Source organism: Garra rufa, chromosome 1, assembly GCF_049309525.1.
Source record: "Garra rufa chromosome 1, GarRuf1.0, whole genome shotgun sequence".
Classification (NCBI taxonomy): domain Eukaryota; kingdom Metazoa; phylum Chordata; class Actinopteri; order Cypriniformes; family Cyprinidae; genus Garra; species Garra rufa.
The window spans coordinates 41154373-41226461 of NC_133361.1; the positions used below are offsets into that span (position 1 = coordinate 41154373).

At 37.8% G+C, this 72089-nt stretch overlaps 2 protein-coding genes across 2 annotated transcripts in view; both read left to right on the forward strand.

Moving 5' to 3' along the window:
* The first annotated feature begins 1807 nt into the window (after positions 1–1807).
* Positions 1808–20244, forward strand: kmt5c (lysine methyltransferase 5C). Its single transcript, XM_073840735.1, has 9 exons — positions 1808–2016; positions 5202–5334; positions 6283–6448; positions 10489–10598; positions 10724–10887; positions 10999–11018; positions 13054–13190; positions 13366–13526; positions 13731–20244. The coding sequence occupies exons 2-9, from the start codon at positions 5222–5224 to the stop codon at positions 19211–19213; spliced, it is 6354 nt and encodes a 2117-aa protein (XP_073696836.1). The 5' UTR covers positions 1808–2016; positions 5202–5221; the 3' UTR covers positions 19214–20244.
* A 19768-nt stretch (positions 20245–40012) lies between these two features.
* shank1 (SH3 and multiple ankyrin repeat domains 1) overlaps positions 40013–72089 on the forward strand; it is a 172155-nt gene continuing 140078 nt past the window's right edge. The window contains exon 1 of the mRNA XM_073840746.1: positions 40013–40492. The gene's annotated coding sequence lies outside the window, so the exon portion shown is untranslated. The remainder of the gene's footprint in view (positions 40493–72089) is intronic.

Here is a 72089-nt window from a genome sequence, read left to right on the forward strand (position 1 = left end):
ACAGAACATAACAGTGGCAACAAAATGAGAAATCTATGCCATCGTCAGTCAAATCTATCAAATGCCATAATATAATCCTATCGCTCTTTTCTGATAGATCTTGTATGTGTTTCGGGGGGATTTTGAGTATCGAGTATATGTGCAATTAAAAAAAAGCAAAAAGTTGACGTATTTCCTTTGGTTGATGGCCTTTCTTTTATCTTTGATCTCCTCCTCAGCAAGGCTATATTTGTGCACATCATATTTGCTTTACAGCAACACTGAGATTAAGACTTTATTAGTAGTAGAGTTGTTGTTGTTTGTTAATATATAATTGTACTTTTGTTTTACTGACAGAGAACAGGCTATTTAGATGATGTGATTTTCTTCCTCCTTTCTCTTATAAAGCAATCAGGGATGTTTTTCCTTAATGCACTGTAGTACATTATTTCAACTGTATCATAATGAGAAATAAGCCAATTAGAGGTTTTAAAAAAATGGTTTTAAGATTTTCCTTTTCAGTGCAATTTGATTTACAATGATAAATCCTGTTTCTCAGCTATCAGAAACAAAATAAAACCGTGTATTTGTACTGGTTGTTTCAATATTCATTCTATATTTTTAATAACTGGATATCTTGGTGTATTATGAAAAAGATTTTCCACTTTTAAGTAGGTGTTATTTAAAATACTAGAACCTAGTAGCACAGGTATGTTTGTAGTAATCACCAAAAATATGTTGTATGGGTCAAAATTATTTTCTTTTATGCCAAAAATCATAAGGATATTAAGTAAAGATCATGTTTCATTAAGGTATTTTGTACATTTCCAACCGTGAATATATCAAAACTTAGTAATATGCATTGCTAAGAACATAATTTGGACAAATTTAAAGGCGATTTTCTCAATATTTAGATTTCTTTGCACCCTCAGATTTTAGATTTCCAATAGTTGTGTCTTGGCCAAATGTTATCCTAGTATTATCAGTGGAAAACTTATGTATTCAGCTTTCAGATGTATAAATCTTAATTTAAAAAAATGTACCCTTGTGACTTTTTTTGTGGTCCAGGGTCATGTATTGGACTTATTGAAGAGACGACAATTTCTGAATTACTGGAATCAAGGCTGTAATTGATTAGACAAACAACACCTAGCCTTAAAGCATAATTTCCAAGTCTGGAAAACCCACAGGAAAGGTTTTAGTTTGTTAAAAAAGTTTGTTTGATATTTCTTTTAAGTTGTTATAATGTATTCATACATTGGCTACAATGATTAGAAATCCTATTTTGGCTATTTAAGATTTTCAAACTGGAACTCAAACAACATACAAAAGCTAAAACCAATCCTTACTGCTTCGAAACAATGTGCAACAACAAACAGCACAAACAAAGGTATTTCAATATTAAATTTAAACCGTACAAAGAGCACAGTGAGGGTAATGAATATTTAAACATCTACCGAGGATAACCAGAAAACCTTAATCCCATCAAACATGCATTTTGCCCAACAAACAGCCTGCTATTATATTGCATAACTCCAGGAGGTCAGCAGGACACGGTTAAAGAGACGAGGCGGGGAATGGGCTTTTCTCGGTCGCTGATTAGTAGAAAAGCTTGGTATTTCCAGCATCTGCACTCCCATTGGCTAATCTCAACGCCGTGTAACTTGGCCAGCCAATAGGAAGAGAGGAATAACGCAGAGATCTCTGCCACTCATCACGCTAACCAATAGGAGCGCGGCTATGGATGTCAAGGATTGGTTGAATTCACCTCCAGGACGAGACTTCTACGTTCGAAAACAAACGCAGTATAGAAAAATTAATGTTTGTATCATACGCGAATCTTCTCAACCCGACTTTTAATTTTTTTTTATTTACAATCATATATCCGCTGTAGAAACGTAAAAAATCATGGAATATGTGGATATCAGGCGCAGATGGCAGCAGCGCTTGTAGCCTACAGGAAGAGCTAGCCTGCTAGCTTACAGACGAAATTCACTACGGACAAATCGACCAGAAATTTGAAGGAAAGCCCGTCAGGTAAACGCACTGTTCTGTTTATTATACAACATAGAGACGCTTCCACCGCTTTTGCAAACCGTGTTTATATACAAAGCGAGATATATCGTGTTTAAAGATTCAATTTGGACCGCGATGGTCAGCTTATGTTGTCCAATAAGCTAACTGGACCCCAGTGGTTTCGGGTGAAGTCCGTTAACTCTGCTCGTCTGACAGTGATGTATGGCCCCTTGTGGCTTTGACTATTAATAACCAGCAGTTATGAATTGAAAAAAGATCAATTATCGTTTGACCTCTAGTTAGGTGTGTTGTTTAATAACTACTAATTGGCGCGATCAAAGCTGCTTGGCGACGGATGAAGGTGTCTCTGTGAGACCATGCGGCATGTAACGTCAATATTTACTGTAATATTATTTTATTAGCCGCTTGAGTGTCTTCGTATATTGTAATTTTTGCAGTTGTGATGGCTGGATTGTCGCCTCCCGCTGAGGGCTTTCTGAACTGGTGTTTACACGCATTCCCGGAGCTCTTATTTTCACGCTCGCGTACTACTCGAACTCGATTACAACTCAAGTGCCGAAGTGTTTTCTGACTGAATAGCTGCCTTGTAGTGCGACTCTTGACCTGTCAGTGGAGAGAAGGATTATACGTTTATTAATCCCCCGAGAGGAGAATATTTGCTTGCAAGACAGCAACAATAATCGACATGGTTACAATACACTATAACAAACGGACACTATGCAATGCAATACACAACAGTGTCCCTAAATTGGGCAAACCAGCTGCAATGAACACTAAATATCTTTTTTTTTTTTAATTGTAAGAAATCAAACAGCTTGGCATTTAAGTACAACAACAAAAAGTGAAAGGGAAAGAGAAAGGGAGTCAAAAAGGACACACCCCAACTTATGCAAAAAAAAAAAAAAAGTTATCCTATTGTTGTAAAATAGCTTAAGAGATTTTACAGCAAGGGGAATGTCAGCTTCAAATCTAGGCACATTCTTGAGAAATGTTTTTGTGAATAAAACATTGGCAGTGTAACAAAACACGAACAACAAGATTGATCGCATGGTCACTGCCAGAAAAAAGAAAGAAAAATATCTGTAAATGAAAAATTAGAATTGCGTTTTATAATTGCAGATTGATAACAACTTCAAATTCCCCCAAATAGATTTAACCTGTTTGCAATGGAAGAACACGCATAAGTTAGAGAGATCAACAGAAGTGCCAGTTTGGGTTGGATAGACTCTTAAAATGAACCTCTTTTTTTTTTAATTACAAATACAGTACTTTTTATGCTGTCTTCCAGTGAATTCTGTCAGAATTTTCCGGAAAGATTTACATCTAGTGGATGTGTAAACTGAATAATATAACAATTGCTTAATGTTCACTGTTACATTTTTTTTTATTAAGACAAAATCCATCCAGTAAATGTCTTGGCATACACTAAATATCTCCCATCATAAATAGGCTAGATTGATGACACTTCGGCTGCATTGGCTGGCTCAGTGTTTCAAAATGTCTTCCTGAGGAAATAAGTATGGTATGTTTTTGCTTTGTCAGACATTTTTTATTGTTTACACACTGTAAAACGTAGTTGTGGACTAAATCTGGTGCTTTCAGATTTTTAGGTTTCTTTCTATTGTGCTATTAAGTAACTATGTAGACATTCACTAAATACAAAATGCTTTATTTCTATGTGTATATATGTATATAGAGAGAGACAGAGTTAGATACAGTGGTGGCCAAAATTAATGGTTTTAAGTCAGATATTTCTTTTGATGTTTCCTTTTTTTATTTCATTCGGTGTAGTGTGTCAGTAGTGGATAGGTTTACATTTCCAAACATTCATTTTGCCATTAATTGTAAAATCCGGTGAGATTTTTGTTTGCGCAAGGAGTCTGACAACAGCCAGTGCTCCACACAGAGATCTGATCTCATCATCATCCAGTCTGTCCGGAATGACAAGAAGAAACGCAACAAAATGAGACAGACTAAATCCAGAAGAACTGTCTCAAAGATAAAATATAGCAAATAAATAATGTTCTTTATCAATTAACTTCTATTAACTAAATTATATTAACATTTGATGTGACCATCATTTGCATTTAAAGCAGCTTTTGCTCTAGGTGCACTTGTGCATAGTTTTTCAGGTAGCTTTGCAGGTAGGTCTCTTAAAGCATCTTGGAGACGTTGCCCCAGTTGTTCTGGATTTAGTTTAGACAGACTGGATGATCTCTGTGTGGAGCACTGGCTGTTGTCAGACTCCTTGTCCAAACAAAAATCTCACTGAATCGTTACAATTAATGACAAAGTTTCTCATCCACACTGAAACATCTGAAAATGTCAAATTCACCTTACTGAGCATGTGTAAAACCTCAAAGAGATGATACAGATGGAACAGACATAAGTTTTCATGCAATTCTTCTGGCAGGATCATTATGTTTTATGAAAATATGATATCTCATCATTCGCTGATGCACTTACTCACCATTATATGTTTGATCTAAAACACAACTGCCCTCATATTTTGCTGCAGGACAGCAATTGTGAGTAAAATTCTGAAAGTAAATTGTCTTTGCAGGACTGTGATATGAAGAGTGTACAAAGTAGCATATCGTTAGCAACGATTTTCACTGTGTGAAAGTGAATACCTGTAGAAATATGCGTCACATGACTAAACATGCATCATTGTTTTTAAATGCCTCTATTTTCACAGTCCACACCACAACGCAAAAATTATCCATGTTAAAGAGCGGTTTCAAAAAGCAGATTTCCTTGGAAAAAACACCATCTCGGTGTGGAAAAAAGAAAAATGTGTTTTCAAGCGGAAATGTATTTGTGTGGACAAGGCCTTAGTATAGATGGTCTGTTGTTCTTGTTTCCATTGAAGCTTAAGATACTCTTTGTATCATCTCAAATCATGCTGGAGGACACTTGTGCAGCTTGACTGCTGCCTTCATTAGGGACAAAAATTCACCTTTCATTCATTATAATGAATTTGTAATGAACTAAGTATTTTTACTATTGGTCTCAGGTGTTTTGAACACCACTCTATAGCGTTTTCTTGTACTATGTCTATGATACGAAGGTTATGTTTTTAGAAATCTGTAAGAAAAAATATAATTGCTTTGGTTCTTCTCTATTATGCTTGAAGGACTTGCAGCTGTTTGAACATGTAACTCACAGGCTTCATTTTGTTCCAGCATGTTGATGGTGGGCGACCATGGAGGGATCTTATAGAATGAGTGTGAGAGAGCTTTGTGAGACAGATGATCTGGCCACGAGTCTGGTACTGGATCCCTTACTGGGGTTCAGCACCCACAAGATGAACATAAGGTACTTATTATACTTGACTGTTTGCGCTACTGCTTTATTCGTAATCAACGGTTTTTATGCACAGTATTTGAAGAAAAATATTGTGTTATTCTGATAGTACTAATATGTTTGTTCTTTTGTATAGTAATGTGAAACATACACCAAGGCTGCGTTAATTTAATAAAAAATAAAAACCGTAATATGATTAAATATTATTAGCATTTACAATTTTAGAATGTATGTATTTTTAAATATTTTACAATGTAATTTATTACAGTCATTGTAACAGTCAATGTAACAGTCATTACTTCAGTCCTCAGTGTCACATGATCCTTCAGAAATCATTCTAATATGTGACCCACGTGTCAGATTATACATAATCTGAAAGCTGAATACATAAGCATTTGTGATGTATTGGTTTGTTAGGATAGGACGATATTTGGCCGAGATACAATTATTTAAAAATCTGGGGGGAAAATCAATTTTTAAGTTGTCCAAATGTAGTTCTTAGCAATGCATATTACTAATCAAAAATTAAGTTTTGATATAATTATAGTTGGAAATTTACTAAATAACTATCCTATGTGAAATATCCTAATGATTTTTGCCATTGAAGAAAAATCGATAATTTTGACCCATACAATGTATTTTTGGCTATTGCTACAAATATACCCATGCTACTTGAGACTAGTTATGTGGTCCAGGATCACATCTGATGATTTAATGCTTAAGAAACATTTTATTATTGTTATAGATTCTTTTATGAATAGAAAGTTTAAAAGAACAGCTTTTGTTTGAAATAGAAATTGTATGTAACAATTTAAATGTCTTTCTCTTTACCATCACTTTTGATCAATTTAATGTGACATTGATAAATAAGTATTCATTTCTTTAAAAAATTAGGCTTATTGACTGTAACTGTTTTGTAAATGTTTTTTTCCATTCATAATTTGTCATTTGTGAATGAAGTCCTCCCCCTGAGATCCGGCGATGGGGTTACCTCAGAGAGACACTTCTGCGGTTCAAGCGGACGCATGACTTCCAGGCCACCTTTGATGCCCTTTTGGATGGAGAATGGGTCAGTGGCTATTTCACTGGGCTGGGTTCACACCGACAGGAGTTGTTGAAGCAGCATGTAAGTATCATATCTTATCCAGAATTTCTGAATGACTTTTTTTTTTTTTTTTGCTGTTTGTACACGTTTATAATTATCACCAAAGAGGAATGTGTAGCTGTTGTTGTGTCTAGTGTAGCAAGGACGGTTTTTCCTTTTCTTCAGCATGTTTGCCTACATGTTTGTTTTTGCTAGATCAGTTGTTTGCCTTGTTCACTCTGCACACATAAGGACTGTACTGAACCAAAAAATGTTTGCCTAAGATAGACAAGGACAGGAGAAATATTGATTTTTTGATTAATTGAAATCTTTAGTTGAACAATCCCAAGACTGTTATTTGAACTGCAAATGTTTAAATGGCCAAAATAAATCTTTTACTACCATTTGCTGTGTTTAACACCCATTAGACCAGAGAGTTGGGCCACTTTTCCACCGAAATTACCAGGAACTATTTGTCCCAGGAACTTTTTTTTCCAAGAACTTTTTCCCCCCAGACCTGTTGCTGTCTGTGTATCAGTGTTGTTGTTTTTTTTTTTTTTCATGACGATAACGAGACGATGACGAGATAAAAATGGCTCTTTGATGACTAAAACATGACGAGACGTGTGTGAGTTTTCGTTGACTAGTGGGTGTTAGTGGGTGGTCCGTCAGACGTTTAAATTGCACGACATTTCTGCTTTTTTCTGCAATTAAAACCTAAAAAGTATCTGCCGCTATGGCAAGCCGTTTTAGCATTAAATGCTCTTTGCCATACTAGTATGGCAAGCCGTATTAGCATTCTATCCTTGTTTGGTTACGCCCACCACCTGGCGTGCAGCGCACAACGTGCTCAACACGTCACATTGTTGTCACTCAGACAGACAGACGATTAACCATGATGGCGGCAGTTTGCACACAGGGTGGTCGCAAAGGGTGAGAGGACCTATGGGTGTATTTCAAATATATGTCTAAAACCATTCCTTCATTATTGTAATTATTGGTGAAAATAGTCGATCCGGAAGCTCACAATGTGTTGAACTATAGATCTGCTATTTTCACAACTTATAAGTGACACTACCAAACAGCAAAATACTTACTGACCTACATTAATTTGTTAAAAGACTACTTTTTCCCCTTTTTTTGAGTAAAACTAGACTAAAACCTTTTTGACTTTTCGTCGACTAAAATTGGACTAAAACTATCACATATAGAAGTGACTAAAATTTGACTAAAACTAATAAGCATTTTAGTCCAAAAGACTAAGACGAAATCTAAGATGGTTGTCAAAAACAACACTGCTGCATATCCGTGGTCTAAGGTACCTAAGGTACATTTTAGGAAATTCGGACTTCACAAGTTCGACTCGGGTGTGTGAGCTCCCAGTAACGGGACAACGCAAGTTCATTAATTTTGCAAATGGAACAGAGTACTCGATAATGTAATTCAGTTCGCCATAATATCATAAACCACTGCCTCTTTCATTTAAACATACCAATAGCCACAAATATGTAGTTCAGGGAATGTACGTACATTACAATGAAGTGAAATATTGTATCAGACAGCATTTCCTATTTTCTGTTTCATTTAAACCAATTTATAGCCACAAAAATGTGGTTCATGCAACTCACACACGCATTACAATAAAACAAAATGATATCAAACACCACTGCCTCTTTTTGTTGTCATTTAAATATATTAATAGCTGCAGAAATGTAGTTCAGGGAATGTATTACAATGAAACGAAATAATATATCAAACAGAATTGCCTGTTTTCATCTTTATCTTCATCTATTCATGACACCAAAGATTACCTGTTAGAATTACCCCAAAACAATTTTATCTAATGTTTAACCACTACAGAGACATCAAAGTCAACGGTAAATATCGGTGAGGTGATTGCCTGAAGCTCCCCGAAATCGGCAAAGCACATTTTCAAATAGGCGCTGTCTTAAAGGAGTAGTTCACTTTCAGAACAAAAATGTATAGATAATGTACTCACCCCCTTGTCATCCAAGATGTTCATGTCTTTCTTTCTTCAGTCGTAAAGAAATTGTTTTTTGAGGAAAACATTTCAGGATTTCTCTCCATATAATGGACTTCTATGGTGCCCCCGAGTTTGAACTTCCAAAATGCAGCTTCAAAGGGCTCTAAATGATCACAGCCAAGAAAAGAAGGGTCTTATCTAGCAAAACAATTGGTTATTTTATAAACAAATACAATTTATATACATTTTTCAACCTCAAATGCTCGTCTTGTCTAGCTCTGTGTGTACTCTGTGTGTTCCGGTTCATGACAGTTAGAGTATGTCAGAAAACTCCCATCTCATTTTCTCCTGCAACTTCAAAATCGCCCTATACCACTGTTTTATCTTTTTTTGTAAAGGGCGTTTGATCTTATTTGCAAGTTCACTTTGTAAACACTGGGTTGGTACTTCTGCAGCAATGTAGGACAATTTCTTTCTTTCTTTTTCTTTCTTTCTTTCTTTCTTTCTTTCTTTCTTTCTTTCTTTCTTTCTTTCTCTTTCTTTTTTTTTTTTCTTTCTTTTTCTTTCTTTTTTTTTCTTTCTTTCTTTTTCTTTCTTTCTTTTTCTTTCTTTCTTTCTTTCTTTCTTTCTTTCTTTCTTTCTTTCTTTCTTTCTTTCTTTCTTTCTTTCTTTCTTTCTTTCTTTCTTTCTTTTTCTTTCTTTCTCTTTCTTTTTCTTTCTTTCTTTTTCTCTTTCTCTTTCTTTTTCTCTCTTTCTTTCTCTTTCTTTTTCTTTCTCTTTCTTTCTTTCTTTCTTTCTTTCTTTCTTTCTTTCTTTCTCTCTTTCTTTCTTTCTTTCTTTCTCTCTTTCTTTCCCCTCAGTTTAAATAAACCACACATCTCGTATTTTCCAAGAGGGCACCTTGCTTTATAAATAGAATATGTATTATGAATGTATTAAATAACCAAAACGTTAACAACACAAAGATAGATCCACTGAGCATAGCTGGTGACGCTTTGAAGTAATGCTTGAGTGATCAAGAATATTCCAATAAGCTTTTCTTTCTTTCTTAGTTCTTTCTTTCTTTCTTTCTTTCTTTCTTTCTTTCTTTCTTTCTTTCTTTCTTTCTTTCTTTCTTTCTTTCTTTCTTTCTTTCTTTCTTTCTTTCTTTCTTTCTTTCTTTCTTTCTTTCTTTCTTTCTTTCTTTCTTTCTTTCTTTCTTTCTTTCTTTCTTTCTTTCTTTCTTTCTTTCTTTCTTTCTTTCTTTCTTTCTTTCTTTCTTTCTTTCCCCTCACTCACTGAGTGCTTCTCATTACTTATTTGTAAGGGAAGTATGCATAGAAAGAAAAAGAGAATAGAGGAATTAAATAAACCACACATCTCGTATTTTTCAAGAGGGCACCTTGCTTTATAAATACAATATGTATTATGAATGTATTAAATAACCAAAACGGTAACAACACAAAGATAGATCCACTGAGCATAGCTGGTGACGCTTTGAAGTAATGCTTGAGTGATCAAGAATATTCCAATGTACAAATAAGCTTTCCTTTGATTCCTCCATCCTCATTTTTTGTCCTTGTATCCTTTCCTCTCATCCTAAGGGGTTGGGATGAAGCTATGACTGGAGGAAAGGAAACTATAATGGGCAAATAAAAATGAGAAGCACCCCCTTTTTCCCTTCCTTACTTCCTGCCTTCCTTTCTCCCTTCAATCCATCCAATTTAAAGACAAGCACAGTGTATTACATTTATTTATTTTTTTATTCAAGTAATAAAATAAAAGGGATAGTTCACCCCAAAATAAAAAGTGTCATTAATTACTCATGTCATTCCAAATCCATAAGACCTTTGTTCATCTTCGGAACACAAATATAAAGATATAAGATATTTTTGATGAAGTTCGAGAGCTTTCTGACCCTGTATAGATGGCAACACAACTACCACGTTCAAGGTCCAGAAAGGTAGTAAGGACATTGTTAAAATAGTCCGTGTGATATCAGTGGTTCAACTGTAATTTAATGAACAACAACATTTTTATTTTTGGGTGAACTATCCCTTTAATGCATATGGCAGTGTGCTTTAAAAACTATTTTAACTTACTCATCTCTTTTCTTCAGATGTATCGCTATATGACAGCATTTCTGTTGGACAGTGGAGTGAACATTGAGCCGTGTAACCGCTATTCCTCCGAGACTAATGGAGCCAAAATCACATCCACCCGACACTGGTCAGAATCAATATATGTTAGAATAAATGTGTTAATTATTTAATCCTAACTCATAATAAACAGGCCTACTTTTTAAATTCTGTTGACCACCATATTTAAGGATATGACCATGTTCAATTCTCCAGGCTTGTGGGAGAACGGGTGGAGGTACTGCAGGGCTGTATAGCTGAGCTGAGCCCTGAGGATAGTGCCGTCCTCAGAGCAGGAGTGAATGACTTCAGTGTGATGTACTCGACGCGCAAGAGATGCGCTCAGCTTTGGTTGGGGCCGGCTGCCTTCATCAATCATGGTGAGAGAGCCTGTATGCATATAGTGATATATCAAAATACTGTCTTTGGGAAGGTACAGGATCTGATTGCATTTTTTTTTTTTTTCCTCTTTCGTTTTTGTTTATGAGAAGACTGCAGACCCAACTGTAAGGTAAGATACTTTTGCTTTAGTAGTTAATCATTGGTATCAGTTTTACAAAGACCCTGTATATATATAGTGTATCTTGCAGCCTTAATGTGACCCTGGAGCACAAAACCAGTCATAAGGGTAATTTTTTTTTTTTTAAATTTAGGTTTATCACCTACATCACAAGCTGAATAAATAAGCTTTTCATTGATGTATGGTGACCTGTTAGGATAGAATAATATTTGGCTGAGAAATATAAGTATTTGAAAATCTGGAATCTAAGGGGGCAAAAAAATCAAAATATTGAGAAAATCGCCTTTAACGTTGTCCAACTGAAGTACTTAGCAATACAAATTGCTAAACAAAACTTAAGTTTTGGTATATTTACGGTAGGAAATTTACAGAATATTTTCAAGGAACATGATCTTTACTTAATATCCTAATGAGTTTTGGCGTAAAAGAAAAATTTATCATTTTGACCCATTGTTGGCTGTTGCTACAAATATACCCATGCTACTTAAGACTTAAGGTTTTGTGGTCCAGAGTCACAGATGTAGATTAATATACAACTGAATCATTAGATTTGTCTGTAAAGTTATCTGATGAAAGAGAGTAAGGAAATTCTTTAACTTGCTTTCAGTTTTCATGTTTGTGTTCATTCTACAATATATATAAAATGATACAATTTTTATTTAGTACAAGTGACTGATTTGATACCCACATGCAGTCTGACTCAGTCTGATGTGCTTAGGGTATTTTGTGCTACGCATCTGTGTGTGATGCACTTCTTGGTCAAATCCCCATCTTGGCATCTTGAAAGTAAACAGACAAGACAAGAATCTGTTATGTCACAATAGATCTGTGCAAGTGGTGAAATGCAGCCTAATAGACCTGTCACTGTCTGTTGTTTCTTTAACAATTATCAAACTGCAGCGTTGACAAGATAAAGACAACCATTTACTGCTCATTTGTGGATCGCTTTAGTGGCTTTGATAAGCCTTGTAAGAACGTTTTGTTTTGTTTCATGTCATTTGTTTCTTTGTTCTTCATGTAATTACTTGTCTTGAATAATTAAGAAAGCAGTTTGTACTTGAAGGCTATATGGTATTGTTTTAATCTATTATTTATTTAAATAGTATGGAGTGTCCAGCAAAACAGTTTTTGCTATGGTATCGAATGATTTGAAGAATTATTACATATCACTGGTATTGATATGGATTACTGAACTTGTGGTATCATGACAAACCTACCAATGATGATAATGCAAGCAGAAGTGTTTATTACATGGAATTTTTTTTTTACGTGGTAGGATAAACATGAGACGGTGTACTGTTTTGTTGTAAAGGGAAGAAAATATACTGGTAAAGGGCACTGTTTCAGAAATTAACATTTCTCATGTGTAGATTGTGGTAACTTAAAATATTGTGCCATTTACAGAATTTTGAAGATTATTTTTACATATAAATAAACATTTAAGCCTAGCTTTTAAAAGAAGCTTTTTTTTTTTTTTTTTTTTTTTTTAGAAATGAATCATTCTGTTTAGCAAAGTTGCATTAAATCAATCAAAGTAAGAGTTAAGGCATTCATAGTATTACAAAAGATTTCAATCTTTATTTAAGAATCCTGAATAAAATTTGTAAACTATTACTGGAATAAATTACATTTTAAAATATATTAAAATAGAATTGTTATTTTAAATTGTTGTATAACTGTTTTATTGTACTTTTGATTGAATACAGTCTGGTTGAGTATAGTATTCAAAATATTTTTAACCATAGTTTATCTGTAAATTAATTTTAATGCCCAAATAATATGACACAGTATTATTGTTTGAAAATGAAACCATGAAATGTTTCACTTTTATTGTGTATTTTCTATTTTATAGTTATTCTATCTTGAGCAAAACTGACTTCAGTCCTAACAGGGCATCACAATTTTTTTTAATTACATTTCCTTAATTTGTTTTCACTTGTTTCCTGGCATACGACTAAATAGATTATACTCACACAGTGTATACTGAAAAGTAATTTGCTCATACTGTTTCTGTTCCTCCTATTAGTTTGTCCCTGGAGATAAGAATGGAGCTTGTGTAAAAGTGGTGCGGCCCATCTCACCGGGGGAGGAGATTACCTGTTACTATGGGGACAGCTTTTTTGGGGAGAATAATGAAATGTGTGAATGTTGCACATGTGAGAGGTGAGACAATATACATTAATATTATAATAATGTTGGATCCATAACGCACAATTATCTCAATGGATGCTTGTAATTGGTCTGAACTGTATTAGTTTTAATGTCAATTAGGTTTTTAATGGCAGAGATGCATTTAAATCTGCTTTTATCACAACTTTAATGATGCCAATCTATGCAGGAGGGGAGAGGGATCATTTAAGAAGAGAGACCAGTCACCAGATGTGGCTTGCTCCGGGGATCCTTCAGGACAGAAATATGAGTTCAGAGAAACCGACCTGAGGCTTAACAGGAATCGAGGAAATGGCACCCCAAAGCCATTTCTAACTGTATCAAACTCGGGTATGCTTGTTATGCCATTCATATTTAGTTATTTCTCTAATTACTTGTGTCCTGGAGTAAAATGTACATGTTTTGAACGTAGGTTTACAAAGGATGTAATTAAGCATCCCATGCAGTGGTGAAATGGCCTGTATTGTCATAATCCCATTATTGCCAGCCACTTAACTCAGCCTGTCTATTCTTCTTGTCTCATTCTTCTGTCAGCCTTGCCAATGAGGAATACATTTTCCCAACGGACAAAGAGGAACGCCCTTGTTTTGAGCAAGATGAGAAAGACTGATAGGTGGAGGAGGGAGGAGCATTGCAAACAGGTGGAAAAGAGAACACAAAATCTCTTATCGTCCTTGCCTCACCTCAAGCTAAAGGAGCTGAGCATCTGCCTCTATCAGCACAGCACAAATTTCCTATTAAGCTGTAAGGACCCCTTGAGCAAAGAAAGGGCCCTGCTATACCTAATTGAGAAAGAGCGACCAAAACCAGAGAGGATCATGAGGAACGGCAAATCTGTCTCTCCACCACTCAGTAATTCTAGCATAAATGGACCGGAGGAGAGAAGAGATGAGGATAGAGAAATGTTAAACGGAGACCCCGTCATTAGATTCAAACCCTTTACTCTTGGATGTGTTTCCAGTGGACATGAAAGAGATGGCATGAAGGCCAAGGGACGTAACATTGATGCATCATCTGTCAGAATTGTCCACCAGGGCATTTCCTCAAGGACCAGGAATATACTTCGTAGTCGTCTGACCAGTCTCAAAGCAAGGACTCGATCTAAACTCTCCAAATTCAACAAAAGGAGGACCAGACTGATCAAGTCCAACTCTAAACTCTCAACAGGGCAAAATGAATGCTCTGACTCACAGACACAAGATGGGAAGCAGCAAATATCAAGCGAGGTTGAGTCCAAAGACACTACTAACCCTGTTTTAATCTCTCCAGGTAAACCAAGTACTGATAAATCTGTACACGTTGATGGAGACACTGGAACTAACAGTGACAAATCATCACAAACAGAGAGCACGGTGATCAGAGAGACGCAGCAGAGAGTCTTTAGGGATTGCCTCAGGGAAGTGGCTGGCGACGGGAGACAGATTGGTGGTTCCATTGCTCCTAGGGCAGGTGATGTTGGTTCTTGTGTAGCTTCAGAAACCTCAGGGGATAACAAGCAAAACCACAGGCAGTCTGTCTCTACTAGTGCTGTAAGCGTTACGCCCTCCTTGTCTTCTCCATCTCTTAATAGTCCTGTCTCTCTCCTCTCAGGGTCAAATCGTTACCTCAGAGTCAGTCTGGTCAGGGTGGCTATCCCAGGAAAGCCAGAGGTCGAAAGTGCAGACAGTAGAAGAGACGAGGTTACAGCATCAGCATCAGTACAGCAGAGCACAAAAGTTAATGCGAGCAAAGAAAGGAATAGGCAAGGTAAGAAAGGCGTAAAGGAGTTGTATTTCACACCAGTAAATATGGAGAGTGCAGATAAGTACCTAAAAGTAACATGTGATTTAGAGATTGGCAAAAATGCAGTCACACAACCTGTTGTGAAAGAGCTTGTGGATGTGCACAGTAAGGATAGCCACAGTGAGCATGAAATTGAAGGTAAGCAAGATAATAAAGTTGTTACGGTTGCGACTGTTGAAGTCGCAATGCCCAAAAAAACAGGAGATGCTGTAAAGAAACGGAAGAGGGCAGACAAGGGTGAGAAACAAACACATGTTGAGTGCATACCTGAGGTAAAAGATAAGGAAAGCAGCATTGAGAAGCAGGAAGAGGTAACCGTTGAAGCAAACAACTTAAAAAAGAAAGTGTTAACAGCACGTTTTGGTAACAGGACTGTTGTTGTTAAAGAGGCAAAGGTACTGTTGACAGATTTTAGAAAGAGTTTGAGTTGCAAGTTTAGTCAACAAGGTAAAGACGCTAATGACCACCAACCTCTGTGCAGTTACAGTAGTAAAGCTGATAAGATGAAGACACTATCACTTGCTGACAATAAAAAGACAAAGGACAAACGTGATGCACAAGGACTCAAGGCAGCTGATCAGCCAAATATACATGAAGTGAAAAAGTCGGAAAACACTTTGATTTCCTCCGAACCTCCATCCATGGGCATGGTTTCTCTGGATCATAGTCCCCAGAGCAGCATCCCTCTGAAGAAGCGAGCATTTCGGGAATCGCTCGATACAGACCCAGAACAGGATGTTAATGTACCTGCAACAGCATGTACTGATGTCAGTAAAGGCAAAGAACCCAACTCAGACAATCTGATACCTAAGCCAAGTGAAAGCAGCACTGTGGATACAACCTTGTTGAAATCTTCAATACCAGAATCAAGTTCAGCTCACAAAAACATTGTCAGTGTTGGGTCCAAAAAGCGTGGCTCATCCAAGTTGATAAAGAGTTCATCTAAACAACTCTGTAAAGGTCTTCAGAGTGCTCATCGTGGACCAGGGAGGAGCAACGTCAGAGTTTCTGAATGCAAGGATAGCACGAGTACTGTAGATGTTTGTGAGAGCACAATCAATGACCCTAAGAGTGAAACATCCAAAATTAAAGGAGCAGTCAACGTGGGAGAGGAAAACCAAGCGAAAAGTGACAAAGGAGTAGAAGGAAGAAGTAAAGGACCAGGGGACTTTGACATCACGGATAACATTGAAGATGCCACCGGAGATGAGTTGTCTACCTCAAATGTTTCAGATAAGACGGATGAAGAGCAGAAGGTAAACGTCAGAATCCGACTTAAGAGGAAAAGAGGAAAGGAGTGGGCAATGGAGTCTTCTGGAGCAGCAAAAGGTGATGTGGATAAATCAAGCCCACAGCAATCCTTGACTTTAGCTGACCCTTTTAGAGCCATTTTGGATTCTGTCTCGATTCTTAATGCAGAAATGGAGAGAATTCGGGGTCATGGGGAAACCGATAATGGCGTAGGTTTGGAGAAAGCCACCAAAGCTGTTCAAGACGTGCTAGAACACTGCAGAAAAGAATGTGCATCTAAGCCATGTAAAAGACAACAGAAATTATCAGCTGTTCGCATTAACAAGAAGAACGTTAGTACACCAAAAGAAATTGTTGAAGACAGCGGCGATGTTACCGACAAGCAGCTACAACAAAAATCACCTGATCCAAAAATTGAGGTGGACATTGACAATAAACCGTTACCTCTGATTAAATTGTGCAGGAGAGCTGAAGGCAAGTGGGAGGTAGAGTGGAAAGAAGCTCACAATGAAGATGGGAGCACTGATGCTGTGCACAGGGAGCCAAAGAAATTAACATCTGTCTTCTCCACAGCAGCAATAGTGGAACAGATGCCTCACGGCAAAGTTAAAGAGGAAAAGCCATCTTCATGCCAACAACCAGTTGCGGGGCGCAGTTGTATCAAGGCGACTGAGACCTTCAGAGATCCACTGAGTTTTGAGACTTCACCCTTACCAATATCCCTTTCTCCGTTGTCGCTTTACTCTCCTGGTTATGATGGGCTTGCAGGAGTAAGTCAGGCCAGTGGGAGTGTTCAAGCAAAAGAGAATGTAAGAGAGCCAGTGTCAGACAATTTTGATAGTTCCAAGACTGCAGTTAGTAGAACTGACAGTAAAGGAAGCAATGATATTTGCTTGAGTCACAATTTGTTACAGATTAATAAAAGTCTGTCCAAACTCCAGGCTCTGAGCCAATCACAAATATGTGAGAAAAGTGTGCCCTCTAACACCAGTGTATCCTCTTCTCAAATTCAGTCTCCTCCCATTTCTCCCTTTGCCACAGAGTGCAGCTTTAGTAACTATTCCGAAGATGTGCTTGACTTCCCATGTTTGAATCTCGAAAGCTATGATCAGATGCCTGCTCAGAACAACTTGGCAGGCTCTTTAATAGATTACTGTCCTGGTGAACCACATAACACTGGGTCCTTCAGCAGCCCCTTCTCCCAAAGTCCATCTGATGCCTGGAATCCGGAGACTCCTTACCTAGGATCCCCAAGCCCAGTGAGTAACTTCAGTAGCGGTGAGGAGCTAAGTTTCCCAGATATTGTCTTTGCCCAGTCCGATGCATCCTCATCTATTGGTGCATCTCAACTGCTCTTCAAAGATAAGCTTTGTAATACCGCCACGAGTTCTGCTCCTCTTCAAGATCCTGAGAAGGATCTGTACTTGTCTGATGGTGAGTTGTCAAAAACTCCTATCGAGCTCCAGGTTCAGGACGATTCTGCGACACAGTTTCTCCCCAAAGACTTGACAATGTTTCACAATGCATCTACAAGTGCTAAACAGCCTGGGCACCCAATTGCGCGCATGCATCCTCAGGATAAAAAGTTGAACTTTTTTGATTCCATTGTTAACATGAAGTCCTCAGAGTCTGACCTTGCTAAAATTGACGCTAAAGACAAAATTCATGGACCTCTCAACTTGCATAGCTCAAAAGCTAGATCTGAATCCGTCTTTGCAAATCAGCCAACACACAGTCTACATGTTGCCGGACCTCAGAGTAACCTTGTCACGCCCTTCCATTCTCTTCACGTAGGAAATAAGCCCACCTCACTTGCTGACTATCCAGGTGCATTCAACTCTGGCAATGCACTTTTTCGTAGCAATGACAAGAAGCTTCCTTTTTTCCCAAACCCCAAGAGTGTCCCGAAAACCGAGGGAGGCCAGAATGCTTGTCGAATTTCTGTGGCTGCAGGCAGCTCAAAATCTCACAGCAACCTGGAAAGCATCTACGCTTGTCCGGGTCCATCAAGTTCTCACAGTGGAAAAGAGTCTTCTGCTAGTTGTCCTAATGCTGGGTTCACAAGATTGGCTGAAAATCTGCCAAAAAACCCAAAGAACATCCCTTCCAAACAGTACCCTGCAAATCCCAGTCAGGAAGGTGATCGCATTCACCCTGTTTATTTCATCAGCTCCAGCAAAACCACAGCAAACATCTTCAAGAACAATCCAGGTCTAAAGCCCCAGATCTCAAGGAGCGATAAAGATCCATCCATGCCCTCCACGTTTTTGTTTTCCTCATCTCAAGGTTCTCAATGTTACAGTGCAACACAAAGCAAATTCTCCAAATTGGAAAAACCCCATGCTGTTGTGGCTCCCACTCAAAACACTCAACTTTCTGGAGTGTCTACTATCCAACCCAGTAAGAATCAGATGTGTCCGACTATTTCTCACTGTGATTCTTCTGACTTCAACTTCAGCTCCTCCCTTTCACCTCCTGCATCGCAGCACAGCAGTCCTCATCTGGGGTACAGAGAATCCGCAATCCATGAGGTCCCTATGGTTAAAACCCAGTCAACCACCTTTGAGCACGGTCAACCTCCTCACCAGTCTTACGTGGTGAACTTCACCGGAGATCATTCGGTGACTCTGGGGTACAGTGAGGATGGAGAAAACTTGAATTATTCTGGTTCAGGACCTGCAAATTACACTTACCATTGTCTAATGGAGCCTTCGGGAACTCAAGGACGGCTCGTGGTGGAGGCATGTGGTCCCTCAAACTTCTCACCTCCTCCCTCTGTGAGTAGTTTCGCAGGGTCTAAAGTTCACGGAGGCCAAGTCAGCAAGGATCAGCAGCACCAGGGGACTGGAACTCACCCATATAATTCTCTCCACTTCTCCACCTCCCACTCACAAAGCACCCCCATAACGGATCGCAAGCCTAAAAGACTTCGGCTTGTGGTGACTGACGGTACAGTGGATCTGGACCTACAATATACTGATTAGTAACGACCATTTGTCGTTGATATGCTGAAACTTTATTTATTTAAAACAACTTCAGTGTAATAAGATGTCCTTTTTTTGTTTTCATTAAACTTGTATGGATTTATGTAAAATGTCCTGTTCTTAGCATCAAAACAGAGTTTTCTTGAAATATTTAAAGACATATTTTTATTAGCACACTTAATTATTTGTATGCTACATGATGAGTTTTGTTTAGTACCTTATTATAGAGGATAATATTTTCATGCTAGTGGTTTCTGTATTAAAACGGGAAAATAGACATTCTGTTGGTCCTGTAGTACGTAAGACTCACCACATGATGGGGATATTGTTCTCCACATTCTGGAAATTTCCTCCTAGCCTATTCAGTTCAGAGTTAGCAGTCTAGATTGCAGTTAGTTGTTAAAAGAACACGTGACTGATCATATGTGAGAAAAATAAGCATGGCTAGCAGCTCGCAAAGCTCGATGAGTTACCACATGAAGGACCAGAGCAGCAATCATGTGCTTTTAATTTAAGGGTGGGTTAAATACCCATCAATTATGTTGAAAAAGAGTGTGCAGCATATGACAAACACATACTTTGAGCAGCTCTCGGATGTCCTGTATATGGTTTTGGGGATTCCTGCATGTTATAAAAGAACTGTAACAGCTGCTACATTAAATCCATACAAATCACAGAAACTTCAGCATCTTTGTTTGAATAGCATCCCATCTTTTCCACAAGAATCACACACACTTTGCAAGCACAAATGTGTTTTGGCGTTGGGTGCTTTTTTTTTTTTTTGTAACACCAAACATTTGTCTATATCAGCTTCACAGGGTTTTGTATCATATTGGGTGTTGCTTTGATACATTGGGCCAATGCATAATTAATTAGTTACCACTTGTATTACTCTAGAGAGATGTTGAAGCTGATCCTTAGTCAGACTCACTTAACACTTATAGAATATTGTTACGATAATGTACTGTAGTCCTGTAGGTCGCGTAGACGCAAAGCTTGACATCATCTCCGACCGTATATTGTGTTTTGTTTATTTTTGTTTTGTTTTCGTTTGTTGGTTTCTTCTCAGTTTTAACAGTTGCAGACATGAAGAGAGAGCCCTGGGCTGTCCTACATGTTTATGACGTAGTTGTGTACTTGGTCTATAAAAAGCCAGTGTATTAATTATATTTATTTTGATATGTTCTTAACATGGTGCTTCAATATAACTTAATTTTTTGATTGTACTGAACTTAATGTATATTACAGTTTTTTAATATCTACAGTTCAAATGTCTTTTTTCCGGTTTGTCTTGTATGACCATCCTGTTTGTTACTTAGGACATTTGAGATAAATTTTAAATTGTAATGTTCAACTGTAAAATTGTAAAAAATGAAATTAATGCAATTAAAATGAAATGATTTTAAATAAATCTGTTTATGGTATTTTAGCATGCTGAAATTGTCTGTCTATTGGAAAAGAGCATTTCTCTCTTCTTTTATAATTTTTATTGACGTTATTGTTAGATGTGACCCTGGACAACAAAACCAGTCTTAAATAGCATGGATTTATTTTTATTTGTGCCAATAAATACACTGTATGGGTCAAAATTATAGAATTCTTTTATTCAAAAAACAAATCATTAGGATTTTTAGGTAAATTTCCTACCTTAAATATATCAAAGCTTAATTTTTGATTTGTAATATGCATTTCTAAGAACTGCATTTGGACAACTTTAAAGATGATTTTATGCAGTTTTTTATTTTTTATTTATTAATTATTATTTTTTTACTCATTCAGAATCCAGATTTTCACATAGTTGTATCTTGGCCAAATATTGTCCTATCCTTAAAAAATGGAAATAATTTGTTTCATTGGAAGGCTTATTTATTAATCTTTCAGATATCTAAATCTCAATTTAAAAAAATTGACCCTTATGACTGGTTTTGTGGTTCAGATAGGTTAATCACATATTATATTGATTAGGCCTTGTATAGTTTTAAGAGATTAATCTGGCTGAAGAGTCTATAATATATATTTCCTTTTTCAGCCCTGCTGAAGAAGCCATTTAAGTTTCATCAGTGTTTTTGAAGAGCACTACCAGTAGGTATTTCTTCAAGGTTACAGGTCTTGCAGGTATTTTCTGCAGTGTCTGATTTGGCCTAATTGCTGCAAAGACTATAAATGAGTAGCCATAGAAGCGAAAAGGGACCATAAACTAGTCTGCATATCATCTATTTGCAAACACATACAAATGCAAAAGCATTATGTATATATTTGCACATTTGTTCCACCCACAATGCGTTTTTATTTTAAGCGCCTCTTTTTGTTCCCTCACTACTACTTATCTTATTCTGTTAGTCTTCACATGCATTTTTTTTAAATATACACTTTATTTCTCTTCTTTCCTAATAGCTTGCAGCTAATCTTTTTGATGTTTCTCCCTCCTCTTTTTTTGTTTTTCCTCCAAACTATTTAGCTGTCTGCATTCTATTTATTTTTTATTTTTTACCTTTCGGTAGGAATCAAAACAGGACCTTATTTGTTTATTCATTTCTATACATGTCGTACTTTCACTCAGCTGCTTCTGTTACAGTACTTCTGGTTCTTTCTCATCCCTTATTTCTCCTTTCAACCCTTTGTCCACTTCCTTTCTGTTTCTTATCTCCTGTTCATCCCCTTTCCCCATTCATGACCCATTTTCTCTTCTCAACAGTGAGCAGAGGGTTAACTCTGAAGCCAAGTGGAACAGCTTTTTTCATAACGAGGACACAGGCAGCAAGGCAGCGGATAGAAAGTGAGGCGGCTGAACCTTTGAGGCACTGCGAAAAACACTGTAGGTCCCAAAAACCATGCTGTATCACTGTGACTTTGCGCAGACGTAACAATTCAAGAACCCAGTCTCCAATTTACTGTTAAAGCAGGTGACGAAAGACCGCAATTCATGCTGTTGACTCAGATCTGGTGACCCAAGGTTTTGCTTCTTTTAAAGACACTGCCTTGCTCACTGGCAGGATTTGTGCCACAAAAGAGAGAGATATACAGTAGCATCCTCCATTTTATAGTGCTTCAGTGTGAGACAGGCACTAGCCTGCTTGATTCATCTGTGCTTTCTTCTCTTTGTGAATTATTCAGTAATCCTTTCCTACATCCAACCAGCCTTTCTCCCGCCCTCCCACCTTCCTGTACACATAATGTTACTAAATATTTACAGTTAAAAATGGCAAAATGAACTATTGTTCCCTCTGTTCCCTCATGTTAACTCCAATCATATCTCTCCATCCCTGTTAAAAGAAAATGAAATCTTTTCAACTGAGCCATTAAAAGATACTGCTTAATAATTGTTACGCAATGAATCAATTATTAAAATCCTATTCCTTTATTTAAGAGGGCCAATCATTTAAAGTCCATGTAAAGGCAATTCAGTGAATTGTTTCTAAACACATTATAAATGTTAGAAATGTATTGCTGAAACATGTTACAAAGAGTGTGAACTATGTAGTACTGAATTAGGGAGTTAGACCATTAAACAGTTTTTCACCATTTCTGTGTTTAGGATTTTTTGGGCAGGCCTGAAATCATGTTTTGATGCACTTGAGGTGCTGTGCTTGGGCCCTCCACTAACACTATAAGAACTAGAGCGCATTAGCACCGTAGTCAGTCATTTTTGTTAGTTACTACAGCCTACAGTATGCAATATTGTGATAATTGTGATAATTTACAAAACAGCTTGGTCTCTTTATTTAAATGAATTTGAGAGCAGGAAAAACTGAAAAATAAATAGTTTACTTCAGAACAAAAATTTACAGATAATTTACTCACCCTCTTGTCATCCAAAATGTTAATGTCTTTCTTTTTTCAGTCGATACAAAATTATGCTTCTTGAGGAAAACATTTGAGCAAGTTTTCCATATAGTGGATTTAAATGATGCCCCCAAGTTTAAACTTCCAAAATGCAGTGTATATGCAACTTCAAAGGGCTCTAAACGTTCCCAGCCGAGGATTAAGGGTCTTATCTCACAAAACGTTTTCGAAACAAATTGACCATTTATATAGACCTTTTCCTGAATGCGAAAGTCACGCCTGAATAAGAATGCTTTGTCTCTTGTGTTCCTTGTCAAAGTAGTGTATATTCCAAGCTGTTAATCTAATATTAAACCAATTCAAATGTTTTTAAAAAGCACATGGCTCCATAGCGCCATCATTTTGCAATGTCGCAATGACTGTTATTTGTCAGTGTCTCACTTCTCAAAGTTTGAAGGAACACTCCACTTTTTTGGGAAATAGGCTCATTCTCCAACTCCCCCGAGTTAATAAGTTGAGTTTTACTGTTTTGAAATCCATTCAGACTGTTCTGGCGATATCACTTTTAGCATAGCTTAGCATAGATCATTGAATCCTATAAGACCAATATAGCATCGCATTAAAAAATGACCAACTAGTTTCGATATTTGTCCTATTTAAAACTTCACATTTCTGTAGTTATATCGTGTACTAATACCCAAGGAAAATGTAAAGCTGTGATTTTCTAGGCTGATAAGATTAGGAACGACTAATAGTCAAGGAAGTTTGCTGCCGTAATATGGACGCAGCAGGAGCAGTAATATCACGCAGCACCTGAAATTAGTTCCCAGCTAGGTTAGCATTTGCACATGTGCTGCGTGATATTACTGCGCCTGCTTCGGCCATGTTACGGCAGCAAACTTCCTTGACTATTACGCCGGAATGGAAGTGTAGTTCCTAATCTTATCGGACTAGAAAATCACATCTTTACATTTTCCGCCGGTATTAGTACACGATATAACTACAGAAGCGTCAAGTTTTAAATAGAACAAATATGGAAACTCGTTGGTCATTTTTGAACGCAATGCTATTGGTCTAATAGGATTCAATGATCTACGCTAAGCTATGCTAAAAGTGATATCGCCAGAACAGGAAAATGGCTGAATGGATTTCAAAACGGTAAAACTCAACTTATTAACTCGGGGGGAGTTGGAGAATGAGCCTATTTCCCAAAAAAGTGGAGTGTTCCTTTAATGAGTGTGTAAATGACACAAAGCTGCCGACATTAGCTACATTAAAAACAGATGGACCCTATTTGAATGGGTTCCTATGGAGACTGGAACAGAAGAGCATCCAATCTGATGTTACAATTCATAATGGCAAAAAGGTTTAACCTCTAACGCTCCTCTTGTCTAGGTCTGGATAAACTCCGTGTGTTGTGTTCTCCGGTTCAAGACAGCTAGGGTATGACGGAAAAACTCTCATCTCATTTTCTCCCCCAACTTTAAAATCGTATTACATCGCTGCAGAAGTACCGACCCAGTGTTTACAAAGTGAACATGCAAAGAAGATAAAACGCCCTTTACAACAACAACAACAACAACAACAACAACAGAAAAAGGTAAATGCAGGGCGATTTTGAAGTTGGAGAAGAAAACAACATGGGAGTTTTTCGACGTACCCTAACTGTATTGAACCAGTGGCCAGTTGCATAAAAGGTTTAGACAGACTTAAAAGTTAGTCATTCATCTTTTTTCTTTAAGACTGGTCAAATTTTTGAAAATTTGGTTACATAAAAACTTAGATTAGTCTAAGTTGGATCCAAAATATAAGACTGATTACCCCTTAGTTATCTGCTAGCTGGTCAAACGAGTTCTTAAGACACTGTCTTAACATAGAGACTAAGTTTATGCAACTGGCCTTACACAGACTATGCATGCACATCTCAGAGACAAGACAAAACAAGCATATGAGGTTAAAAAGTAGAGTTGTCAAAAACTACAAAATTCGGTACTGAAATTTTAAAAACATCCATTTCCGGCTCACATTTAAGCGCTGTACAGCCTAATTCTAAACACCGCTGATTGGCCGTAGCGTTTACCTGCTCAACAGATATGACTGTGATTGGCTACAATGTTTAGCGCTTCACGCTCCTCACCGAGCGCTCACACACACACATAAGCAATGAAAGCGTTTGAAAGCTGCGTCTGTCAGCTGATCTGTCCATGTACAGATGTATTAGGGATCCGCTGACAGACGCAGCTTTCAAGCGCTCCCGTCCGTTGTGCTTATGTGTGAGCGCTCGGTGAGGAGCGTGAAGCGCTAAACATTGTAGCCAATCACAGTCATATCTGTTGAGCACGTGAACACTACGGCCAATCAGCAGTGTTAAAAAACCCCAGCTCAACAACAGCGCTCAAATGTGAGCGGGAAATGGACGTTTTTAAAAATGTAGCCAACTTCATGACAACTCTATTAAAAAGTATATAAATTGTCAATTTGTTTCGAAAATGACCGATCTGTTCATAGGCTGAGATCGTTTAGAGCCCTTTGAAGCTGCATTTTGGAAGTTTAAACTCGCGGGCACCAAGAAGTCCATTATATGGAGAGAAATATAATTTCTTTACGACTGAGGAAAGAAAGACACGAACATCTTGGATGACAAAGGGGTGAGTAAATTATCTTTACATTTTTGTTCTGGAAGTAAACTAATCCTTTAACACATTTTTCTGTGGTGCGACAAACTCCGAACACATATTTAAAATAGCCTTACACAGATTTTCGGTATTTTCTTGCTAGAAGGCTTTATTCAGTGTCCTTTTCCCTTGAACGGTCGTAGTGTGACAGTTCAATATCCAGTTTCAACAAGCTGTCCTGAATATTTTATGATGTTTCTAAATCTGAAGAGTAAATGCGCTAAAATTGTAACATCATCTCAAAATGAAGAACCAGTGACCTCTCTTAGAGAGCCGTGCATATGGCGCTATTTACCGAGACCCGGAGCAGCCTGAAAGCTTGTTGTCATATCCACAGAGGGTGGAAATGGATGGATAATAGATTAGGACAGTGGAAAGGAAGATGCACTTTCACCGCTTTATTTTTAAAAACAGCCACAGCTGACAAACTGCCATACAGTATTGGTGTCTGTAGAGATTGAAATCGACCCAGAAGTGAATGATGAATTCTTTCCTTAACTGGACGTTCAAGTTCCACAGTCTCAATGCTAATTTAGCAGAAAATTGTATATTGAATTACCTGCCCTGTGACATTTTGGTATTTGTAAGCTGTCTCAATCAGCCTGGTTTTCCAAGAGGTTTTGAGCATGATAGTATTATCAAAGACGGTGTTAATATAATATGTAAATGCATTATTTTAACCAAAGCCTTTTTGGATTTTAGTTTATTTTAGTTTTTAAAGAGCTTATTTTAAGTTGAAAAAGTAATAGATTTAAAATGCATTTATTTTATATAGTATAGTTCAAGGCTATTAACATTTTTACTGACCTATCACTCAAGGCTTACTAATATAAAAATTAAAATTAAACTTTATTTGGAGTACTTGTGCGCAATGCATATTTCTTAACATTAAGCCTAAATGTGTTTTAATGTCAATATTGATGAGGACCGTATGATCTTTAAATAATATCAGTCTGTAAATGCAAAAAAGTGTACCTAAAGTATACGGTAATTCCACTATAGCACAATCAAATATACTTAACTATATCTTCAGTTAGACTTGTGCAGTATTTCTGCACAATTAAAGTGCGTTAAGTACAAAATTAGTTGTTCCAGTTTAGCAGACTTTAAGTATACCAGTTTAGTATACTAAAAGTACAATTGCATGGTATTTTCAGGTCTATAATGTGTAAATGTATTTGTACTTAGTGTAAAAGTATTTTAAATACACTTTAGTATTTATTTTTCACTAGGGGTGACACACTAAAATGGTAAAGCCACTGGTGTAAAACAGCTATACTTAATTTTCAGAAACAGTTGTGTGATGAAGGAAAGGGAGATGAGGAAATGCTATGAATCTCAAAGAGGAAGATGGGTTGAGAGAATCTGCAAGTGGAGAGATAATGGATGAGTAAGGAAAGATGTATGAGAGTTATGAAGACAGCACCTGGTGCTATAAAGCAAAGTAAATGGTACAAGTGATGAAAGCTTGATAACGACAGTGAAAGAAAATGGTGAGGGATGGAAGCGAGGAATTGTAGATGGAAGTTAAAAGCATGGCTGATTTAATGGTGAAGGAAGAATCATAAAGCAATTCCTGAGATGTATTTGCCCAAGTAGCAGGAGACACGAAGGCAAGACTTTGCAGTGGAGAAATGTTTTTGCCAATAGCAAGTGCAGAAATGACTGTCATGTGTTCTCTTTTGCAGTACCACAAATCTTAGGGCATCATTGTCACTATTGCTGAGTATTGCTGAGGTGTCTGGTTAGATTTGTTGCAAATTGTCACCAGTTTTTTAAATTGCTGCACAGTTGTGCAACCTGATACACAGTCAATTTTAAACAACCTTATGGTCTGTATTGTCTCACACAGCAACCTTTGGGTTACAAGTCCGACTCTCTAATCATTAGGCCACGGCTGCCCCCTAAGAGAAGGTAAATGCTCCAAAAAAAGGATTTTCTCAGGGGTGCAATATGAAAGGAGTTCGTTGATCCAATGTTTTCTAGAAGGAGAATGAGTCGACTTCCAGTTCACTAATATACATTTTTTCCCAGCTGTACCCGCCAAAAGTATGAAATATTTTTTATGATGAGACAAATCTAATGACTCAGTATCCCCTAATATCCAAATTCTAGGATCATAACTAAGTCTTTTTTTTTTATTGAGATTTATAAATCATCTGAATGCTGAATAAATAAGATTTCCATTAGGACAATTTTAGGCCGAGATACAACTATTTAAATATCTTCATGAAACATAATCTTAACTTAATATCCTAATGATTTTTGGCAAAAAAGATAAATCTATTATTTTGACCCATACAATGTATTTTTGGCTATTGCTACAAATATACCCGTGACACTTAAGACTGGTTTTGTGGTCCAGGGTCACAAATCATTAGGATATTAAGCAAAGATCATGAAAATATTTTGTACATTTCCTACCATAAATATATCAAAACTTATTTTTTTATTAGTAAAATGCATTGCTGAGAACTTCATTTGGACAACTTTAAAGGCAGTTTTGTCAGTTTTTTTTTTTTTTTTTGCACCCCCAGATTCCAGATTTTCAAAAAGTTGTATCTCCGTGAAATATTGTTCTATCTTAAGCTTATTTATTTAGCTTCCAGATCATGTATAAATCTAAAATTGATCCTTATGGTTGGTTTTGTGGTCCAGTGTCATATATAAGTACCTGATATACTCTTAAATGTATTTTCACTTAATTTATTTCTAGTTTCTACCTGTAAATTAAAATACGCATCTCCGTTCTAGTTCTTGTTTGCTCACCTCAGTTGACCTTTTGCAGGCAGTTTGATTGACAGGTGATCTGACTGATCATAATGCCTAATCTGCCATTTTTGTCTGACAAACTAACCAGACAGGAGAGTAAATTAACTTCAGGGCACTTGAACTTGAAAAATGTTGTGTAATGACTAGGGTTGGGCATAGATTAATTTTTTTAATCTAGATTAAAATGGCTAATTTGAATTCTGCTGAAGGCATTCAGAATATGTGTGCTACCCAAATAATGACTAAAAGTAAGTCTACATGTTACACCGTACTTTTATTTTGACAGGTTGCCGTGAAGTTTCTGTGTACAGTATGATATGATGCTAGTTTTCTCAAATGAAACGGTAAAAGTGACACACACAGCAGTTTTGGAGATTGAGTTTATCTGTTCATGTGAGATGCAAATGCCAAAAATTACCGGGAGCAGCATGCGTGCTTTAGTATGCGTGTAGTAAAAACGCGTCTCCACCATTCATACGTACAGAGGCAAACGGAACATGCAGGATTCAGATTGAAACGGTCTTTTTGCATTTCAGTTTTCACAGACACTAGTCCATATCGCGATTTGAATTAAGTGACAGACCAACATTTGATTTATGAATCCAAAAAACGACGAATTTACGTGGCATTTCGCTATAGTAGATTCGGTTTTTATGAATGGAGGACGACGCGATCCCGTCTGTGTTTTGGCGGAGGAGACATAAACGCGCGACCATGTTCTATAGTCTTCGGTATACATCCGCGTTAAACTATCAAGGTGAAAGTCATCATAGCTTGCCTAGTTTAGACCCAGCTCCCAACCCAAATTTGAGAATAGATTAACGGCGATATTTTTTTTATCGCACGATAAAACGCCGATAACGGCCCACCACTAGTAATGACATCTTTCTGTGGTTGAAACAAGATACCTTCTGATGTTCATTCATGTTTATTTCATGATGTAACTAGTAAAGAGGAAGAGATAATCGGTTCATGTGCTGCTTGAACTGAGCCGCTACAGCAATCTGTCACAACACATTAAAGTGCCACAAAACAGTATTTGAGTATTAGCTGAGACCGTTTCATACCAAAAATAACTTTCTCTGTTTCGTCTGTCAGTGTCCTCTTTGCTCCGCAATGTATTTTTTACTGCGTTAGAACATGATGTGTGGCATGAGAGCATCATGGCTTGACGGACATGGCAACAGTAACAAAGAGCGGATCTTTGCAAAGGGTCAATTCTAGCAAAACATTCTCAATTCAGTTCTGAATGTCAAACAAAATTCACTGATATCCTTGGGTAATGCGATCAGAATCAAACAACGGTAATTACAGAAACCATTTCAGACAGAAACATGTTGCATTTTTAGTGTAAATGCTGATTCTTCCTGTTGCGCCTTTGCCATCACCAACTTTTTTTTCTTCTTCCTTTTTTCCTCTATATGCAAAGCACTTAGTACCATGTACTCAACTGACATATCAAGTAATGTATGTATTCAGAGAGCCTTTCCTTTGAAATCTGATCACAAGTGGTCACAGGAGACATACTTGAGATGTTGCTACCAGCTCCGTGATACAGTGTGGTATGTGTAGGGGTCTGTTAAAGTACAAGTGCGATAGTTTTGAGTAGGGGTGCACCGATCCGATATTAGGATCGGATATCGGCCCCGATATTGAAAAAATAGCTGGATCGGGGATCGGAAAAATTTACCGATACAGGGGCCGATCCAGTGTTTTTTTTTTGTTTTTTTTGTTTTTTTCCCATTTCTACTACTACATTTTATTTATTTAAATTTATTTTAAGTAGGGCTGGACCAGATTATTCGAATATTCGTTCGGTGGGTTGGCATTCGATTTTAAATTTTGAGATTACTAAAGTACAGTCGGGCTCACTTGAATCGTGGAAGCAAAACTAGGGCTGTGCTGTCACAATGATAACCGCACCTCCGCGTTCAAATGCACGCAGTAGGCTAAAGCTGACCACAAAGTCCCAGCAAAAATAATTACCATGAATGTGTCGTGGGAAAAAGTAAGGAGATATTCGAATTATTTATTAATAAACAAGTATTTGACACAAAGATGAAGTTGACGCTGGTACATGATAGTAGCTACATGACGCCATCTGCTCACTGGACGCGCCTTTAATGCCTAAATGCATCTTTATGGTTTATAGCTAATGAAAGAGTTTTGTTTTCGATTTGAATTATTTAAATTTCTTTATTTCTTTACAGTTCCGGATGATATATTAGTCTTACCTTTATGAGTAAAAATTAAGTTCCACATCGCACCAGCGCTTTCATGTCCTGCAAAGCGTGCTTCAGCTTTACTCTCCCCACAAACGATTGGATATGCACCTAATAGCACACATTTATCTAGGTTAAAAGATTAAACTAATATTGTGATATGCTTTAAGTTTTTAATATCTATGGATTTTAATTTAAATCGTGATGACTTGAGCCTAAATTGGTCTGCCGCTGGCCCGCTTCGTTACTTTAAAAAAACAAAAACTTGAATTTAACAAATAAAAAGTGTTCCAAATATATTTCTAAATTTACTTTATAACCTAAATAAACGAAAATAAATGTAATCACTTTGCTATTAAAAACAGCAGCTGTGTAATGGGGAAGAGAAAGAGAAACTAGACTGGTTTCAGTCGGACTCGGGCCAGTAACTCTGATGTGCTGTCGAGGTTGTTAGGATTTTTTTGCAACGAATGTTTGTTTAACAGCCTATTTAACATTATTATTTAGGCTAGTTTCATATTTAAATGTATTATTTCTTTGATTTATTTTAGCATTTTGTAGGCTGCTTGTTCACATACGGAAGTGCTCAAATAAACACACGTTTGTTAATAATGCTTGAGCCTAATTTATTTTGGGTTTCAAAATAATAGACATATGTATTTTCTATATAGGCCTATATATACAAACGTTATATATAATGTATATATATTTATTTACAAATAGGCCTAATTTAGATATAAATTTATTTATATATAAACACCGAACAATTTTTTTCCGTTCTTCTTTTATTTAAATAGCCTACCCTTTACGTTGTCAGTAATTAATGTGCTGCTAATTTCTGATTTGGGAGTGATTTGTTTGTTTAAAAATGTTAGGCTATCTTATCAAAAGTATTGCTCTTAACAGACCTGTGTGTTTTGTATCACTAGCGCAGTGTCTGTTCTCGAAGCAAGCTCTGCCTGCGTGAGGCGCGCCGCTTCCAACTTGCAATGTTCTATTACAATTTATTAATTCTGAACATGTTAGGTGTCCATACTCCATATTGCACCAAAATGCAACACTGCACTCCCTTGGGTCCACAGCAAAAATCGATTGGATGAACTGTTTTCGACATAATAAAAATGCAAACAGAAAGATATTCCTGCCTTTATTAGAGAGAAGAATATGTTCAGCCCCTCCCTCCGAAGCTTCGAAGCTCAAAAAATGGTATTCGGACCAGCCCTAATTTTAAGAAGTTTGATTACATTCTATTTTCGATTTGAATTCAGAATTGTTCTTTAAATAACAAATAAATAAGTATTCAATACATTGCATCTGTTTTGTGCCTGTAGTTTCTTCTACATGGTGGAAGGAAGGTATAAGGTGGAAGGTATGCAGTTTATTTTTAATTCAACAATGGTATCGGTATCGGGTATCGACAGTTATATAAAGCCCAGGCATTGGTATCGGTATCGGGACTGAAAAAGTCGGATCGGTGCATCCCTAGTTTTGAGTAGCCTGTGGCAGACTTCATGTAAAATACATTGATACTACTCACTCTTTTTATCTATTTACTATAGGGATGCACCGGTTGACCGGCCATAAATCGAAACCGCGTTAGATGCAAAAACGGAAGTGTGCACGCGGGCCGCGGCATTCGATTCATCTGTGAGCAGGACGTGAAGATTGCAATCTGCAATCTGTGCTCGCTAAGTTGCGCGAGCGTACCCAGGGCTGGACATTAACGCTTGTCCGCTTGTCCGTGACATTTTGTGAATGGGCAAGTGAAGGAGAATTTTACTTGTCCGACCGGACAAGTAACCTGATTAAAACATCAATAACAAACAATAACTAGCGTAGCACCGAAACTTTGGTGAGAATGATTCTGATTGTATTACTTACAGTGTAAACGGTGACTGAAAACGGACAGTATCAAGTATCAAGCTCGTGCAGCCTCTGACTCACGTAAATTTTAAAACTAATAGGCGCAACAGCTTACACAAAGAAACATACATACTGCGGTAGAAAAAAAAGATAAATATTGTATAACATATTATATAGGTAAGCACCATTACGATTGCAAACGTGACATTGATTTTATACAACAGTAGTTTAATAAACTAGTAGTTAATATTAACTGACTTACATTTTAGACACATCACTGACCGTATTTGTTAACGAAATACTTATAAGTATAGACACAGCAGAACAGTCGCGAATCTGAGAAACACACAGCGCTGTTTCAATACTGAATGATTTAGCATTTAATTTAATGAATTCGGGTGAGTCAGTGAACGAACTGGTTGAATCCGTCTATGGTTGAATCCGTGACTCACTCATTAAGACTCACTGCCACCTATTGGTGGCTCGGTTTCATATTTAAAAGTATTGCATTTTTTCAACATTTTAGATTTATATGTTAAAGTACAACATTAATCTTATAACATTATTTATGTATTTGCAATTTTACTGTGTAAATGCATTTTTGGAACCTCTTATCTTCATTAAACAGTAAGTTGTATTCTAAGTAAATACATTTAAATAGCATTTTCGATGCTGGGTTTTTCCTGTGCAGTGGAAAGATGGAGTTTGTTGATACTGATTTAATCTGAATGGTAACCATACAGAGTCTAGTTATTCTGATTGAATGTATTGATGAAATTTCAGAATTTAATGTAAATGATGATGCATTTAATAAGGTTAGGAAAATAAAGTTAAAAAGTGTCCTAGAAATCAATTTAAGGCAAATATCACAAATATTCTGATTATAGCAAGACCTTATAGAGCAGTGATGAGACTATTGCTTCAGAATAGATTAATTTACGGCAAAAACAGGCTCTTAAATGTCTGTAAATGTCTGATTTACTTGTCCGAAGGACAAGCACATGTCAAACCTTAATGTCAAGCCCTGTACCTGTCCGTGCCCTGCACAAGCGTGGACAGCGAACGTTTGTTCAGCTCAGCTTCTCACGTGATAGATGAAAAAAGAAACAGACTCACTTGTGACAAAGCTGAGATGTTTATTTTTGTAAAAAAAAAAACAAGCATCTACTTTTGAAAAGCCAAAAATAAAAGTCTGTTCTGTTAAGAATGATTATTATTATTTTACATTAAAATGCCTGTTGGCTTACTGTTTTACTTTACTAAAAGCACATGTTTTACTTATTAAACTGTATTTAATTTAATATATTTTTTATTTTATTTAATTTCACATGTCAGATGCTATTGTTTCAATAGTTAGTTTGGCCTGTTAGAGGCAGTGTGTAAACTCGATTAACATAACCTGTATTTTTTTTAACGTGCAAAAATGTCGGATGAAAATTTCGTACTCATGTGTGCAACGACATTAACTCGAGCAGCTCGTGTTGGATGCAGGGGTGCTAAGTCCGCGTTTTTCCCCACAGAATTGGTCTACTTTTAAGCTGTTGCCATGGGTTGATTTCCCCCAGTTATTTAGTTTTAAATATTGCAGAAATTAAATTTCAATAAAAAATATTTTTTGTTTTGTTGTACACTGTTAAGTAAGATCTTTAGGTTTTTTGCAAAATAAATATGTTGAGAATATATAATACTCTCCCATGTCTCTTTTGACAAGGATACCTACCGTTTACTTATTATATTATAAAAATATTAACTTTATTCACATACTAAAAGGACAGGACAGGCTACTCCTCCCAAAATGTACCAAAAAAAGTAATACCGTGATATTATACCGTCACTGTTTAAAAGGTGAAAAATACCGTGATATTAATTTTAGGTCATATAGCCCACCCCTAACGTGACGATATCCTACAGTGTTTAATTAGAGCTGCACGATTAAACGTTAAAAGATTGCAACCTCTATTCAAACACCTGTGTGATCTTATTCCTGAATGTGTCACGGTAGGAATAAGGGTCTGGGTCCAAATGCAGGGAGAAAGGTGTTTTAATAAAACAAATAAACAAACCAAGACAAAAGGCCAACACGGCACAAAACTAATAACTAAAACACAAAACAACAAAACCAAGAACAAGATCAAAAACCAGGGATATCAGGAACACAAAAGTACATCAAAGACACAAGACAATGCAGACCTGAAAACGGAATGAAGAGTGAGTGTTCTTATACAGAGTCCAGATAGTGAACAGCTGTGTGTGAATCAGTGTTAATGACAAAACAGACGTGAAGAATCAGAGGAGTGCAGTGCAAACAGTGACCTCAGGTGGCTGAGGGAAAACCCACAGCCCCGATCATGACAGAATGACAACGATTCAACGGTGACTTATGGCGCTTTTCCATTACACAGTACCGGCTCGACTCGACTCGGCTCGACTCGGCTCTGTTTGGTTTTCCACTGTGTAAAAGTTGTACCTGTACCTCCAGCGACGCTGCAAGAAACTGCCGTGATGTAATCTTCTACGCGACACACACCCGCTGTCTGCACCTCCTCGTTTGACCACGGCGTATTCTTCCGAGTTGCCATAATATGTAATGGATTGGATATGTCACGCAATCTCTGGCCAAACTTTTTAAAAATGGCGGGGTTATTCTGGATACTATTGCTGGCGCGTGCAATGATGACGCAGTGAATAGTGACGATTCTCTCTGACCAATCAGTAGTCTGCTGTGTTTTCACGTCACATTTTAGTATCGCCTTAGCTCGACTCAGCTCGCTTGGAACCTCGCCTGAGGTGGTACGAAAAAAAGTACCTGGAAGCCGGTACAGGTACAACTTTTACACAGTGGAAAACCAAACAGAGCCGAGTCGAGTCGAGCCGAGGCGAGCTGAGGCGAGCTGGTACTGTGTAGTGGAAAAGCGCCATAAGGCTATTACTGTTTCACATCGCGCTGCTCTCGCTCCACTGATGCTTACGATCAGGGATGGAAATTAACTTTTTTGTCCACCGGCCAGTGTGTCTGGTGGATTTCAAAATCTACCAGCCACTAAATGTTTTTACCAGCCACTTTATGTTTTTAACCGACAATGTGTAGCTGCATGTGAAAATTAATACTATCTACTATACTTGAGCAGTTTATTTAATCTCAAGTCTCAATAAAATACTGACATTTTCACCAAATTTTTCTATCATGATACAGAGCTATCTTCACAACTACACAACTTATAGCCCACATACTATAACAGCCTAGATATTTTATGTAGCCTAATTTGCGCTCATTGGGGTGTCGCTCTCTAAGCGCAGGGTATTAAAGTTGCTTTTGAATGCGCGTGCGCGTTTTACTTTTGGTTTCGTTTTTACTATAGCGCGAAACTCTCGGCGGCGTACAGCGTGCTTTCTAAAATACAAGAGATTACTTAACAAAACCATTTGGGTGGACACCAACGGGATTTTGAAAAGCGTGTCCCCAGTGGAAATTACGCCCCTGTGTGAGTGGAACTCTGCCGCCGAGTTATCATCTGATGTGAATGAATGCCGCGTTGTACAGTATATTGAGAAAGACGCGCCATGAATTGCATCTGACAGAATGTGTGCTGTAGCACGAAATACAATATATTTCTTCAAAAGCAGATTGTAAAGATATTTTAAAAGACCTCTTAACGCCTGTGATGTATCGCCTAGTGTTGTCAAAAATATCGATATTTCGATAAATATCGATACTGAAATATCTGAACGGTACCAATACTAATTTCCCGAAGTATCGATACTAGCCGAGCTGTCACTTTCACTTTCACTTCTCCACAAAGGCGCGTGAAGCGAAGGCGAATGCGGCGCCCCCGTAACCGGCTTTGTTTGATAAAGAACACAGCAGGAGTGCTTTCAGGAAATATTTCGGATATGAAGCAAATGAAAGCATACTTGGAAAGTACACAAGCAAGCCAATATATAAGAGTTGCTACAGAGCAGTGCTAAAAAAAAGGCGCTAACACCACTAATATCGCAAAGCACCTGAAAGACAGACACCCGGATCTATAACTGTTCTCATTTTAATATTACTGAATCATTAAATAAGACTATTATTGTCGCTGATATGAGTGTTGTCTTTTTTTTTTTTTTTTTTTTTTTAACCGTAGTTGGTTAATATGATCAGATTGAGGAATCCTAGACTTTAACTGCGGTCAAATGTAAATTAACTGCGCTTATTTAACTTTATTTTTTTTTTTTAAATCATTACTTAAATTCTGCAATTTGTCTTAATGTCTATCCAGTGAGCAACTGAGCATTGTTTTCGCGTGTGATGCACGTTTGCATGCATGGATCGGTGATTATGAATCCGGCATTAAAATCTGTTCATCAGATAATGTTAATCTATTAACCAGCATTTATGAACGATGAGCAATGCATTTGTTACAGTATATTTTAATCTTTGATAACCGTAGGTAATAAAAATACAATATACGGATCATGTTAGTTCTGGTCCAATAAAAAATATTAACAGATAGAACTTTGGATTTTAATTTGTTCATGTGTTAGTAAATGTTAGTTTAAATTAACTTTTAACTAAGATTAATACATGTTTTGGAAGTATTTTTCATTGTTTATTCATGCTAACTAATGTTAACAAATATATTTTACCATTAACTTAAGTTCTAAGATTAGTTAGATAGTTCAGTTAATTTTAAAAGTGTGGTCTAAAATGAAAAAAAAAAAGTTTACGACCTACACTACCAGTTGTATTTGAACAACAAAGAAAGTATGAAGCAAACTCAAATGAAGCAAAGAAGCTGAACAGGGCTGTAGCAGTGTACATATGCATATACCTCATTCATGTTCTAGACTTGTATGTTATATTTATCTTTAAATTAAAAATGAAATTTATCCCCTTAATATTGTTGCAGTTTTTTTCTCTGTGGTATCGAAAATAGTATCGAATATCGATATTTTTGAAGGTATAGTATCGAAGTTAGAAATTCCAGTATCGTGACAACACTAGTATCGCCACATCTTTTTTGAAGGTGTGCCTCCGCTAAAAGTGTCCGGCCGCCGTCTTCTTCTTCTTCTTCGTGTATTTTAACGGCAGTTCGCAACCAGCGTTAAGGTGCATTACCGCCTCACGCCGTCCGGTTGAAGAATGTTATTTTTATTTACCCGCCAAGGTGGCCGGTGGGTGAAGCGAGTTTACCCGCCACAACACAAAATCACCCGCATTTGGCTGGTGGAGGGTGCTAATTTCCATCCCTGCTTACGATGTGAAACAGGTCAGGTATTAAAGACATTCTTTTTTTTAATTAAAAAAGAATAATTGAACATTACAAAAATATTGAAATATAAATCCAATCTTAAACTGTATAACAGTAAATAAGAGGAGAAAAAACAGATAAACAAAATAAACTAATACCACATAGAGGTATTAAAGACATTCAAATCTGCATTCATGCTGCTGCTGATGTAGAAAGAGCAACACAAACAGTCTTTTTAACCACATAATGATCATTATTTTTGTGTTACAGACATTTAAATAAGAAAAGTACTCATTCATTCAGGAGATTCCAATATTGAGTCTTTATTAATTGAGACACCGACTCCTTCATTTTTTTTTTTTTTTTTTAATTTTGTTCAAATATATTTTTTACAAGACTTAAGCGATGACCATTTTGTCAGAACCACTAGTAAATTACATTATTTTGTTTAGATAAAAAGGTGTTTTTTAATTTATCCAGAATCATGCAGCTTTAGTTTACGTTTATTACTGCATGTCATTCATTAAAATAAAAGTTTAATTTCATACAAGTACAAGTTGATATCAAATGCACCTAAATTTTTTTTTGCATTTTGTTTTTCAGTTTAATAAAATACTGTTTTTCCCTATATATTTCATCGAGGATTTAAAAAAAAAGCTTCAAAATCTCGTCTCATTCTTGTGAACTCATAAGTGTCTTGTGACACCCCTACTATTTACACTGTCACTGAGCTGGTACCTTTTCAAAAGGGACACTTATGTACCTAAAGGGTCCATATTGGTACCTTAAAGGTGCATATTAGTCCCTGAAAGGTACAAATGTGTACTGTGACGAGTCGGCTGCCTCCCCCCTAAATATCATCACCACCCCGTCCCTTATTCGCCGCCCTTCTCCAGGCTCCCGACGGGAGTGGGTGTGTAGGGGAGAGGAGGGGCGCGAAAACATCCCGGGCTGGCGGCGTGTGATGGGGAGCACCTGAATGGAATGAAGCCTCATCACCGCCGCTGTTTAAATGCCGAGCGCGCCTCTCCTCAGGAGACCGGTCTCTCCCCCGTGCATGCACGCTGGTGTCCTCGTGGGTCCAGGAAGGGGTGAAGAGGAAGCCAGCGCCGCCAGAGGACGAGCAGCCGGACCCCGTGTGTCCGGACGAACGCCGCACCCGTTAGTCGGCTGACGGGCCAGGTTGCCGGGCCGTCGAACCCCCCGAGAGTGCCGCAGAGCAGTAGAAGGAGGACGTTGCTGCAAGAGATGCCGCCGCCCCTCGCGCTCCGGACCTAAGCGGGGAGCGCGTGCGGCCGCCGGACTCCGCCCCTTACCTGGACCCTTACCATTTGAACACTGCCCCTCCTTCACGGAACCCCCTTCACAACGAGGACACCAGATCCCCTTTTATTTGGACACTTTATTTCCCTTTTGGACACTTCCCTTCATTTTCTGTTTAATAAAAGCCTCTCCGAGGCCTGACGCCACAGTACCTTTAGAAAAGATACTCCCCCAATGACAGCCTTTGTACCATTTTTCCTGAGAGTGCACCTAATTTGTTCAAAGGCCCACCACTTTTTTTTACTTCTGTCTCCATTGTTTCCTACCTCTCTATATTCGTCTGTCCAAATAAGCGCTCTCTGAACCTTTTTATCCCATTTATAATATCTATAATTAATTACATTTATAACCCCTCTTACTTCCTCTTTCCTCCCTTTCTCCTTTCCCAAGCAAATAAGTGATTCACTTCTCCTCTCACAGATGTATTTCTTTTTCTCGATTCTTGTTTTAACACAGTTGGCCTTTGCCGCAGAGCCAACATTTCATCAGACCACATCTAGAGGTGTGCTTGCTCATAAAACCACTATTACCGTGTCTTCCTCAATAGTTTTCGCCCCATGCTGCGAATTGCTTTTTGTCTTCCTCGTAATGAATTTAGCCCGAGTTCACATTATTGCTTTGTGCAGAATGTGTAGCCTGATGTATTTTTCATTCCATCTATCTCCTCCTTTCATGCCGTCCTCAGAAACCGCCTTAGTGTGAGACATCTCCTCCTCGTCCTCAGCCAGAAGTCTAGAACTCCTCACAACATCAAAGAAAGCCGGAGAGAAGGAGAGCGGGAAGGAGGGGTCTGCCTTGTATCTGGGTTCTGATGGAGAAGACGGTGGAGGAGAGGGGGAGGGGCAAAAGCGATTGAGAGAGAGAGAGAGAGAGAGAGAGAGAAAGTCAGGTATGGAGGGAGGGAAACAACAGGATGAGAGAGGAACGAAGCCAACCAACCAGCTGAAAGAGAACGAGCGATCGGGGCTGTTTGAACGTGGCAGGGAGAAAAGGAGGGAGGAGGGAGAGAGAGAGAGAGAGAGAAAGAGAGAGAGCGAGGGTGAGATCGATTGTCAGAACCGAGGAAATAGAAGTGTTACTATTGCACGGCCACTGGAACGGTGTCTGCCCGCTGAGGATATGCATTGGCTCCCAGCGCTCACCGGCTCGCAGGACACGCTCTAAAATGTAATTTCCAAAGGCCTAATTGTTGCCGCGGTGATTTATTTTCCTCCATTTCATTTTCTTTCTTTCTTTTTTTGTTTTATCTGCCTTCTCTCTCTCCTCTCCTTCTCTTTTTTGTCGTTGTTGTATTTTCCCCCCCCGTTTTTTTACCAGCTGCTGGATTTTCCCCTTCTTTTATAACTGCTGTCATTCTCTCCATTTACAAAGGAGGGATCTACAAATAGAGGCAACCACAGCAAGACAGTAAGTGGGGCTTATTTCTCTTCATGCCTGTGCCGGGGGGATGCATGGAATGGGAGGCTGGTGAAAATGTGCGGAGGATGAGGGATGAATGGATCCTAAAAGGGGCCACAAGAGTAGACACTGGCTGGTGGTTTGCCATTCAAAGTTGAGCCATTCAGATCTGGAAATATGAGCTATTGGGAAACAGGCGACCCATGCATGATCTGGATCTGTTGTATAGAGTGAATGATGTGAGGTGATCAGACTGGGCTGGTGTTGCTTATTATCTGTAGTTTGGCTGCAGCAGGAGAATCTGATCTTCTGTTAAAGAGACAGGTTTGCTTAAACCGGGAGGTGCATGAAGCACAGACAGAATAGGTGAATACTGCAACAGCAGGTAGTAAGTTTTACTGGATATATATATTTGCATTGCTGTGAGAAGAAGAGATCATCGTAAATGACACAAATCTGTTCCTTGTGCAGAGTTTAATATATTTTCTCCTCTGTGTTTTAAAGGGAGAAGCCTGATATGCAGTATCCTGTCACTCCCTGAAACACACCCACTCACATACATTGGCATGCATTCAGACTTACTCACTGAGCAGTGCTAACGGACTGATCTGCGAGCGTGGCAGCTTTCTCATATGATTGCATCTCTTAAATGCCACAGCAGTTTTCTTTCCTGTTCACTGCCTTTTGTCTTTCTTTCTCGCAAGCATATGCAATGCATGACAGAATTTCTCTCATCAAATATTCACTCTTATTTTGTTTCAAATTTCATGTTGTTCTTTATTCTGTGGGGCACAAAAGGGTGAAATATTGAATATTATGCTGGTTGCTCTTTTCCCATGCAATTACAGTCAACTGAAGATTCAGAAATGCACAATTGGAGCATCATAATTGTGGTCCATACGACTAGTGCACTATATTATAAGTCTTATGAACCATGAAAAAGCCAAGGAGAGCTAGAGCGAATGTCTGTATTTTCCGTGAATAAGTTATTTTATGTTTTTGTCACACAGAGCTGTTATATAACTTTAGATTTTGCTAAATATTGCACCTATGACAGCCAACCCCTGTTATAATGCTTGTGTGTTCTTTATGAGGGTCAAAAGCTTCAGTATCCATTAAATGTATTTACGTGTGGAAATGATCATAGAAAAGAAAATTCATCTTAAAAATTTCTCCTTTTACTTTCCACGGAAGAGAGCACGTCATACCGGTTTGGAACAATGTGAGAGTGACAAAATGACAGGTTTTTCATTTTGAGTGGATTCTTTTTATATTATGTTTATCTGGTACATGCCTTTTATCCCAGATTAAAGGGATAAAAATTTAAATTGTGTCATTAATTACTCACCGTCATGTCGTTCCAAACCCATAAGACGTTTGTTCATCTTTAGAACTCAAATAAAGATATTTTTGATGAAATGCGAAAGCTTCTGACCTTGCATAGACAGCAACATAACTGACACGTTCAAGGCTCAGAAAGGTAGTAAGGACTTCGTTAAAATAGTCCATGTGACATCAGTGGTTCAACCGTAATGTTATAAAGTTAAGAGAATACTTTTTGTGTTCAAAGAAACAATAGCGACTTTTTTTTTTCCAACAATTTCTGCTCTTCCACGTCAGTGTTCATTCCTCCGCTTGAAAATAAGGTGCAGCGCATCACAGTTGTACGTCAGACTTGGGCTCCTGCATCAGCAGCACCACAAGCATGCGTCATGATACTTTTGTGAACCTGTGTCGAAGATTTTTGTTGAATGAAGTTATTGTTTTTGTTTTCTTCGTGTACACAAAGTCTTAAGGAAATCAAGGTTGAACCACTGGTGTCACATAACTTTTTTATTGATGTCCTTACTACATTTCTAGGCCTTGAACATTGTAGTTGCATTGCTGTCTATGCAGGGTCAGAAAGCTCTTGGATTTCATCAAAAATATCTTAATTCGTGTTCCGAAGAACAAAGATGAACGAAGGTCTTACGGGTTTGGAATGATGGGTTTTAAGTGAACTATCTCTTTAATATTTATTATAAAAAGTTGTGAATAGAAGTAGGATAGCTACTTTTCAGGTGATTCCCATAATCACACCATTCGCTACAGATTCTTTTCCGCCCACGGGCACACTGGTGCACAGACAACCCACTGAATGCCCCTTAAGTAGACAGCCAACTCCTCACCTCACAGGCTAGAAGTGGCTCACAAGTGATCCAACGAGCAAACATTCTCTCCTCTGCACGGTTGTGAAGAGATCTTGAGACTGTGGCAGTGTGTCTGCATGTGCTGTTACACTGCGAGTGTGTGTTGATTTGGTTTGGGACTGTCCCCTGCCATTATCTGCTGAATCTATTATTAGAAGCCTTTGTTTTTCGCATATATCCTCCTCTGATACATTGTCGGTGCTCAGAAGAGGGAAATTGTTGTACGTCTTTGCTGCGGTTACCCATAATTACATGATATATGTATTTCTAGCTAGTTATTGAGAAAAAAGAGGGAGAGAGAGAAAACAAGATGGGGAAGGGAAAAATAAGAAGTAATGAAGCCAAAGAGAAAGATCGGTGGCTAATTATTTCTACCAGCTGTTAAAAATGAAGATCATGTATGGCAGAGTATACAGAGTAAATATTTTCCAGTACAATAGTGAAAAAAAAACCCATTTAAATTAATGATACTTGTTTTAGAGGTGCTTTTACTTATTCACTGAGCATCATAAAATTTGGTTAAAAAATTCAAATTCTGTCATTATTTCTCACCCTCTGTAATTAATGACAGAATTTTAATTTTTGGGTGAACTATACCTTTAATACTCTAAATAATTTTCCAATAACTAAAATACTGATTAAGAACATGTTTTTTGCAGTGCAAAAGTATATATAGAGTTTATTTCCTCACAAACAAAATGTTGTTACAAAATGTTGTTGCTAATAAGATAAGAGAAACAAAAGCATTTAAATATGTTTTCCTGGCACAGATATTGGGGCAAAATGGTGTTGCCAACATTGCATGTAATAAGACATTTCTTCCTCAGTCACACGCTGTCACAACTGTCACACGCTCTCTTTTCCCACACTCTCTCTCTCTCCGTCTTCCCTCTAAACACACACACATACACACAGCGTCTCTCCGGTGTAGTGTGAGTGTGTTTGCTTCGGGGGGATATGAGAAAGGATGACAGAGTGGATAATCAGACAAAGGCACACAAAGAGAGTTAAAATTAGCCACATTGAACGGGCCATTGATAAATTGGGAAACTAGAACGCCACTGACACCCTTCTACTCAATGCTCTGGAAAACCCAGCCTCTCTCCCCTTATTTGCATTGCCCCATGCATATCATGGATACACATGGATGTATGTGTATCCACAGAGTAGGGATGTCCAAAACCACTTATCTAGTGTGATATATATTATTATATATTTAGGCTACATTTGTACTAATTTTCAATTCATTTTAAAAATGATCTCTGTCCACACTACACAACTGAAAACACGTCACATGACCATTCATGCAGGTACAACCATAGATATGTATAGGTAGATGTCCAATTATTTAGATGGCGGAGCATTCGAGCATTCGAATGGGAAATCTACCTGTACATATTTATGGGTACAACAGTGAGCATGTTATTATTTACAATGTGAAACCAAGGATATGCAGAGCGAATGTGGGCACCCACACCATCATTTTCAAAATTGTCCTATTTGGTCTGTTTACACTGAAATGCAACCCCAGAGTTTTTAAACTGAAACATTGCAGCATTACTGTCAGCAGTACTGCCATCTTAAAAGTAGGGGTGTGAATCTTTGCTGGTTTCACGATTCAATTTAATTAAGATTTTAATTATTAATTAAATATCACGATGCATCACATTCTCAGTTTTCGATATTACTGCACATGGCTACATTTTCATATACATTTTATATCAAATTTATTTTGTGCAAAATATACTTTATTTTTTATATTATGTGAGCAGGCTTTTATTTAAAACAATTACTTATTTAAAATAAGTGTTCTTTAAGTATCCCAAAGTTCACAGACAATAGTTATTGTTTTTTCTTTTTCCCTCAGCATTACTGCTGTTTGATTATTACTGATGAAATCATAGACAGTGGCAGCTTTAACAGGCTGCATTCAAACTGATCCACAGATCTATTTCGATATATCAGATGTTTTGTCCTGCTCTGAAAACATAACTGACTGTGTGTACATCAGTTTCGTATAAAAGTATTCGCAAATGCAAGTGCAGTTAACTGCAGCCGCAATTGAGCTTTAGGACAGTGAAATGCAATAAAGCCTTGCGTGTCTCTAGCACAAACACGTGCCATATGCGGGGGGGGGGGGGAACAAGCTCAGAATCGTTGAAGAGAGAATCGCTATGCATCGGAGAATCGATTTTTCCCCCACTCCTATAAACGTTGCCTAAAACGGGGTCTGCATTGTTTTTGAAAGAGTCCATTTTCGAGGGCCAAAAACGTCGGAGTAGTGTAAACGTCAGGCGTAACAGTATCAAAAGTTATGCGTTTTCAAAAGAATATGCACTAGTGTAAATAGAGCCTAAAACGTTTTTTGAAAGTCTCGGTTTTCGAGGGTTGAAAACGCCGGAGTAGTGTAATGTTTAAAATGAAAATGCATTAGTTTAAATGCAGCCTAAAACAGGCAGCATTTTCGAAAGTCTTTGTTTTCAAGGTTCAAAAAACGCCGGAGTAGTGTAAACGGCATCCCTAACTGTAGCAAAAGTTATGCGTTTTAAAACGAAAATGCAAATGCACTAGTGTAAAAAAGTAAAGTAAAAAAAAATGTATTGCAGTATTTGTTGCACCCCAAGGAATAAGTAAATCTTATTATAGTTACTTCTAAGATATCCATGATGCCGTATGCAGCCTGACTGGTAATATAACGTGTTTTTGGTTGTGTAGTGTAGACAGAGATCGACTCTGAAACGCAGTGAAAACGCCAGTAAATACAAGGATCGTTTTCTTTTTTTAAACGCTGTTTTAACTAAAACACACTAATGTAAACAGGGCCTTAGTCATGTGATGGCATTTCAGGAGTCTTCAGGAATCTTCAGTGTCACATGATCCTTCAGAAATCATTCTAATATGCTAAAAATATTTGTCCAGTTATTTCATATTTGTGTTTATTGCCTCTTCCACGTCTTCGTTTAGAGACGGTGCTGCCATGTGTGTGTACTGCCGCCCTCTTTGTAGTTCAAACACTTCTCTCTCATTACGCTTAGCAGAAAGATCTCCTGCAACGCATCCTCACACTTGTAACAGTAAATGAGGAGAAATGTTCTCATTTCACACCATTTCAGCAGGCTTAGATAAATGATCACACACTCACATAAAATCCACTGCAGGCGTGGACAACCTGACAACTACCACGCAGAACAATTGTGATCAGTGTAGTCTGATCATTGTTCTTCTCACACTGTCTTATGAAATGAGTAGATACCAGTGTGGCATTTAACAAACATTTCCAACCTGAGCGTTTTCTAATAACACATTTGCCTGTCTAAGATAATGAATCCAGGCAGTGGGCGCTACCTGGCCAGCATGGATCGATACCAATGGATCTGTTTAAATTAGGCCAGTGTGGAGGCCTGATATGGTGCTCACTGTTTCATTCCTGTTCATTTTACTCAAGTCCTATCGGCTTATGTTTGTTCTCTGTTCCAGCCTGACTTTTTTTTTTGCTGTTCCTGACCACTTTCCCACTTCCTCGTCCACTCTTTATGCACTTTACTTCTTCGTCCCCTGTACAGTCAGTGAGTTTTTCCTTGCCCTCTTGTCCTTTTCTCCCTCTCTGTGTGTTTGCCCAACAGTTGAAGATGGTGAATCTCTCCCTCCTCTAATATTTACTGTGTAGGCTCTTGGGGAGGATAGTTCAAGCTTTCGGGATTTATCCCAGCCGTTTTACGCACTTCCGCTCACGTTTTTTTCTCGCTCTCTCATTCTGCTCGCGGTAAAGGACTGATCTGGGACAGACGGTCTCCCTTGCGCTCTGGCCTACTTCAGCTCTGTCCTTTCTCTCTCACCTCCCCAAACTCTCTCTTTCCTCTTTTCCACTTTCCATCTGCTGCTCCCTCTTTTGCCCTGAGTGTGTCTCTCTTTGGCATAAGGGATGAGGACTAGTGTTGGGGAAAGTTACTTGTGAAACTAAAACATGACAATGTTACAAGAAGTTATTACATTGTTACTTTTGTCTAACTTTTTCTCACTGACAGCTCTTTCTTCACCAAAGTAGAAGTGCTCTGCTTGACTTACAGATGTTTTTTTTTTCTTTTTAACATTAAAAATGCTTTTTATTGTGTCATTGGACAAGTGTTTCTCTGCTGACACATTTGATGTCACATGCAGGCTGTACTGTGAAAAGTGCACATTGATTGTCATGACAACAGCAAGGTTTTTGGTGGCCATACCTGCGGGCTCAAGGACAGAGTAGATCCACTGCTCTGAGGCATCACCCAAAAACAGAGTTCAACTGGATTTCTCTTAAGCACAAAGCTTTATTTTCGTTTAGTAGCAGCATTTGAAGTTTTTTGTAACACAGATCTCACTGTGGATTGAAAGGAACTGTGCCAAGCCTGGTGCATCAGCAAGTACATTTACATGCACATTAAAAGCTCATCTTCTAACTAAAAGAATGTCTTTTTAAGACATTGTTTGAACACATTACTTCTAAAACTGCACCAGTTCATTTTTGCAAACATACTACAAATCTGATAATTGTCCATTAAAGGGTTAGGTCACCCAAAAATAAAAACAAATCTGTCATTAATTACTCACCCTTATGTCATTCCAACCAGTAAGACCTTCAGAACACAAACATATATTTTTGATAAAATCCGAGACCCTGCATAGACAGCAACGCAACTATCACGTTCAATGCCCATAAAGGTAGTAAGAATATTAATATGGTCCATGTGACATCAGTGGTTCAACTGTAATTTTATGCAGCTATGAGAATACTTTTTGAACTAAGGTCTTACAGGTTTGAAATGACATGAGGGTCAGTAATTAATGACCGAAGTTTCATTTTTGGGTGAACTTTCATTTTTCATGGCATTTGAATTTTTTTAGTCTCTAAAATCAAATTCAGTTGGGTCCAATGTTTTGAACCCAACATTTTTTCAACGTATCTTCTTTTGTTTTCTGCAGAAGAAGGAAAGGGTTTGAAACGGCACAAGGATGAACAAATGATGACAGAATTAACTTTTTTTTTTTGTGAACTATTCCTTCAAATTTAATTTGCAAAAGGTTTTCAGTTCTATGTGTGAGTAAATAATTATTAGAAATTTATTTGGAATATAATAACTCTGGTTTCTGTTATTTAGAATTGGATGCTACTATGCTGTTGTCTGACATTGTTTTAGTGCCTTGTTAAAAACTAAAAAAAAAAATGAATGTTTCGAGAATGCAGTTGGAATGTTTCCAGAATGAAGTTGAAATGTTTCGAGAATGATGTCGAAATGTTTGGTTTCGAGAATGAAGTCGAAATGTTTCGAGAATAAAAAGTAGATTTGTTTAGAGAATAAAAAGGTAGAATAGTTTCGAGAATAAAAAAGTAGAATTGTTTCGAGAATAGAAAGGTAGAATTGTTTCGAGAATGAAGTCAAAATGTTTTGAGAATGAAGTCGAAATGTTTCGAGAATAAAAAAGTAGAATTGTTTCGAGAATAGAAAGGTAGAATTGTTTCGAGAATGAAGTCGAAATGTTTTGAGAATGAAGTCGAAATGTTTCGAGAATAAAGAAGTTGAATTGTTTCAAGAATGAAGTCGAAATGTTTGGTTTCGAGAAAAATTCGAAATGTTTCGAGAATGAAGTCGAAATGTTTCGAGAATGAAGTCGAAATGTTTCGAGAATAAAAAAGTAGAATTGTTTCGAGAATGAAGTTGAAATGTTTTGAGAATAAAAAAAGTAAAATTGTTTCGAGAATAAAAAGGTAGAATTGTTTCGAGAATGAATTAAATTAAAGTTATAACCTAATATTTTGAGAGTGTAGCCTTGGCATGCAAATGGCCTGGATTGGGAGCACCAAGAGAAGTTGCCAGGCAGGGATGGAAATTAGCACCCGCCACAGGCCACCGGAATTTATTTGAATATATTAGCAGAGTATTAGCAGAAATCATACCATGTGTTAAACTCGCAGGGACAGTATGCTCGGATTTAATATTTCACGTCTTCGATTGCATTCATTAGGCCTATTTGTAGTGCACCAGCCACCCAATAATAGCAGTAAGCTTTGTGTTTTTGACACTTTTAATATAAAAAAAAATCTCAGGTTTCAAAATTTGTCAGTTTTACAGTGAAATGCAAACAATGTGTCTTGCAAAAAATGTGTTTTTTATGCTCTTTAATGTGATGGGACAGATCACTGTATTCATGTGAATCAATTGTCTTTTCAATTTACAATGAAAAATTAGTTTCATTAAATTATACTGTTTTCTTTGTGAAAATTCCACCACCTACTCCACAAAAATGTTTGTGGCATTTAATTTTTCATTCTTAACATGTATTTGAAACGACAATAAAATGTTTTAAAGGTTGAAGTGGACTCCAACTCGTTAACATAAGTTATATTGTTGTTTTTTCTGGGGTATATAAGTGACTATTCACAAGCTGTTTTATTCATGGTATAATACAGTAAATAATTGGAAATAATATTTAACATCTTTCATTCATTATTTGTAGCGTGCCAGCCACCCACTAATCGCAATAATTTTGACTTTATTCTCAACATTTCTACTTTTTTCTTGCAACACTTTGACTTTATTCACATAATTTTGAATTTATTCTCCAAACATTTCGACTTAATTCTGATCATTTTGAATTGGCATTTGAATTGGCATTAATTCTTAAATTCGAAATATTTTGACTTTATTCTCAAAATAGTTTGACTTCATTCTTGAAATATTTCAATTTTATTCTCATTGTATTTCGACTTTCGTAATCGTAGAATCGTAGTTTTTTTTTCCTTAATTGACTTCCTGGGTCAACTATCTTTACCAAAAGACAATGCTTGTCGATCAACGTTATTTGCCGGTAAATAACATGACAATGCTGGTCCACCATCTAGATCACCAAACCACGACTATGTTGTTTTAAAGTGCCCCTAATATGCCATTTTTAAGGTTCTAATGTTGTTTTGGGAGTCTCCTGCAATAGGTTTTGCAAGGTCAAACAACGCTTTTGTTTTCTCAAAATATGCATTTAATTAGGGGTGTAACGATATGCCTAGGTCACGATACGGTACGTATCACGATATTGGGTTCACGATACGATACGTATCACGATATTTTGAACAAAAGTTAAAACATGAAACTGAAAATCAAACAACAGATAAAAAAATAAAAAATCAATAGCTTTCTTAGTTTTACATACAAGGTCACATTTTAAGGTTTAATAAAAACCTGTATTAAAATTAACAACTGAATAGGTCTGTCTGTCACTGATATTTTATTTATTTTTTTTTATTTAACATAAGATTGTCAAGATGTCAAATTCTTTAAACCTGCTATCAATGCAAGATTCTATGTGTGTGCCAAACAGAGTCCTACCCGACGGGTGAACCGCTAAAACTGACGTAACGGGTGGAATAATATTTATCTGTCAGGTGCAGTGCGGGTGACATGCACGGGTATTTGCTCTTTGGACTCAATCCGGTACACGCTGACGCTGCTCTCAAACGGTCCCGTTTTGTGTTCACGCTGTCTGAAGACCGTTTAAAAGCCCTTTCACATGGACGCGTCAAGCGGTGGAATCTCTCCGCGGCTGCCTCTTTCTCTCAAAGTGAAAGTGTTTTGCGGTCGAGCTGGTGTTCGCGACACGGTCTCGGGGTAAACGTAGTTGCAAACAACAAGGTCTCGTTTTACTTAACAAAAACAAAATAAATGAAACGTAATAAAAAAAAACTATATGTGTTATTTGCTATTTGTGATTTTATGGGACAATGACTAGCGTAGTTTTCATATCAGACACAGTTTACTATGACATTTTACACATAAGTGTATTTTTACCTGCGCAGGCTATACACGCATTTTCTGGATTTTTTCCCCCTGCCTTTCTCCGTATTTTATGGATCATACAGCCCCATTATAGCCTATTTTAAATGATCTTGATCATGTTTTCAACACTCCGACATGCGCTCAGTGAAATGTGCTTTTGGTTGTAAATAGTTATCTGTGCGGTAACTGGTTAAATCGTGGCTGCTGCTCATAAAACGATTACAATATCTTCGGAGGTTCCTGTCGCTAAGAGCCATAAAAGCTTTAAGATGTTTGTTTCAATGTGTGACTCGAAAAGCGGGTGAGTCTGAAGTACGGATCTTTTAATTTCCCACTCCGTGTTAATAACATGCACCGTGACTGTAATAATGTTTTGTCTGTAATTTTTTTTCTACCGTCGTACTGTAGCGTGATTGTGAAACCAAAATGCTGTCGGACGGGAAGACAGGGTATCTTTAATTTCAGTTTCAGCCGAACTCATGTTGCTCTGCAGAATCAGATGCAGAAATCATTTGAGCTGAATATTAGTAATGGAAGCACAAGCAGCGCTGTTGCAGAGTACGAGACGTCGGCAGCTCAACCAATAGGATTAGACTGTCGTCATATCGTAAATGTATCGTCATCACTCTACGATACATATCGTAACATTTTTGCATCGCGAAATATCGTACCACGAAATATCGTTACATCCCTACATTTAATATCATCTCATTTATGGCGATTCTCAAAGGATTTGTTTAGTGCAGTTTAGGGATGCTCATATTGACCGTTTAACCGTTAACCGTCCATAAGAATTTTAACCGATTATTACTATCAGTTAAACGGTTTAAAAGGTTTTTTTTATATATAGTTTTTTTTTTACGTTTGCAGCATGGTGAAAGAAAAAATAATGCTATATGTAAGTTATCTGTTTACTCACAGGCTCGTGTGGACACGTGCAGTGTGGCTGTACAGGCATATTTCGCTGAGCAAACACCTGCTTCACCTTCACTTAGTTAACTGATGTAGTATATGCAACACAATGGCAAGTGGCGATATTGGGTTATCAGAGAGTGAATCCGTGAGTGAATGTATTCAAATTCTGAATGGAATATAGTCTAGAAAGTGCGCAATAGGCGCGCCCGTCATTTACTGTTCATCGCAATCCCACAAAGTTAATAAAAAGTAATAAAATAACCTTTACACTGCACATTTAATCTCTTATTTACATCATGTCTACACTTTCTTTGTTTTAATGAGAGAGTTCGCGAACGTGTAGAATTCAGAAGAACTGAAACCGGCACTTTGGGTGGTGAATGGATTGTAATTTAGCCGCCTCCGATTGGCCACAGCGATCATCAAATGTCTGTGATTGGCTATTGCTGAATGCTGTAAAAACACGCGTCTCCACACCATATGACAGTGGATGAGAACTCCCGGACCGCAAATTGAAAGGTTTTTTGTGATGGTGTTTTTGTCGCGGATCTAACAGTTAACAGGCAGCGTTCCAGTTTATCCGTACAGCATGTTGACATGTTAAAAACTAGTTTTGTTGCTCTGTATGCTGCTGTTTGCACGTTGAAATAAAACATTTGCTTTTATTTTTATGTATCACAGATACTCGTGCATTCTATTTTTAAACTAATTTATTATTCTAATTTTATCAGTTAACGGTTAATGTTCGAATAACGAGCAGCGGTTGTCGGTCAGGAAAATTAACCGAAATGAGCATCCCTAGTGCAGTTCAAAAGTCTTTCTAAACCCCTTCTTTCCATGAGCCTTCTCTGTTCTGATTGGTCAGATGGCCCAGCCTGTTGTTATGTCTGTAGTCAGAAACGGCACGACTGTTTTCATAGTTCTGCATTTTGAATGCTGAATAGGAAATATAAACATTTATTATTTATCATACTTACAGGTTTCGATTCAGTAGAGCTAGCTGGTCCAAATAAACTGGGTACTGAGCCATCTTTCAAAAGGAAGTGTTTTGTGAATCCTGCTGTGAACTCACCCAGATTAGAGATGCAGTCATCAGTAAAATTACGTGTTTGAAGGCGGGTCAAGTTGTTAGTGGCCGGCCAACGTAGCATAGGTGGGCATTATACAAATGTGTTACACCATGACGTGTAACCGTCAAGTAAGTGTGATTTTAATTAATAACGACTCAGTCAGGCTCTGCTTAGAGTCGATTCTTTTATTTTCTGAGACAATAACTATATTTATCGTGCACTTTCGGCTTTACAGATTGTTTGCATTAAAATACAGCTACATTACACACTGCATGGAAGTCAGTATTGGAAATGGCATAACAGGGGCACATTAAGCTGGTCTTTTCAGTAGAGAAGTTTGATGTTGTTTAATAGTTTTTGACTGCTGAAGTGTTATATAGGGACAGGTGTCATGCACTTTGGTCATATCTGGAGCTGGAGTGTTGTGCCAAAGCCCCTTGCACTGACAGAGCTCTTTCCCCTTGTGACTCATGAAAGACCCAAACACAAGTCCTGCTGTTGAGATTGGTCTAGCACTTTGGAAACTCAAACAGAGCCAGCGTGAGATGGTGTCTGCATCGGTGTGAGCATAGGGCATTGGGGTGTTTCTCACAGCAGTGGTTGAGCGTGTGCATGCACGTAAGTAGAACAGAATCCCGTTGTTGAATCTCAGAGGACAGCATCACTTTCTGTTCCTCTCTTTTTTTTCTTTCAGTCACTCACTCTTGATCCCCCCCTCTTGCTTCACTGCAAAGATGCAAGAAAAATACGGTTGCAGTAATGCAATTGCATGCTGCCGTTCCCCTTCCTTCCTGCTCGCTGCATGAGGATACGCTCATTCATGCCAATTGATCTGAGTGATTGGCCGGAGTCTCCTGCACTTCTGTGGACCGGATCCCAGTGTATTAGTGCTAATTGCACCATTGAGAGGGAAAGAGGGATGCAGCAAAAGAGGGGGAGTGGGGCATGAATTTTCCCAGCAGTCACCAGTGCATCATCAAAGTAGAGCTATTTTTAGACTCAGAAGCAGTGGTGGTGAGTCGGTTGGCCCAGAACAGCAGTTTTAAACTGCCGTGGCAGTGCATTACGCCCCATATTGACTTTTCTACGGACGGTTTCGCTGCTTATGCACATTTATTAAGTGTCGATGTTCAGGTTCAGTAAGATGACTCTTAGGAGTATATGTAACACTTTATATCAGCTTCATAAAATTACAGTTGAACCATGGACCATTTTGGCGATGTCCTTTCTGGACATGGTAGCTGTGTTGCTGTCTATGCAGGGTCAGAAATCTCTCGGTTTTAATCAAAGATGTTAAATATTATTTGGGCTCCGAAGATGAACGGGTTTGGAACAACATGAGAGAGAGTAATGACAGAATTTTCCTTTTTGGGTGAACTATCCCTTTAAGTAAGATGTCCTACAAGACAAATTATTCAAATTGCGAAAAGTTGAATGATGGATGCATAACATTTCCTGCTAAATCAAGCCACAAAGTTCTGAATCAGTGACTTGAGCTAAGGCAAGAATGTTTTGAAGACTTTTTTTGTACTGTATTTGATTTGATTTCTTGGAAATAAATAATTAAAGTTAAAAATAATAAATAATAAAACCAATTAAAACCTTTTAAATAATTTTAAATGTAGCTGCAAGCAGCAATATGAAAAAATACATTATTTAGCAACAAGCTAAATCAATGATTTAAAAAATCATTTTTGGCAATTTCAGGTAACTTACCATAGAAATATTATGTTTTCTATTTGTGATTAATTATTTTTTGATAATTATTGACCTAGAGAGTCCAGATAACTGTACTGCAGTGTTTTTTTTCCAGATTGAGCAAAAATGGTTCGCAAAAGTTTTAACTTTTTCTCAATCATTTAACAAACGATTTGACTGACAGTTGTGGTTCTAGAGGATTTGGAGTTCTATCCCATATGGAGTTCATATCACATGCATGTGTGAAAAAACGCACAATGTGTAATCGTTAAGGTTCGTCCTCTCAGTGGGCAATTTCTTTAAAAAATTTTTACAGACCTTTGGGGAGTCAAACTGGCCCAACGAGTTTTGTTCCGATCAGTCTCTGTTAACCTAATAGGTGCTCAAACTTCATCGGCCAATGTGGGCCATGTTTTTTTTGAGATACATGAATGTCCTTAGAGACACTTGTGGTACTTTGGACCAAAACCGTGCACACTCATTTTTGTGTTGATAGGACAGATGGTTGCGTAGGTATAGGTATAACGCCACCAAGTGACCAAGCTCTGCGATTTTTGTCCTGTGACCTCAGACTGATCTCTTACATGAGCGTTCTGAGTTTGGGGAAGATATCTTATTCTGTTCAAGGGTTATCAGAATCAGAATCAGAATGAATCAGAATCAGAATGAGCTTTTATTGCCAGGTATGTTTGCACATACTAGGAATTTGTTTTTGTGACAGAGCTCCACAGTGCTACAGAAAGACAGTGACAAGACGATACATATTATAAAAAGAACAATATAGAGGTATACAAGACAGACAATGTGCAAAAATAGCAAAGACATTTGAATGGAGTAAGTATGTGCTTTAAATAAATAACGGAAAAAAGAATAAAGAATGTATAGTGTTGTATGTTCCACGATCAAGTGTTCATGAGATGGATTGCCTGAGGAAAGAAACTGTTTCGGTGTCTGGTCGTTCTAGTGCTCAGTGCTCTGTAGCGCCGACCGGATGGTAACAGTTCAAAAAGTGAGTGTGCTGGATGTGAGGGGTCCAGAGTAATTTTGGCAGCCCTTTTTCGTACTCTGGATAAGTACAGATCTTGAAGGGTAGGGAGGGTTGTACCAATGATTCGCTCAGCAGTCCGGACTATCCGACGTAGTCTTCTGAGATCAGAATTTGTAGCTGAGCTGAACCAGATGGTAATTGAAGTGCAGAGGACGGATTCAATGATGGCAGAGTAAAACTGTTTCAGCAGTTCCTGTGGCAGGTTGAGTTTCCTCAGCTGGCGGAGGAAGTACAGCCTCTGCTGGGCCTTTTTCACAATGGAGTCTATGTGAATGTCCCACTTCAGGTCCTGAGAGATGGTATTTCCAAGGAACCTGAATGACTCCACTGTGTTTACAGTGCTGTTCATGATGGTGAGTGGGGGGAGAGCAGGGGGGGTTTTCCTGAAGTCTATGATCATCTCCACAGTTTTGAGCGTATTCAGCTCCAGGTTGTTATGACTGCACCAGACAGCCAGCTCTTTTACCTCCTGTCTGTAAGCAGACTCGTCACCGTCCTGAATGAGGCCGATAAGTGTGGTGTCGTCTGCAAACTTCAGGAGCTTGACAGAGGGGTCTTTGGAGGTACAGTCATTAGTATACAGGGAGAAGAGCAGTGGGGAGAGGACACAACCCTGAGGGGCGCCAGTGCTGATAGTCCGGGTGCTGGATGAGAATTTTCCCAGCCTCACTAGCTGCTGTCTGTCTGTCAGGAAGCTGTTGATCCACTGACAGACTGATGTGGGCACAGAGAGCTGAGTTAGTTTGGGCAGGAGGAGGTTTGGGATGATAGTGTTGAAGGCTGAACTGAAGTCCACAAACAGGATCCTCGCGTAAGTCCCTGATTTGTCCAGATGCTGCAGTATGAAATGTAGACTCATGTTCACTGCATCGTCTACAGACCTGTTTGCACGATAAGCAAACTGCAGGGGGTCCAGTAAGGGTCCGGTGATGTCCTTCAGATAAGCCAGAACCAGTTTCTCAAACGACTTCATGACGACAGATGTTAGCGCCACAGGTCTGTAGTCGTTAAGTCCTGTTATTTTGGGTTTCTTTGGAATGGGGATGATTTCAGAACGTTTGAGAGAGGCGGGGACTTCACACAACTCCAAAGACCTATTGAAGATCTGTGAGAAAATGGGTGCCAGCTGATCTGCACAGGTTTTCAGACAGGCTGGTGTGACACCGTCAGGGCCTGGTGCCTTTCTTCTTTTGTTCTTTTTGAAGACCTTGCGTACCTCATCTTCACTGATTTGAATGGGAGTTGCAGGAGTGGGGGAGAGGGGTGATGTTGGAGGTGTAAATGGTGTCTTTTCAAACCGACAATAGAACTCGTTCAGATCGTCTGCCAGTTGCTGATTCTGCAAAGTGCTGGGGGATGATGTCTTGTAATTGGTGATTTGTTTTAGACCTTTCCACACTGATGAAGAGTCACTGGAATGAAATTGGTTCCTTATCTTTTCGGAATAATTTCTCTTTGCCACTTTGATCTCCTTTTCCAGTGTGTATTTGGCCTCTTTATACAAGACTTTGTCCCCTTTCCTGTAAGCATCATCTTTGACATGACGAAGCTGTCTGAGTTTTGCAGTGAACCATGGTTTGTCGTTGTTGTAAGTTAAGCGAGTCCTGGTAGGAATGCATAAATCCTCACAGAAACTGATATATGAAGTAACAGTCTCTGTAAGCTCGTCCAGATCAGTAGCAGCAGCTTCAAAAACACTCCAATCAGTACATTCGAAACAGGCTTGTAAAGCCCGCTCTGTTTCGATGGTCCATCTCTTTACAGACTTTGCTACAGGTTTAGCAGATTTAAGTTTTTGCCTGTAGGTTGGTATAAGATGAACCAGGCAGTGATCAGAAAGTCCCAAAGCTGCCCGTGAGACAGAGTGATATGCATTCCTTATTGTGGTGTAACAGTGGTCCAATATATTTCTATCTCTGGTCGGACATGTGATGTGCTGTCTGTATTTTGGCAGTTCACGGGAGAGATTTGCTCTATTAAAATCCCCAAGAATGATTAAAACAGAGTCCGGGTGTTGTTGTTCTGTCTCTGTGATGTGATCAGCGAGTTTCTGTAACGCCAGGCTCACGTGCGCTTGCGGTGGAATGTACACACTCACGAGAATGAACGAGCAAAACTCTCGCGGCGAATAGAACGGCTTACAGTTTATGAAAAGCGCTTCAACATCAGAACAGCATATTTTCTTTAACACTGTTACATCTGTACACCACCTCTCATTGATGTAAAAGCACGTCCCGCCGCCGCGCGATTTCCCCGTCGATTCTGCGTCGCGGTCTCCTCTGAACAGCTGATATCCCGGGAGATGAATCGCGCTGTCCGGTATAGCCGCGTTCAGCCAGGTTTCCGTGAAACACAGAGCAGCAGAGTGTGAGAAGTCCTTATTTGTCCGGGAGAGCAGAAGGAGTTCGTCCGTTTTGTTTGGTAGAGACCGGAGATTTGCCAAATGTATGCCTGGCAGTGTCATCCTGAATCCACGCTGACGAAGCTTCACGAGCGCGCCGGCGCGCTTCCCCCGCGTCCTGCGCGTCCTGCGCGTCCTGAAGCCTTTGGTAAGCGCCGCCGCTCCGCCAACTATGATGTTGAGCAAAACGTCCGAATAATCAAAAACCGGTAGGAGATTTTGTGGTATGTTCTGCCTAATGTTTAGCAGTTCATCCCTTGTAAAACTGATCGTGTTTGCAAAACAAAAAACAGGAAAAACGAACAAAAACACAAAAACAACTGGAGAGCTAAGCACAGAGGCTGCCATTCGCGGCGCCATCTTGTCATGGATATAGGCATTTTACTAAAAGTGGCCCGACCCTTTTGAACGTTTTGGCGTCCCTTTTTTGATAATTATTGATATTCACTCTCCAGAGAATCTTTCTGCACTGGTTTGGTTTCAATCTGGTGAAAAACCTAGGACTAGTTTGCAAAAATAGGTTTTCCAAAAAATCCAAAATACCCCAAAATTTCGCCAGGGTCATGATCCATTGTTTTGTCCGGCGTGAATCAGGGATTCCAATGACATAAGACACTTGAGCCTGCGACTGACAGTTTAGAAGTTACGAGCGATTTTATACTTTTGATCACTGTTGCGCCCCCGTCTGGCCGTTTGGGGCGAGCCTTGGTGACGTTGTCAAGAATTGTGAGGAATACCATTTCTCCAAGTTTCAAGTCTCTACAACTTACAGTTTGGCGTGGAGATTGCTGAACCTTGGCTGTTCTAACAATTACAACAGGGTTTAAGTCCTATGCGCTTGAACACCTAATTACTTAAGTAAATTTTATAACGCTCAAGGATCATTATATTTTGGGCTTTTTGTCATTAAAAAGCTCGAAAGCCCCTACTCTAAATGATGCCCACTACTAAAAATCAAGATTTTTTTTTTTTAAGACCACGCTTTTCTTTGAAGAACCTTTTTCTCACTGTCTGGAAAACCTGGCTATATGAGGTAGCCAATTAAAAAAAAAAGTAATTCTAGTCTTAAAAAGTAATTTCTAGTCTTAGTAAAGTCATGTCAATTAATAATATCTCAAAACTCAAACTAGTTATTCCAAGCTCTAAAATATTTTATTTGGCATAAATTTTAAATACAAAAATCTTTCTCCTTATCACTTAAATCATGGAAAAAAGTGGGAGCCTTGAAAACATTCAGCTCTTAAAACATTTGAAATCCTAAAATTTAATTTTCAGAAACTGAAACTGGCCCTTCTAATATAGTTATAATATATGGAAAATACGGAACCTTGGAGTACATTTGATCTTTTAATTGACATCAGTGGCCTCCAAAGCCGTTTAAGGGTTCAAATATTTCACCACACATTTTTCTTATTATACATAATACCATTAAAGTGTTAGTTCGCCCAAAAATATAAATTCTGTCCTTAATTACTCACCCTTATGTTGTTCTAAACCCATAAGCAAATTAAGATATTTTGATGAAATCTGAGATTAGACATCAAGGGTTCTACCACAGAGAAGGTTCAGAAAGGTACCAAGAACACTGACAGAATAGTCCATGTGACATCAGTGGTTCAACCGTAATTTTATGAAGCTACAAGAATACTTTTTGTGCGCAGTCTTATGGTTTGGAACAACATGAAGGTGAGTAATTAATCACAGAATTTTCATTTTTGGGTGAACTATCCCTGTAAATCTCATCAGTGAACCATGTCAGGCAAATGGACAAACATGTTTAACTTGTCTTTTTGTGTTAGTTGATCAAAACTGCAATGAAGAATGAGCTACAGTGTGTTAGTGTGTGGCTAAGAAGCGCTCATCTTCATTCAGAGGGATTATGCTGCTGAGACCTGCTTAATGAAGACAGGAGACAATCCATTACTCATGAATACTTCTGCATAAAATCACATTGTTTGCAGAATCATATAGTTACACACAAAACCTGTTGTAATCCAGCCATGCTTGCTTTTCAGTTGTATAACACAGCCGACGCTTCTGATGAGAATATCAGTTTGCAAAAATGGCTATGGCTCACCCCTGCAGATCCTGGAAGACTGAATTCCATTATGGCAAATGACGCCATCCGGTCTGTTTATTAGGAGCGTGTTTTAGCGTTGCACCGAACAGATTAACTCTGTGTGTGATCCAGGGCATTGGCTGATGAATAGCTCGTTGGACGCCAGTGATGCATGCCTGCTATCCTTCAGTCTCTGCTCATCTATTACAGGTCTAATGGTCACATACTTTAGCTCACTGCACTAGATGTCTATTGCAGCAGCTATGCTAAACTTTGCAAATGTAGCTCCTCATACGCTGACGGTTTTGGCTCAGTTTATCAGTGTCAGCCGCACACAGACCATCAATCAACCTTCAGCTTAGCTGCGGTGGCAGTGTCAGCTCAAGTCAACAACTAGATCAATAGGCTTTTAGAGCCGTCCTTCTCCTCAGTCATGTCCTTTTTTAGGTTAATGTTGCACTGTGAGTTGACAGATTTCTATGAAGTCACCAGATATTTTGTGTAACTAGTTACATTTGTGAATGTTAATTTATAATGTTACCTTAGATTTTTGTTTGTTTTATTAGCATTTTCTGTGTACTTGAAGGGATAGATCACCCAAAAATGTAAATTCTGCAATCATTTACTCACCCTTAAGTTGTTCCAAACCTGTATGGTACCAGACAGTTAACAGTAGCCATTGACTTTTGTAGTTTGGAAAAAAAAATACCAAGGAAGTCAATGGTTATCGTTTGGCTACCAACTTTCGTCAACGTTTCTTGTTTTGTGTTCAGCAGGTTTGGAGGGTGAGTTAATAATGAAAGAATTAAAATTTTTGTGAACTATCCTTTGAAATGCATAGCAAATGTTTCTGTATAGGCTCAAAACTTTATTTATTATCACCTTGAGTTTGGCTTTTTGAGGCAAGTTTTGGAAGTCGATTATGGACTTTATTTTCAATATTTTTTATTTTCAAGACTTCAAAATGCCACTTTTGACATTTTCAGGCTTTCCAGGACAGTTTGAACACTGTTGATATGTTTTAAAGGATTAGTTCACTTCAGAATTAAAATTTCCTGATAACGTACTCGCCCCCATTTTCATGTCTCTTTCTTTACTTAAAAATTAATTAAGGTTTTTAAGGAAAACATTTCGGGATTTTTTTCCATATAGTGGACTTGAGTGGGGATCAACGGGTTGAGGGTTCAAATTTAACCTGTGATATGTACAATAAGTAGGGTACAACGGGGCTAAAGGCACACCCTAAGAAAAAAAAATAGCTTTTCTCTGTGCCTAAAGTGTATGATTGCAGAAAAATATATAAGTTTGTATTGAACATTTTTGGAGCAACAGATTTTGTGTGAAAATAAATCATACAAGTCGTTTATTTACCCCCACACACGGGGTAAAAGGCACACAGTATTGATACAAATACTTCAGCTAAAATAATGTTGTTGTTTTTTAATTATGTCTGAGTTAATACCTGTTCAAAACAATCACTTTAGCAAAGTCTGTACTATTTTCTGCTTATTTTGATAAATAAAAGAATTCATTTTTGTTCAATAAATATACTGCCATTAAACTATGTTAAATGAAGGAGACTCAATAGTAATTTAATATACAGTAGTTACAGTAGTAACAACAAATTATATTTTATTATATGATATGATTAATAGCATGTTTTTAAATATGATTGTTTCATTCTAAACATGGTGATTATTTTTAAGATAAACACCCAACAAAATATATATTTACCATCTGAATCTAACAATGTCATGTCAACAAATAAAAAAGTCAGCCTTCTATTAATTATCATGTTAATTATTGTGCCTTTTGGCCCTAAACCACAGGGGCGCTTTTTACCCTAAATACCATGCTTTTACATATTCTTTCGTTATTAATTCATCGTAATTAATCGACTTTGCGCTGCTGCCTGCGATTGCGTCAAGCATCAGCCAAAATTGCACGTGTATCTTGAAAAGCTGATGGTTTGGAAAGTTCTACGGCACATTTTTCTGCCATCTAGTGGTTTAGAGGAAAATAATATCAAAGGTGCCTTTTACCCATGGGCGCCTTTAGCCCCGTCATAGCCTACCTATCACTGCAGTTTCCAACAGAAATGTCCACTGACTGGCACCAAAAGAGTGCTTGTTTATACGTACATATGGTACGTTTTATGTGACGTTGGTTTTGTACGTGTTTTGTACAGCAGTTCTGACTTGAAATGTCCGTTGAGTGCCGCTATAACTCTAATGGTCTGTGACGTTTTAAAATAATGTACCATCTGCACTACACCTAAACTGCCCTACAAAGGCAAAGTGCAGTAACTACGCCAACACTGAAACTGAGAAAAATGCCTTTAAAGTTTTTACACCATATATGGTATTAGTTTGTATTTTGTAGTTACTGCAATTTTGACACTCTCGTTTCTCTAAAACGGGACAAAATTGAACCAGGAGACTTTGCCACAAGACAGAATAGTTGTCAGAAAGCCCATTTTAAGCCTTAACTCAATTTTGACCAAATGTGTAGTTACTGCGCTTTGCCTTTGGAGGGCAGTAAACTTACCCGATAGTGTGAACAGAAGTGAATGTGACGTAAAAACGCAATCACAAGCATCCCATTTTAGCTTGTTTTTTGATCTTTCAGCTCTTTCATCATGAGTCATGTTTTTCACAGTATTTGTACCCAAGGATTCCACATCGTAAGTCCATTTCCATGCCGGCTAAGCTACAGTGCAAGCTTGTTACATCCAAAAATGTAAACATATGGAGCTGTAATCATAACCTGCGAAAACGTTCCAAGAGATCAGGTAGTCCAATTTGTAGTATCAATGCAGGTTCAAAGGACACTATACAATCCAAGCTGAGGAATAAAGCTCTTATCTAGCAAAACGAAGCAAATGCTAGCAAAATCTAGCAAATGCTTGTCTTGCGCTAGCTCAACTTTGCGTTGAAAAGGTCATGTGTGACATAGGCATAAGTACTGACCCAGTGTTTGCAAAGCGAACGTGCAAAGAAAGTCAAATGCCCTTTACTAAAGAAAAGGTAAAACGATGTCGGGCAATTCTGAAGTTGGAAGACAAAATGAGATGTACTCATGTATTTTCGAAGTACACAGATGAACAACTAATCATGTGTGACCTTTCCAACATGATTACGTAATGCGTGAAGTCATAGACGCACATTACTGAGCTAGTGCAAGATGAGGATTTGTGGTTAAAAACTAAATAATTTTTTTTTTTTTTTTTTTTTTTTTTAGAAAATGACAGATCGTTTTTCCAGATAAGACCCTTACTCTTCGCCTGGAATTGTGTAGAGCCCTTTGAAGCTGCATTGCAACCTTCAACCCTTTGATCTCCATTAAAGTATACACTATATGGAGAAAATTTCTGAAATGTTTGCCTCAAAAACCTTAATTTCTTTTTGATTGAAGAAAGAAAGGCAAACATCTTGGATGACATGGGGGTGAGTAAATTGTCAGAACATTTTATTTCAAGACTGAACAAGCTAATAATTGTTTTTTTAAGCAAATAATACAAGGATAGACCTCTTGTGTTTTTTTTAATGAGGAATAGAAGACGACAGAAAAACAAAAACAGACTCAGAACAGTTCTTCTTTCACCGAAACAGGTGCGTGTTCAAGCCTATAGCTATTAGCCTGAAGAGATGAGCAATATGTGGTGGCATAAATTATAAGAAAACAAGAGCCCATCTGTGCACTTGCTTCAAGTTTTAACAAACACTAGTTTTGAGTCATATTTTACACATCTCGTTATAAACACGTGTATTGACCTACCTGTTGGTTTCTGCTGATTTATTATGTGTAGCACATAGTTGTCAACCATTAGTTGGAGTAATGGGCATAAGTGACTCAAGAGTGTCATGATGCATATTATTATTATTATTATTATGCGGCTCTCTGTAATACTTGGTCAGTCACAACAAATATCTGTCAGATATTTTGTATTATTCACCATTATGCATTCACCGCTCGTCTGAGTAAGAGAAACAGGCACTACTTTGATGTCTCTTGTATCATGCTCATTTCATACAAATGCAACTGCTGTGGCCTTAAGTCTTGGTTATCAATTGTAGTAAAAAATGACCTCAGACAACTTCAGTATTAATATTACTGTAATATTGCTGCAGACTGCTCAGAGTTGGGGTTCTAATCACTTTTTACACTTCAAACACTGCAAAAGATTTTTAAATTGAAAACCCTGGTGCCTTTAAATGGTTTCAGAACAGATTTTTAAGCAGTCATTTTGGCATTCATGTAGTTAAGTCACAGTTCTTAACACATCGTTCTTTGTTTTTGTTGTAATGTTTTGTCCTGCCATCAAAAACATTGAGATTTAAATCTCAAGAGACGAACCAGATAAAATCATAATATTTTGAAAAGAGAAAAGAGGCCAAAATTACTGTAATTCCCTCTCACATTGCAGCAATGGGACAGTGTGTCCTCAGGTGTGTCAGAGCAGTTATATTGCCCTCACTATGTGCTCGGTCATCCGTTCATCCCATTTATAAGCGATTATGGTGAATGAGCCAGACCCTCATCCACACCAGGATCCCGGTTTTGATCCTCTTCTAAAGCTTGTGTGGAGCTGCTGGCCTTAGTCAGAAAGCTGTGGGTGGGTCAAGCAGCCAGACAGGCATCTGGGGGTTGCGCCGTTCAGCTTGCGATGATGGATCCAGGATAGATTGGTGTGATTGGCAGGAGTGGCTGTGTGCATTAATAATGGAGGTGCTGCTGGTTGTATTTATAGTAACAGTGGAGGGTGGCGACGCTGTGAATGGGGAATGATATATGACAGAACCTCCCTAACTACTCAGCCGCCCGCCCGCCCGCTTGCCTGCGAGGCCGGCGTATGAGTGGACGCCAATTGCCGTGACTAACAGCTGCGGAAATAGCGGGCGGAAGAGTCCTGGAGTCGTGCATGCACTGTTAGACTTTGACACACACACACAAACAAACATAAACTTGCAACTTTCAGCGCTCTATTTAGCTGAAAACATCTTTTCCTTTCACGTATCGGTATCCAAACAGAACAGAAATATTTTGTTTGTGACATGGAAAAGAAGAAATTGTTGAATGAAGTCACTATTTTTGTTTTCTTTGGATACAAAAAGTATTCTCGTAGCTTTGTAAAATTACGGGTTCAACCACTGATGTCACATGACTATTTTATCGACGTCCTTACTACCTTTCTGGGTCTTGAACGTGTCAGTTGAGTCAGTTTTCGATCAAAAATATCTTAATTTGTGTTCTTGTGTTCTATTTTTTCCTTATTATCAAGGCTTAAAGGAGTAGTTCACTTTCAGAACAAAAATGTACATGTACTCACCCCCTTGTCATCCAGGATGTTCATGTCTTCCTTCTTCAGTCGTAAAGAAATTATATTTTTTGAGGAAAACATTTCAGGATTTCTCTCCATATAATGGACTTCTTTGGTGCTCCCGAGTTTGAACTTCCAAAATGCAGGTTCAAAGGGATTTAAATGATCCCAGCCGAGGAAGAAGTGTCTTATCTTGTGAAATGATCGGTTATTTTCTAAAAACATTTTGCAAAATTTATATACTTTTTTAATCTCTACACGAGTACACACAGAGCTTGACAAGATGAGCATTTGAGGTTAATAAGTTTTTTTTTTTTTTTTTAAATACCTGATCATTTTGCTAGATAAGACCCTTCTTTCCTTGGCTGTGATTGTTTAGAGCCATTTAAAGCTGCATTTTGGAAGTTCAAACTCGGGGGCACCATAGAAGTCCATTATATGTAGAGAAATCCTGAAATGTTTTCCTCAAAAACCATAATTTCCTTACGACTGAAGAAAGAAAGACATGAACATCTTGGATGACAAGGGGGTGAGTACATTATCTGTCTGAAGACTTACTTCTGGCTTTCTATGCAGCATAAGGTCAGTGTTGTTGGCTTTTCAGACTCTGTCCAGGTGGCCGCTCTTATGTCATACAGGACGCAGATTCTCCAGAGCTTTGGTAATTATGAAAGAAGACTACATAATGAAGGCCATAATCATCACATTAACATTTGAAAGCAGAAAGCCTTCACACTAGACAGGATTGATTTCATTCACATCCCTCAAATGCATTATTGCCAGATTATTGCTTTATTTTCAAATCAGCCATGGACCATTGACTGCAGCACCCTAATTGATCGCAGTCTTAAGAGATTAGAGCAAAGAACGAGCATTGCTTGCGTTGTCTCCATCAAAGGAGATTATTGGAAAGTGATTTTACAGAATCAATAATATTAAGTTACATTGGATATGTTCACAGTACAATACAGTCAGAAGATTCAGTAGAATTGCTTTTCTTCATGCTTTGTACTGCACCTCATCAAACAAAGATGCTAAATCCCAAGCCTGCTCGCAGTAATTACTCTTGAAATTAAAAATGATCATGCCTGCCATTCTTGGGAAATTTTTGACACAGGTTGCAGATGTTTCTTCATGCGTCTCTCTAAATGTAATCAAATGACGCTGTTGTGAAATGGCACTTTTCATTTCAGTCATACGCATCATTCAGCATTGTCCTGGGAGCGCGCATCCTTACATTCCCTTAAGCATAATGTGCAGTTTTGCGTGACAGCTGTGGATTTGGAGTCTGTTCTTTTTGATTGCTTTGAATCATTTAAAATTCAAGCACAATTAGGAGGTGAAGCGCGCACACGTATGTCGAAGCTGAGGGCCCTGGAGGAGAGGGAGGAGAAGGAGAAGTGCTGTTTGAAGTGTTCCCATATTGATCGGCCTGTATGGAATAGATTAGAATGATATAAAGACGGTTCCTTGTCTGTTGGTTTTCCTCTTTCATCCACAGTTTGAACGCACAAAGTCAAATTTAATCTTCAGCTTCTTGACGCTCTTGTCTCTGGTTTCCATCTGACATTCTCCACTAAAATTAATGAGAGTATGAAGGCATCTGTCATTAACTATCAAAGGCAGAAGCTTTTAGAGGCAGTAGTTAGTGTATGTTAATGAATAATGATTAATGCACGTAAAAACATGTAGTTGAGATAAAAGCCACTCTCATGTCTCTTTATGTTTAACTATTTATGCATAGATGCTAAGCTAATGATTTTGAATGCACTGAGAATTTGTGGAATGAAGGGTTCGATGTGCTCATGCACAAATAAAGGTTCTTTATAAAGTGTTTTCACGACACGTCATTATGAACATAAACAGTGTCACTAAACTGGACAAAACGTCTCAGGTTACGTATGTAACCCTGGTTCCCTGAGGGAACGAGACACTGCGTCATCAAACGCTCTGGGGGCCCATGACGCAGTGTAGAGTTCCCGAAAGGGAACTTAAATATTTCTTTTATAGCACTTTATCTATTTGTGTCAATAGATTTCAATTACAATGAATATTTCTAAAGGCTGTTTTCTCAAAATGAGTTTTTTCTCCAACACTGAGCCATAAATCTCCACTTCAGTAGCACTTACACACACCAAACTTTACATTTTTATTCCTCTCTGTATTCTGAAGGTTTGTACAGAGGGATGTGTTCATATATAATTAGCTTGATTTTTTTTTTTTTTTTTTAATTCTCCCAAAAATGCTAAAAAATATAGTGTTTCCTGTCCAAAGGTTTTTCTGAATTATGGAGTGACGGAATGAAATACTAAAGGTTCCCTCTGTAAAAACATTTTTGACTGTACTATGTCAAAAAAATTAAACACGAATTTTAAACCTGAATTCATTCAGTGTTTAGATTTATGTACTAAAAATGTATGCATATCGTGCATATTTCATTAAATAATGCCTCATTTACATTTTTAAACCTAACATTTTAGAAAACTTGTAATACAAAAAATGTTTGCAATTATCAAAGTAATCAATCAACTGGGTAAGTAAGGTCATAACTATTAGTTACATTTTTTACCCTATTAACCTGCAGTGTCTCGCCTTAAGAGCTGCAAGCCATGCTCTTTTTCTTTTGTCATTGCTCATGCAAGACATACAGCGCTGGACACAGACATTTGCTGGTACGACAAAGTACTTTACATGCATTCCTTAAGCTTAACCCTGCGCACATTTTTATATTTAGTTTCAGTTTAATTCTTTTTAAAATCTTTTTTACCTTGTTTTACCATCAATTTCTATGGAGACTGGAAAACAAAAGCACCCAAATGGAAGTTAGAATCCTGCATGGCAGCACTCGTCAGGAAAAAGGTGAATCGTGACTTTTCAGTGTTTTATGGCTTCCAGAATATATAACACAGTGGGAATTTAACCAAGCGAGCATGCCAGAACGTCAGTCAGATTATTCCTTTAACATGCCATCGATGTTTTATGGCGGTCATGTCATTTTGAGGGCTGGCAGGAATATTTATTATTGATTATGGTGAGGGTGGTTAGAAAGCTGCCCGCAGAACTCCTTTAAATACCAAACAGCTTCATTTTCTCAGGAAGAGAGCTCTGATATTAGTGACATCAGCACCACGTGTAATACTGACATTGCCTTCTAAATGTCAGTCCGCCATCATTTACCTAATATGACACTTCTTCACAGTATTTTATGCTCAGATGGTGGTACAAAAAAGAAGCTGACAAATGGCAATATTAAGATTATTAAGAAATACAAAATAATGATTTTAAATTATGGTAAGTAAAGCGCATATGGTGGAATTAAATAGTGGAGAAATAAGCAATGGAGGATACAATGAAAAGAGTTCACAGTAGTAGCTTGTTTAACAGACGACATGTCCTTTCTGTCATTCATATTGTCAGTTTACAATACCAAAATGGTGGGGTTTTAAATTGGTGGATAAAGTTATGATGCTCAGCTCGATCTGTCAAGTCCCAGTGAGGAAGATTGTGTGTCATTGGTTGGTTGGGAGCCCTTAATATTAGAAAGTGACACCAGTATAGATCTGTTTTGATGGATGGCTCAGCAGGTCAGAACATGTGTGCTTATGTGTGTGTCAAGGCACTTTCCTACAAAACAGGGCATTTTCAACAAATGCTTATTAAAGAAAAGTGCTTGAATAATTATTCAATTAAAGTAAAACAATTTTATACTAAAATAAATGTAAATGTGTATATCAAAACATGATTTCTGCCATTTTGTAGGCTAATTAAGACTATAATTAAGTTGACAATATTATATTAAGTAATTTGTTTAATAATAAAAACTAATTAAATGAATATAAATCAATTAAAGTTGTACAAGTTATGCATTCAATATTATATTATCTGTAAAAAAAATGAATTAAAATTATTTACATGTCTTACAGTCAAGCTGTAGAAAGTGTTCAACCATTTCTTGAGTGTTACTTTTTTTGTAATGTGGGAAAATCATGCACTAACAGGGATGCTTTACATGTCTAATATTAAGCATTTGGTAGGTAGAATAAATTTATGCTTATTTATACTACAAGGAATGCACTATTTATTAGATTATTCGTCAAAATTATGAAATTGTTATATTATTTGTTGTATGAAGCAGTCAAAAATGTCAGTACTTCTAGGCTGGGAGACAACAAAATAGTTTTTGGTAACACATTAACTAGTTGCTTGACATGTCTATAATTAGCATTAATTGGCGGTTAATTATCACTTACAGTCACTTACTTTTATTCAGACACCTTTAACATTCCTCACATTATCACAGTTTATTCGCTATAGTTTAGAAAATGGAAATAATATATGACAAGAACTCAAACAACTCAAAGAACTCAAAACTCAACAAATTCATCTAGAAAGATATGTAACGAATTACAATAAACCAAAAATTATTCAGACAACGGTTAGTATGACAATATTTACATGACTATCAATACTTGACCAATTACCAAGCAATGCATAATTTAGTTCAGTCAGGTCAAAGTGTCTGAATAATATTTGGTCCCAAATTGTTTATTAATTTTACTGGTAGTCCACTGTATGAAGAATGTTTGGGTATAATATATCACAGTTTACTTTATTTTGCTATCCTTACTTGCATAAATGAACTGTAGTGTCCTGCACCCACTAGTATGAAAATATCAAAAATTATATCTCAACTGCCTCATTGAATATTAATAAGCAGCAAATCTGGAGTTTATTGAGGTTAATAGTGAGCATCGGACCTTAAAATAAAGTGTGATCTTGTTTTACACTCAGAAACCAGCAATGTAAATGAATTACAAGGAAACAGCAGGTAACATGTTAAATTAAATTTGTTTTATTTAAAACTTCAATCATTTTATATAGTGTGGGACTCCTTTAAAAAAGTTGTGAGACACTAAAGTGAACTGTATTCGCGGGAAGTGGGAAATTTTTCTCATTTTTGTGGCCTGTTTGTGGAATTGAATTTTGACATCTGGAGTGCTTGTGTGAATTGCATTTTCGCAGAGGAAGAGAGAGCATGTACTTGTCGGAGTGCAAGCTCCACTGATCCAGCTTTTTCTCACCCTCCCTCTCCGCCATCTCTCTGAAACAGACATACGGAGACATTTTAATCCTGTGTTTGCCCATTCAAATCCCTCTGACGGCTGTATCATCGCAAAATATGTCCGTCACAAAATGCCAAGTCAGCTTGGCAAGCACCTGAGGGAGCCGTGGCAAAGCAGCGGTGTGGCCTGTCAGGAAGCCCCAGCCTGAACCACTGCAATTCTGTCAAACACCATCAGTCGGAGGAAGCCCTCAGGCCACGGTGATGACACATTGCCACACGGCACTGTCTCACACACAGTAAACCAGCTTTATTTGACATGTTAATACAGCTATAATTTACCCAAGTATGTCATCATATTTTTGTGGGGGCTTAGTTTGCGGCAAAATCAGTTTGGACTCCGTTTATTCTCAAATGTGCTGGTTGTGTTTCCAACTGCAGCCTGAGAGGAATTTTCGGGTTTGTTTTTAATACTCTCAAATGCATTTATTTGTAAATCAAATACTCCACCTCAGGATCAAATAACGAGAGATTTATCTCCTCAGTTTAAAAAGCTTTTGCACAGAAATGATTAAAATATCAGTGTTAATGAAAAAAGATTGAGAGTCGGCAAAATACACAATCAAATCTTCCGCTGGCGTTTAAGGGATTTATGGGAAACACCTCAATAATGCAGCAGTTTGTTGTTGATTCCAGTTTTTTCTCAGATTTATCTTTCTTTTTGATTTACCTCAGACTGTCAAGATTACATTTCAATTGTCTTTTTTTGGATGCAGCTCTCTGAGCTTTAATTTTTAATAGCCAAACCCCCCTAGACTAAGAAATCCCTTTTTTTTTTTTACTCGGCAGTGTTGATTTATTGTACGCGTATGATGTGTCTGATGCTTTTGTTAGCTGTTATGATAGCTTACATAGGATTTAATAAGCTCTTCCTAGTTGTATAATCTCTGTCCATTAGCTGTTTTTAACACAAACCTCAATGCATTAGTTTAGAAAACCTACACACTAACCGCAACAGCTGAGTCAGTGAAGCCTTTGTAGACCGCACAGATCCAAAGCGTCCTGTTTTGTTAAAGTTCGCTTGAGGGTGTCTTTTCAGACATGCAGGCAGGAAAAAGAAAGGCCGGGAGAGTTTATTGACAAATATAAGAGGAGGTAGTTTGATTGTGTAACATAGTCGTGTTATTTAACCAGTGAACTTTAATGCAGTCATTTTGTCTTCACTTTGCTAAAGCCAAATAGAAACCTAATTTATTACTATTTTTTAATTTATTCTAATTTATGCATAGCACCTCCTACACTGCCACCTAACTCATTACATATTCATGACAATTAGGCTAGACCAGAGATTGTCTTACTATAGGGTATATGTCGAACGTCACCTGACCAAACCTGGAGAACAGGTCTCATCGCTTCTGCTTGTCGGAGAACGTGTTAACAGCTGTAAAAAATAATGCTGATATCGATGGGCTTTTAAGGAAATCAGTTCAATGAGCTAGCTGTTTTTATTGTGGACGTTTCATTCGATGTTTATATATAATTGTTAGTGAAAAGAATAAAAATAAAAAACTTTTATATAACAATCCACATATGTGATGGACATTGGTTATGATCATCTTTAGTGCCAACTTTAAAGGCATCTTGAGTAAATCAGCTTCATATTTAACGAGGCAGACTGATTGGACTGGAGTTTGAATCTAGAGGTTATTAAAGGGATAGTTCACCCAAAAATAAATCATCCTTAAATAAATCATCCTTAAATCCTTAAGCCTGCATGATTATTTTTTTTCTACTGTGCATAACAAATTGAAGATATTTTAATCAGCTGTTTTCTAAACAGTGAAAGTCAATGTGGTCCAAACGATAGAACCAACTGACTTTCATTGTATGCACAAAAACAAACAAACCAAAAAATTATACATTTTAATTTTAACTTTTGTGATCCACAGAAGAAAGAAATTCATTTAGGTTTGGAACAACCAGTGTTATTTAATTGGACTCAGTTTATTAGATTTTTTTTTTTTAAACAATTGTATATA

What these genes read in the sequence shown, in the direction of transcription:
- kmt5c (XM_073840735.1), top strand. Translation starts at nt 5,222, where the DNA reads ATGGAGGGATCTTATAGAATGAGTGTGAGAGAGCTTTGTGAGACAGAT. An exon ending in AGGAGTTGTTGAAGCAGCAT is followed by an intron (nt 6,449 to 10,488) that starts GTAAGTATCATA and finishes TCTTTTCTTCAG; the next exon opens with ATGTATCGCTATATGACAGC. An exon ending in GAATGTTGCACATGTGAGAG is followed by an intron (nt 13,191 to 13,365) that starts GTGAGACAATAT and finishes CAATCTATGCAG; the next exon opens with GAGGGGAGAGGGATCATTTA.